We start from the raw sequence: 72,089 nt of genomic DNA, 5'->3' as shown, positions 1-72,089 counted from the left end.
TTTAATTTATTGTTTTTAGTTGTACATGATAGTAGAGTGTATTTTGACATATTCTACATACATTGAGTATAATTTTGAAAGTATGGGCAATTTATTTTGTTCCCAAGGTCACATTTTTTAGCTATAAAACAAATGTTTTAATGCACCTTAACATATGTTTGTGAGGATTAAAAGAAATGAAATGCACAAAATGTTCAGAAGAATATGATATCTAATGAGTAGAAAATAAATGTCACACTTTGATAAAACTATTTATGTTGTCCTTCTATTTACTGGAAATCTGATATGTAAAATAAATGTAATAGAAACATGTAGTATACTAGAAATTTGACTGGTATCACCTATATGTGTGCACTTAGATTATATATGATTCTTAAGTGATATAGACTTATACAACAAACATAGAAAGAATAATAAAATTGATTAATTTAGTTACCTGAAGTAAGAATTAGGTACATTTTACCACTTCTCTTAGACATATTTTAATCCTAAAACATCTAAAGTCTGTGGAATGAAATCTTGAACTGATTCATTTTATCCTTCCCTTCATAATCCATTAATGAATATATTAATTGTGAGAAAAGCCACTATTCTTATATAAATCACTGGTCTCACTGATTTTTATCTCTGGAAAATCCTGTCTAAAACAGTGTCTTTTAAATTTTTTCTTATTTGTTTTAATTAGTTATACATGATGGTAGATTGCATTTATACACTTTGATATACATAGATGGGATATAATTTCTCATTTTTCTGATTGCACATGTTATAGAATCACATCAGTGATGCAGTCATATATGTACATATGTTTCACATATGAAATATACTGTTTCATTCTACTATCCTTCCTGTCCCCAAATTGTCTCCCCCCCCCCTTCACTCCTCTCTACCTAATCTAAAGTAATTCTATTCTTCCCTAGTGCCAGCCCCATTATTGTGAATTAGCATCCACATATCAGAAAAAACATTGGCCTTTGATTCTTTGGGATTGGCTTATTTCACTTAGCATGATGTTCTCCAGCTCCATCTATGTACTGCCAAATGCCATAATTTCAATCTTCTTTAAAGCTGAATAATATTCCATTGAATATATAAACCACTTTTTCTTTATCCATTCACAATTTTTTTTATCATTTGTTTTGGCAGTGCAATAACAAAAGGTGATCTCAGAAAAAAAATTGTAACATGGGGACACTACTCAATATCTATTTAAATAAGTTGGCTCCATAGTTTAGCTATTGTGAATTGAACTGCTATAAACATCTACATGGCCTCCTCAGTATCTTTTTAACATAAATGTAGAAGAAGAAAACACAGAAGAATTTTGATACATATTAATACAGATTGTCTTTTAGACTAAAGCAAAATCAGTTACTGTCATTAAAAATGTTTAGTTTCATCTTGATGCACATTTAAGAGTTTCCTTATTGACAGTTTGAATGCTATATTTCCTGTGCATTTACATTGAAAAATAAAGTAGCAACTTAATTAGGAGGAGAAAAATAATGTTACTTAGATGTGTGACATTCATCACCCAAATTCCAATGTTAACAGAATATAGTCTCCAAAATTTATTGTTGATAGCCCATTAGAAGCTATGAATCCTCTGATTAATTAAGTCTATTACCAAAGGAAATTACTCACTTGTTCATTCAATTGAGTATGAAGAAAATCCTAAATAGTTCATATAGGTAAAACAAAGGTTTTTAATCTGCACCATACAGAATGGCTATAGACTCATCTTAGTAGAATATAATCTTTAAAAATGATTATCCAGGAAACATCCAAAATAAAAAGAAAGTGTATCAAATATAGGAGTTTATAGTGTGGGTGCTATGAATACTAAATTATAACTAAAATTATAGAAAATTCAATTATGTGTGTATCTTTATTAAAATGCTACAGTGATAAGTATATATTTCAATTTACTATAATTTTAACTGTATTTAATTCATCATATGTTATGTGTTTCATATATATTCACTGAAATCCGGAAAGATTACTATGGGTATGTCAACTGCAGCTTTGAAGACTGGTAACTTGGGAAAGCAAAATTCTGTGTTCATGATATTATAACAGTCACAGATGAAGTTGGAAGAAAATCCAGAACCTTACCCCAACCCTACATTCTTCCCTCATGGAATAGCATCTGTGTAAAAGAATCAAGAAGCTTGAAAGAGTCCTTTGGGATCAGCTAAATTACACCCATACCTTCATGCAGATCTAATTATTCATAACTGGTAGCTTGAATCATTTTTTTTCATTTTTTAGCTCCAAGACATTTTCTTATCATGGTTCCCAGTAGTCATGAATACCAATGAAGGATGGAGAAAGAGAGGGTGCAGTAGGGAGGGAGCAGAAGAAGAAGAAGGGTCTGGAAACAGATACTCCTAAGCATACAATCTCTAATCAAATTCATTCTCTTCATTTTTGTGGATGTGATTATTTTAAAGAACAATAAAAATGTCAAAATATAAATAGGTTATTTTCTGATCATTGAACATTATATTTTATTTTTTAAAGTTATTAAATAAAGAAATTTTATCATATATAATTAAATATAATATTTTTGTTACAGTTGTCTGATCTGGTTATTTGGGCTTGGTTATGCCTTTCTCATCCTAAGCATCACTCTTTTTTCATTAAGTAATCACATGTTTTTTTTTTTTCTTGCACATTGTCTGATCTTTTGTGAGAGAATAACTTTACTGAACCACCTTTACAATGTTTTTTTTTTTATTGTTGTTGTTGTTTTTATCATTTGTTTTGGCAGTGCAATAATAAAAGGTGATCTCAGAAAAAAAAATTGTAACATGGAGCACTACTCAATATCTACTTAAATTCAGAAATATATAGCCAAGATGATTCAGTAATTTTTTCACTAAAATTTAAATTTTTTATTTCTTTGCGTTTGTAGAAAAGCCATTCAATGTAAAAATTGTAATATTTTGATGAAATTTAAATTTCATTTCCCATCTATGTGTTGAAAATTTTTGAAATAACATCTTTTTAGAGGTTTATTCTTAATTACATTTTGTGTCACCTGCTGTATTTTTCCTACTATCAGTTGTGACCTACAAAGGAGAAGCACACAATTGTAATAGAGATACCTGACTGTCATTAACTGAGCAACATGAATGACACTGGCTTTATTAATAATTAGGCAATTACACATCATTTAGCTCCTTTTATGAGGAAATAAAATACATAGATTCCTTTATGATTTATTTTGAAAAAAAAAAACATTCAACCCACATTTAACCTGTAGATTACAGAAAATACAAAGAACAGAATAAAGTAAGTTATGTAAGGAGAAAAGCCCCAGACACCACTGAAATGTGCAACATTTTATATGATAACTGACTGGCTCACTTTTTAAAATTCCTTTAATGATGTGTTCCTATATGAGCTTAGCAATTTGGTCAACTTCATTCCCCGGTTCATCTCCTTTCCCTCCCATTCTCTTTACCCAATTTCACTTACAAATATAATGCACCAATTAAAAATAAATAAATAAGTAGGAGGCAGACCAGTAGAGTGACTGAAGGGCATCAGGTGGAAAGAGGAAGAGAAAGAAGAGGGCAGTACTGACGATTGAAATGGAGAAAAGTCAGTTATATGCATTTTTAATTATCCCAAATGAGTCTTACTATTATGTATAACTACAACTCACTCAAAAATAAAAATGAATACATAACACAAAGATTCTTCTCTTTTTGTTTCCTACTGGAAAATATCAGTATATCTATCACAAACACAAATATCAAGAAAGGAACATATAGAATCACCAACTCTCTATGCCTGCAACAAAACTAGAGAAAAGAAGCTACATTACAAAATATAGGGTAGTAAATGACAAAAGAGCAAGGTAAGTCTCCTACACCAGTCTTTAAAGAGTTATTTTAGGATGGAACAGAGGAGACTTTCTGAAGTTCCTAGAAGAGAAGTAGAAATGAAATTTCATACCAGAGGAACTCCTGGCTTGAAATGGACATGATGGGTAACGGGTTTGGAGCCTGGAGGGTCACAGCACTGGCTACTGGAGAGGTAAGATGAAGGACTGGGATGGAAAGTGCAGAGAAACACCTCAGTAGTTTGGCAAAGAATCCTCTCTTGAAATATATGCCTTGACACACAACTAAATCAATCAGCATCACTCCAGGTGAATTGGTCTGGCACGAAATAATCACCCAGAGACACAAAAAAATACCTTTTCAGCGATGGCTTCTCAGCCCCAGCTCAGCTCCCAGGAGAGAAGCAAGAGAGGAAGGAGAGGGAGAGAGAGGGAGGGAGAGAGAGAGGGGGAGAGAGAGAGAGAGAGAGAGAGAGAGAGAGAGAGAGAGAGAGAGAGAGAGAGAGAGAAATATACTTGAAGCCCTATTGATTGAGGGAAAGACACTGGAGAAAGTTCCACCCAAATGAGGCAAGGGATTGGGCTTCACAGGTGGTGTAGCCCAGTCTCATTGGGTGATGCCCATTCCCAGAGCTTCATTCCCCTGCCAGGTGGAGGTGAGGTCCACCTATTTCCCCATTCAGTGGAAACCAGTCTTACACCTCCACTGCTCAAGGCTAAGGGTCTGTGTTCACTCCTATGTGGCAGCTTCTGACAAATATAAATACAAATTATACCTGAAATTGTTCTTCTTCAGAGGACTGGATGTAATGGGAAAAAATAGATAAGCTGTATAGAATACTGGGATAGAGTAACAGAAAAATAAAGCATTGTTCATTAAACTCCCCCCCACCAGTTCCAATTATGCAAAATGACAATGTATGTAAAAAAAAGAAGGTAAGTACCGAGTATAATAATTATTTGATGTCAAATTGGTAGAGACAATATTGACTTTTATCTTCTTCCTCTCTGTTATAACTATCTATAAGGGCTTTCTGTCACACATATACACACACACACACACACACACACACACACACACACACAGAGAGAGAGAGAGAGAGAGAGAGAGAGAGAGAGAGAGAGAGAGAGAGAGAACAGGAGGAAGAAGAAGGAGAAGAAACCAATAGTTTTAACAATTTCAAGGGTCTCTTCATGAGTAGGAAATAACAAGAGACCCTCCTGAAATTTCACTCACTGATACACCCAAATTTATTATACCCTTTCTTTAAAATTAAATAAATACCCCTTACATAATAATAACCTTGCATTATAACTCCAGTTTCATATTCTTGTCCCCACAATAGACATAAATTTCTTGACAAGTAGGATTTCATAATTTACTTAATTCCTACATGAAATTTGAAGAAATGTATGAGTATACTACACTGCTTCAAAAGAATATTATTTTAGAGAATAATAGAGAGCTATAGCAGAGATTAATTCCTTAACCTTATTTTGGGAGGCTGAGAGTTTTTAATAATTATAAAATAAAATGTATTCTGACTTTTTTGCAGCAGGACATGGATTAATTTTCTTTGTTCTTTCTTAAAATGAAATAATTGTGGACTTTAAAAATGATTCTAGAGAAATATTAAAATGAACTAAAATTTGGACCAAGTCTTTTTTTGCAAAGAGTCATAATCAGATTTTAAATTACTGCTTATTCATTTTTAAAATGTCAGAATTTTATGACATATAAGATCATTTGTAATTATTTGAAAATATAATGAATGTTACCTTATGATACTTTTAGTAGAAAATATAGTTGTTAATATGCAATTATAGATAAAATGAAAATTCATAAATCTTTACTTAATTACTTCATCTATATTTACAGTTAGTTTAATAGACATCATGTGGGCCCTTAGCTTATCATCCTAAGCCAAGCAATTTCTGGTGGGTGGGTAATTATTGGCATTGTGAATTTATAAACAAAAGTGTTCGAAATATAGAAATATTTTCAGAACATTTATTTCTCTGCTAAATATTTCACACAATTCAGAAATCAGAAATATGGTGGCTGTTCCATATTTTAAATGTCTGAATGTATTCTCTATTTTATTCTAAGGGAATTATGAGTCATTTCTAAAGTAAGATATGATAAACTGAGAGCCTTATTTGAATTGAGATGTTGAGACAAAGAAACTGTTCAGAAATCTCATCTTTCTGATTTATTAATTTATGCTGAATATGAGTCTTCCCAATCAGTGCAACTTAAAGAAATGAACATAGCCTCATAAAATCTTTACTTATTCCAGAATGCATTTAAAAATCATGATTCCAGAGACTGAGGATGAAGCTCTGTGGTACAGCAGATTTACCTGTCATGTGTGAGGTTCTGGGTTCAATCACCAGCAACAAAAACAACAATACCAAAACAGGCAGGTGGACCAATGGTACAGAATAGAGGACACAGAGACTAATCCACAAAGTTACAACTATCTTATATTTGATAAAGGGGCTAAAAACATGCAATGGAGGAAAGATAGCATCTTCAACAAATGGTATTGGGAAAATTGGAAATCCATATGCAACAAAATGAAATTGAATCCCTTTCTCTCGCCAGCCACAAAAGTTAACTCAAAATGGATCAAAGAGCTAGATATAAAAACAGAGACACTGCGTCTGATAGAAGGAAAAGTTGGCTACGATCTACATATTGTGGGGTCGGGCTCCAAATTCCTTAATAGAACGCCCGTAGCCCAAGAGTTAATAACAAGAATAAACAAATGGGACCTACTTAAACTAAAAAGTTTTTTCTCAGCAAGAGAAACAGTAAAAGAGGTAAATAGAGAGCCTACATCCTGGGAACAAATTTTTATCCCTCACACCTCAGATAGAGCCCTAATATCCAGAATGTACAAAGAACTCAAAAAATCAAACAATAAGATAACAAATAATCCAATCAACAAATGGGCCAAGGACCTGAACAGACACTTCTCAGAGGAGGACATACAATCAATCCACAAGCACATGAGAGAATGCTCACCATCTCTAGCAATCAGAGAAATGCAAATCAAAACCACCCTAAGATACCATTTCACTCCTGTAAGATTGGCAGCCATTATGAAGCCAAACAACAATAAGTGTTGGCGAGGATGTGGGGAAAAGGGCACACTTGTACACTGCTGGTGGGACTGCAAAATGGTGAGGCCAATTTGGAAAGCAGTATGGAGATTCCTGGGAAAGCTGGGAATGGATCCACCATTTGACCCAGCTATTGCCCTTCTCGGACTGTTCCCTGAAGACCTTAAAAGAGCGCATTATACGGATACGGCCACATCAATGATTATAGCAGCACAATTTGCAATAGCTAGACTGTGGAACCAACCTAGATGCCCTTCAATAGATGAGTGGATAAAAAAATTGTGGCAGCTATACACAATGGAGTATTATGCAGCACTAAGAAATGACAAAATCATAGAATTTGCAGGGAAATGGATGGCATTAGAGCAGATTATGCTAAGTGAAGCTAGCCAAGCCCTAAAAAACAAATGTCAAATGTCTTCTTTGATATAAAGAGAGCCACTAAGAATAGAACAGGAAGGAAGAGCATGAGGAAAAGACTAACAGTAAACTAAGATGAATGGGGGGAGAGAAAGGGAGAGAGAAGGGAAAGCATATGGAAATGGTAGGAGACCTTCAATGATACACAAAATTATAAGAGGTTATGAGGGGCAAGGGGGAGGGGGGAAAAAGGGGAGAGAATTGAACAACAGCAGAGGAGGTAGAGAGGGAAGATGGGAGGGGAAGGGAGGGGAGGGGGGACAGTAGGGGATAGGAAAGGTAGCAGAATACAACAGTCACTAATATGTCATTATGTAAAAATGTGAGCATGTAACAGAAGTGAGTCTGCAATATGTATTTGGGGAGTTCAAAACCCAATTGAGTCAAATGTATGAAAGATGATATATCATGAGCTCTGTAATGTTTTGAACAATCAATAAAAAAATGGAAAAAAATTTAAAGATATAAAAAAAATGGTTCCCTCTGAAATCTCTAAAATGTCATGTTTCTGTTCTCTGTGTGTATGTGTGGGTTCACAACACACAAAAACACATTTATATGTGCACCATTGTGAATGTGTGCACTCACACATCCAGTGTTCTTTCTTGTATCATAGATCATCCTCATCAACGAGTTTCCTTCTTCCTTAAATCAACATCCTTACATCTTTTAGATAAAAGGGCTCTAATAAAATCCTTTTTCATACTAAATTGTCAGCATTGAAAAAATATCTTATTATTCCTTCTTTCTCTTTATAAATTTTTTAAATTTTGTTTTTTTAGTCCTAGTTAGTTATATATGACAACACAATGCATTACAATTCACATATAGAGCACATTTTTCATATCTCTGTATAGAAACTATATTTACACTATTCGTGTCTTCATACATATACTTAGGGAAATAATGTCCATCTCATTCCACCATCTGTTTTACACTTCTTGGCCCATCTAGAGTTCATGTAATATTCACATGCTTCCCCTCCCAACCCCACTATGAATCAGCCTCCTTATATCAGAGAAAACATTTGGCATTCTGTTTTTTGAGATTGGCTAACTTCACTTCACATTATATTATATACAACTCCATGCATTTACCTGCAAATATCATGTTTTTATTTTCTTTCACTGCTGAGTAATATATCATCGTTGTTCTTAGATAGGCAGAATTAATATTGTCAAAATGACCATACTACCAAAAGCACTACACAGATTCAATGGATTCCAATCAAAATGCCAATGACACTTCTCTTAAAAATAGAAAAAGCAGTCATGAAATTCATCTGGAAAAATAAGAGACCCAGAATAGCCAAAGAAATCCTTAGCAAGAAGAGTGAAGTAAGTGGCATCACTATACCAGACGTTAAACTACATTACAGAGCAATAGTAAGATAAACAGCATGGTTTTGGCAACAAAGCAGACTGGTAGACCAGTGTACAAAATAGACAATACAAAGACTAAACCATAAATTACAATTATCTTATATTAGTCAAAAGCACCAAAAACATGCATTGGAGAAAAGATGGCCTTTTCAACAAATGGTGCTGGGAGAACTGGAAATCCATATGCAACAAAATGAAATTAAACCCCTATCTCTCACCATGTACAAAACTCAAAGTGGATCAAGGACATAGGAATTAGACCACAGACCCTGCACCTAATAAAAGAAAAGCAGGCTCCAAACTCCACCAAGTTGGATTAGGCCCCAACTTCCTTAATAAGACTCCTATAGCACAAGAAGTAAAATCAAGAATTAATAAATGGAATGGATTCAAACTAAAAAGCTTCTTCTCAGCAAAAGAAACAATCATTGATATGAATTGAGAGCCTACAGTTTGGAAGCAATTTTTTTTCTTTTTTTAAAATTTTAATAACATCTTACTTAATATGGTATTTTATATATTTTATTCAAAATAGTATTTTAAATTTTGACCAATATAAAAATATTTACTGGTTTCAAAAGCTTACTATATTGTATTTAGGTATGGGATTATTTTATTTTTAAATCATGATTGAGGTATATTAAATTTTTCAAATTAAAGTTCATTGTTTTAATGATTATTAAAATTTGTCTCAATTGTAATCTCCTCTATATTTTAAACATCTCTTTCCAGAATTCAAATATGTCCTAAGACATATCACTGTATTTTTGATGCCTCATGTATATCTGGAGCATGTTTGATATCTTTTTGTTTAACAACCAATGAATGTTCTGTTTGACTAATTATCCACACACATGTATTGAGATTGCAGTTTATCAGTTTAACCTATTAATTGAACGTCTAATTCAAAATCTCTCTTTTCTGTATTTGATTATCTTGTGCCTTAAATTTATATCTTATAACTTCTAACCCTAATGTATGTCTAGCTCTCATTGCAAAATTAAATTTCCTTTTGACTTTGGGTCATGGTGGTTTATTTCTGTGTGTGTGTGTGTGTGTGTGTGTGTGTGTGTGTGAAGATGCATTTTTTAAAAGACAGGAAAATAATAAAATCTGTATTGAAAGTAATTCTTATTTAAATAATTTTCATTAGTTTCCATAAACAATTAAATGAGGGAGATCAACCCCCTTAGTGGGGTTATATTATGAATTGTAGTCAGCTTCCAGTTGGAAATCTGACTTGTGATTCCAGATTCTAAGCAGAGCCTCTGATTTTCTCATCCTCCCAGTATTATGACCAAAACATCATATTGTCTCTCCTCCCTCTCTTTGTGGTAGGTATTCTCTTTTATATACTTTTGGAGACAGCATATCGGTGGCGCTTGATTTTACGCAATTTCTCTCGGTTGTGATTTTTCCATCTTGATTGGGCCTCAGGTTTAATTCCTTTTCTTCTTGTTAAAAAAAAAAAAAAAAACCTAGACAAGTGGAATATAGTTTGTTTTCCCTGGGCCACCATCTACACTTGCTCAATTTCTTTGCTATTTGCATGTAATTTTGGCTTCTAGGTATTTTTCTAGCTTTTTCTTGTTATTGAACAGCATAATTGATGGCAGATATCTAAAAATTAATTATTGATTTATATTAATATAGTTATTCCTTAGTGCCCATGGGACATTTGTTTCAGGAACCCAGTGGATACTAAACTCAGAAGATGCTTAAGTCTGTTATATAAGTGGGCATGCTCTTTGCATTATAACTATGTCATTATCTCATACATTTAAATCTCCCTTAGATTACTTGCAGCCTTCATACAATGTAAATGCGATGAAAATAGCTATAATATGTATTTTTAATTTTCAGGAGAATGGAACTGTTTTCTGAAATTTTTGATCCTTGTTGCTTGAACCCATGAATATAGAAACAATGGATACAAAGAGCTAACTAAATAAGATAGAAAACTAAGTTAAAATTGGTGAAGAAAACCTTATAGCTATTGTAGAAAGACAATATTTTTGTTTACTAATGTAAGTAAATTTGAAATTATTTTTGTAAGCTTATTTTGTAACCTTATTTTGTAAGCTCTAAAATATATATTTTATTTCGTTTCCTTCCACATCCAAAGATAAAGCACATATGAAAATGATTATTCTTGAAGCAGGTTAGTGTTTAAATATGATGGCTAGGAATTTTACGATTTTCATTTTTATCATTCTAAGGTACACTTTACCAACAAATAAACTTTACTTCTCAGGATATGGGAACTTAACCAATCTCTTTGAAAACTTCAATTGTCTCAATGGTAATTGTTAAATTGGAATAATCCATGATCTTTTGACAATGTATAAATTAAATTATTTAAATACATTTAAAATATAGACTAAAGCAAGCTTAAGAAACACAATTCTGCATTTTTTAATTAAAGAGGATTCACTCCCCTCCCACTTTTTGGGGGGGGGGGGCTTTTGCTTTTGAGTAAAGCTCAAAAGAACTTTTGAAAGATGTCAGGGACTATTTCACACACATTTTTCCATGTCTGTAAGGTCTTTCTCACCACTCCTCCTTCCAAATTACTGATCAAATAAGTAAATTGACCAATGTTATACTAAAGTATTAAAAGAGGATTGAAAAAAAAATAGTTTTTTCTTGCTCCAACATGTAGTCTTTTTTATTTGAGAAAGTATGCTTTATAAAAATCTGTATGGCAGTTCTACACTAATTAATTTTGAGACAGTGGTAGGTACTGCTAAATTGGAAAAGTCATTATTTCTCCCTACTATACTGCACTGTGTCTCTTTATTGGCAATTAGAACCTGATTGAGAAATCAGCATAATGGAAAATCAGTGAATAAAAAGCATAAGAATTGTCTTCTAGATATTTTTCCCCAATTCATGTCATTATCAAAGACGAATTTTATCTTTATTATAAGACAGCTATTTTTATTTTTTTCTGACTTCATTTTTTAACATATCAAGGATTTCTAGAAATCCAACTTAGTTCCCAAAATAGTTTTGAAATTTAAACATTATATGATTTTTACATATTGTAAATAAAGAACTCTCTTAAAGAAGAAACACTTCTTAAAGAAATTATTATAATATATAACAAATGATTCATTCTCTTTGAGCCTCAATCATCTCATTTGTAAATGATAATGTGGGGGTCTAATTGAATAATACCTATTAATTTTCCTGAAGGTAACTGTTGTCTTTATTTTGAGGTCTCCGAATTTTGATCATTTAGAATTTCAATAATTAGTTTTGTATGGGATAAATAAATATTTTATATTCATCTGTAGATTAGCATGTTAAGTGATGGGAGATACCATAGCTATATGGGGAATATATGTGTAAAATATCCTGAAAATTTTTAAGCATCATACAGCACAGGAAAATTTTAAACTATATAGTTTGCTTATTATAATCATTGAAATTTAAGCATAGTAAATTCATAAACTTCAATTTCCACCTAATTTACTTAAATTTTCTTTCCTTAGATAATTTGAGGAAGGAACATTTTAGAAGGAAATAAAACAGAGCACTGAGTGTAGTCATTTACTTTTTGTTGATCACATAATGTGTAGCTTTTTGAACTGTTTTCTAAAATTCCAAAAGTTGAAGTTCTTTTCTATTACACACTGGTTATGATGAGTCTTTTATTGAGATCATCTTGAATAATTTTATCCTAAAAACCAATGAGGGAAATTTACAAGTTAGAAAAATTGCAAAATCCTTCTTATGGAAGAAACTGTGCCTTCATTTGGGAAATGGAATGGCTGATTTTATTATGTAAGATTTTTTTTTCTTTTTATGTGTTTGATTAGTACAGTATATTAAACACTCCTGAAATCTCTTCTACTTTCACAGTTCTCACAGAAACCCTCACTTATTTTAGCATATTTTCCTATATTTTGTATTGTAAGGGTCCGGCGAAACGTCGGAGGGAGAGACCACCCAAGAGACTAACTCCATGCAATTGGCAAAAGGGGATATTTATTGGGGATCCATTCCAGGGCGCTGGGACTCTGTGCTCACTCAAGAAGGGAGAGCAGCCCAGAGCCCAGAGCAGAGTTCAAGCGGAGCTTAAGTACACTTTTTGCAGAGGGTGGGGGGCTTTGCATACATCAGAACAAATCATCATGAGGCGCTGGAAAATTGAACAACAACCCTGAGTCAGGATTAGTGCATACATTGGCGGGAACAGATTGGACAGGGGTGATTGGTGCTCCGGGTACACATTCAAACTGATTGGTTTAGGTCCTGCAATGCCTACGTGCCAAGCAACTCAGAACCCTTGGCTATTAAACAACCAGAAAGTCAGTGGAAATATTTACTGGGCAGTTCCAGTATTGTCCTAACAGCTACAGGGATTACAGGTTTTGGGGGTAGCAGAGGGACTCTAACAATACCTAGTCTTTTACTTTTTAACCCAATCCCTGCACTTTGGAAACTTTAGGATGCCTGGTCTTTTACACTTTAACTCAGGCTCTGCGGCTTAGAATCAGCTTGGAAATTTTACCTTTACAGTATATGTGAAATAAATTGGCAATTTAATATTAATGGCTTTGCTTCTTATTTTAACACAGTGTCATGGTTTTTTTTCAGCATTCTATTACAATTCTATGTATGCACCTAACCACAGTGAACATTTGAACTGAATCTCCTCACATTAGTAGGAAAGAAAAATATGGTAATTTCCAAACTAATATCTGGCAGCACTAATTAATATATGTCATTAACTTCTTAAGACCCAGCTAACTAGCAGCCTGACCATTCACCCTAAAAAATAAACAAGCATATTCATTTTTACAATACTAGATCCTGAATCATCAGGTCCCAGATCTTTCTCTTGAACACAAGGATGCTAATTAGGGAAAGTCAGGCCCAAATTCCTAGAATTGCCACGGAAGAAGGCATTTCAACAGCAGTACAGAGATTCCGGATTTGATTGAAAGGAGGTTGAAAACGGCTAAACTATGATGCTCCTCAGGGAGTTGTATAGAAAATCCAACTTTGGCAAGGCACAAAGAAAAATCTTGCTTGCTTTCATTTTGCTTAATCTTTAAAAACAGGCACATCAGTTTTAAAATTTTTTCTTTGTGATACACTTTGAAACCATCCACACACTTTAGTGTGATAGTCATAGTATTTGGGAGGATGTTTGATAAGCTGCAAATTTCTGATTTTTAGTGTAATTATTATGAGTTGTTAATTGTCCTTTTCTTGGGGTGGAGAGGTCTTGTCCCAAATTTTGTATGGCATCATCATGATATACTTTGATATAAAGAAAAGATAACACTACATTTTGGAATAACTAAGCTCCAGTTCCTTGTTGATGGATATGTGTATCTCTACATCTGTGTCTACATCATCTACATCCTATCCACACTATTAAGTCTATTTGTATCTGCATAGACTGTGTGGATGAACTCTCAGTATGAAATTCCAAGTGGTGAACTCTTCTAGCATCAATTCTCAGCTGTCCTTCTGAATTAACAAGTTTTATGTTTTCCTTACTGTATCATAAGGTTACAAGAAGGAGTGCTCATATGATTAAATTTTAGACTTTAGATTGAGACTACCTGAATGAAAATGCAATTTTTTTGTTTTGCCTAATCTTTTTTTATTATTTGTTATAAATGAAAATGCAATTTTGCCAATTAAAAGCTAAAATGCTCAGTATCTCATACCCTGCTGTCTTCATCAGAGACAGTTACATTATTTCCCTTCTAGGGTTTTTATGTAACTAAATGAGTAGAGTATTACATTAAAATTGAACATATGGTTATTGTTATAAATGTTTTTGTTAATTAGATGAAAACATGTAAAGAAACGTAGAACTCTTTCTCCATTTTTCAGTATGAATAGCATAATCTCAGTTTTATTTGTGTATGAAATGTATACATATTTAAATAAATATTTGAATATATCTCAAAAGTATAGAAAGTATGAGAGTGAAATAAAATGTCTCTCTTCATAAATATTATTCCCATAGTTAATAATTTCTAATAGTTTTTGTGTGTTAGTTAATAATTTCTAATTGTTTTGTGTGTTCTCAACAGAAGATGCCATTTTATAAATTACTTTTCATACAGTAAAATGCATCAAGAAGCACTTCCTGAACTTACATAAACATGTGTTTCAACAACTGCTTAGTACTCTATCATGTATAAACGCTGTTATTTATTTAACATTTTATATCCTCAACATAGTTTGTTTTCTAGTATTTACCATTATACATATAAATATGTATATGTGTGTGTGTGTGTGTGTGTGTATGTGTGTGTTATGTGTTTTATACCTCACATATACATATAAATCATTGTAATATCAGGAAAAAGATTCAAAGAAATATGATATATTCTCTCACCAGCAGTAAAGCATCAAGGCATATTGCTGACCCATTCTATGGAACATTACAACATCACTCACATAAGAAAGGTGTGTGATTTTTGGAAGCATTAAGAGTCAGTATGATGGTGAATACTGGCTTGAGCTGGCCAACAATAGCAATTAATCTGTATAGTTCAATTAAAGTTTTTCTGTTCAATTTGTGGAATTTCCAGCAGAAGTGCTTTGAGTACTTTGTTCATTAAAAATTGAAAGACATTTATTTCATTTAGAAAACTTATTAGATGTCAATTATTGGAAACAGATTTAAAACAAATATATTTGGCTAACAGATAAAGAGAAAAGAAAATGAGTATGCTAACATTTGCCATTTCACTATATTAAGTAATTTGTTAGAATATATTTCCATTTTTTTTATAAGAAGTACTAATATGCCCTTAATGAAATGTTTGGGTGCTAGGTGTATCATCATTACCCTAATTCATCATGAGGGAATAATGGATGTTTACTCCAAATATTCATACTATTTTCTAGATTTCACTTTTAATACCATATATACTTCAAGCTATGAGGACATTACCTGTGACCTTTAAGGTAATTCATAATCCTTTGCAATATTAAATTTTATTTATGATAGATTCCATTTAGCATGGTGAGTATTCTGTAATGACAATATCATATTCTATAGTAATGCCTTTTGAAAGTTACTTAGGATTTTAGGCAAAACCAAATATTTTGTGTTCAATAGAATAAATTATAATCGATTAACCACAAGTAAAATATTTTGCATGTAAATTAGATGCAAAATAATATGAATTAAGGAAAGAAATCCAAACCAGTAGTTTTTAAGTTTGGAACCAGAATAGTAGATTGCACATAGTTAATATGCTGAAGGAGGGGGAAAGATCAAAATAATTCTATATGAGGATTTTCTAAAACTTATATTTGATATTGAGAAAATAGCTTAAAAATCAAAAGGCAAAGCTTGGGACTTGTAAAGTGGTAGAGTATATTTAGCCCTCATAAGGCCCTGGGTTTTTTTCCCCCACCAACCTCCCAAAATAAAAAGGCAAATTTGAAAACATAAATTTTGAGGCTTAAACTAGTATTTGCCCTAATAATATTTTACAAATTACAATTCCTCTAAATTCAATATTTCTGTAATTTTTTAAAAAATCCATCTCTAAATTTATGAAATTGCTATTAATTCACTTATGCATTACTTCTAAATAATTATGTTAAAAATAACGTAAGTGTTGAAAAATGCTCTCTCTCTCTCCTTCTTGCTTTTGATTATTTTTCCTAGATGAAAAATATCTAAATAAAGACCAAAATCTTGTCCACATAGTCATTTATATTAGTTATTTCACCTGAAAATTGGCAAGTAAACAACAAAGAATTCAATTGCTTGTGAGTAACTGAATTCATTCAATAGAATGAAAAAATATTATTGGTTCCTACACTATATAATTTTAAAGAAATATATGTATAAAATCTACTGTTTTTGCCATGTCTTAACAATGTTTTGAATTATTACAAAACAATGGATTAAAATTCTTAGTCAGGTATAAAACAGAGAAATCCCTGCTAATGTTACTCAGTTTTGATCTTGTTTTCACCTATGTTTATGTAAGAGATGTTTTTATTACACACTTTTCTAAATATTTTCCCTGTCTTAGCATGTACAACTGTTCCAAGCAAAAATATGTCCCTAGTCTACCACAGTATCTAGAGGCTTTGATCAATTTCTAGGAATTCTTAATATTAATGATTCATTTAGACCTGTGACAGTTATGAAACAGAGTGTATTACCTTCTAAAAATTAATACCACCAAAATTTCAGAATGCTTCCAATTCATTAAGTTCACAATTATTTATCATATACTTTACAATAGATATTGCTAGGTGGGTGTACAAATCAACCCTAGATTTCTTGCTTTTTGCAACAGAGCTGCACAGGATCCTTCTAGAATAGGAAGAGACTGGACCATAATACTCTCCACTCCAGAAATACCTGAAACTAAATTGGTAGGAAACTAAGTTTTAACCAAAGCTAGCTTTAAAGAAAAATAGAACAAACTTAACTGTTTCTTCTCTGAAATGCTCTGGGATAAGAAAAGCTTCCTAAATGGGGAAGAGGTACATTACAAAAAAAAAAAAAAAAAAAATCATGCCCTTGAAATCCTTGTGGCTCAAAGGAATTTTACAGGTTTTTCCTCCTTCTTGAGTCCCTGGACCTTCTTATCACATCAAAAGGAGCTGGGAGTTCCTAATGCCAGCATTTGTATCTTCCTAATTTCAAAGGAGGGAACCCTTATTTAGTCTGTTTCATTTCTCCCTCCTTCTCCCTCCTCTTCCTCCTCCTCCTTCTCCTTCTCTTCTTCATCTTCTTCTCCTTTTTAACAGATAATGTATACATTTTGAATTTTGCCCAGCATCAAATATAATCTTGGAATAGTAGAAAAAGGACATGTGTCTTCCCAGTGATCTGTGAGGAACAAAATGGGACAAAGGACCACTTGAAAGTTAGGCTGGAGTTAGAAGAGGAACATTGAAAGTAAATGATTGCCTCAGTTATCACTGAGAAAATTATAATGAAAGACCCTAGCCCAGTTAGCCCAGTTACCTAAGGCCAAGATATGAAACCAAGATACCAGGCAGGCCATAAACAGGTTCAGGCGCCAGGCATGCTTTCCAGACAACCGGTTGAAGAACAGAGCACCCGCATCCTGAGGCATGAATGAATAAACCGGAACAGATAAGTAGGAACAGAAAGAAGAGAATGCAGACCTGTGGTTTTTGGAATGCAGACCTGTACCCCCTAGGTGGCCTATATGCTAGATTTAAACAAACCAATAAGAAACCTGTTGCTTCCCGAGCGCGCAACCTGTCCCAAACCCTATAAAAATCTCTGTATCCCCAAGCCCGGTGTGCCAGTTCACCAAAGCTCCGGCTGAGGTTCTGCTGGGCACCCGCAGGCGCCTGTGTCCCAATAAACAAACCTCTTGCGCTTTTGCAGCCAGTGTTTCCTGTGATTCTCCTTGGACAGGGATACGGGGGTCTTTCATTGGATGGGGGTCTTTCAATAACAGTAGATAAAAAGCATAGAAGTACAAGTACAGTGTAGTGCAAAATAGATTTTAAGGAAAAAATTATTAGAAGGAACAAAAAGGAGAAAAAACTAGATCCCTAACTAGTAGAGTAAAATAAAAACATTTCTTGAAATGATAAAATTACAAAAATGGAGAACATTTAGATGTTGCTAGAAGTGAAAGAGAGGATGAGGATGGCAGGAAAGTCATTGTTACAAAAGGTCCTTGTGTGATGTAAATATTCTACATTTTCATAATATCACTGTCAAGATACTGGTTAGGATATTGCATGATTGTTTGACAAAGATGTTATTATTTGGAAAAAATAATATATGATCTCTGCACTGGTATTATTTCCTACAATTATATGTGAGTCTCCAATTATTTCAAAATGATTTCAATTAAAAAACAAAGGTGGAACTGATACCACTGGTTATCCATGAGGAGTCCTGCTTCCCCACATGTTGAAGTTTAAACATTAGAGAAGCATGCCGAGGCAAGCATATAAAGCGGGGTTTATTTTTAAAAGGAGTAACATAAACTTCTCCTGTGAAGAAGAAGGGGAGCCATACGTGGTATCATGGTATCCCCAGAAGCAAGGTGTTCTGTCCTTTTTATATGTCCTAGGATTCCTTTGTTCTCCTTCATTTCCCCTTTTATCTTTCTCCTTTCTGCATTTGTGACTAGGCTCAGGGATGCTAGTGGGAGGGCCAAAAGGTGGGAAACAGGTGGTCTGAAGTGGGAAGAGCAGGGTGGAGCAGCCAAAGACACATTAACAACCTAATAGCTCCCTGTAGGGAGGGGAAATTCCTGGGACTGGTTACCTTGACAACAGGTTGGAGCAGAGGCAGGTTCCTGATAAGATTCCTCTGGGGACAGTCTCCAACTTCCCAGACTCACTCAAAATTGGCCTCCTAGATCCAACCTGACTCGATTTACCTATCTATACTGACTGTCTGTCTAATTCTGGCTTCAGAACCAACTAGAAATAAAGAAAATCAATAATCATTTATTTTTTTCTGGAAAGGTTTCTATTTTGAATCAAAATTGTGTCTAGGACCCTATACCTTTGCTTTCCCTTGTGAGTTCCAGTATAATTAGAATGGTTTTAGCAACTCATCAGATTTTTTTCATCTAAAAAAGTCTAATACACACAAAAAATTAATTTATATAAAACAATACATTTTTATTGGAATGTGCATCTGTACTTTTCACCATTCTAATAGATTTTTGTGAACTAGTAATAGTACTCAGAGGTTATATCCCCAAAAGACCTCATTTCGCCTAAATATGGCCTTGTTTACATTGATAATTCTTTGTTAGTCTGTTTCATCCCTTCCTTCTTCCTCCTCTTCCTCCTCCTCCTCATCTTCTTCTTCTTCTTTCTGACAGATAATATATACATTTTGAATTTTGCCCAGCATCAAATATAATCTTGGAATAGTAGAAAAGGGACATATTCTTATTATTGAGGTATTTACAGGTTCAGGTAATAGTGCTCCTTTTCTATTGATACAGGAATGTTTGTTTCTCATTTATGTATTAGACATTAAGAATTAGTAATGCAAGAATACAAGCAATAATAATTGTTGATGAGGATGTAGGGAAATAGGTATACTCATATATTGCTGGTGGCACTGCAAATTGGTACAACTACTATGGAAAGCAGTACAAAGATTCCTTAGAAAACTTAGAATGGAACCTCTATTTGACCCAGTTGTTCTATTCCTAGACATACCCAAAGGACTTAAAATCAGCATATAGTAGTGACACAGCCTTATCAATGTTCATAACAGCTCATTCACAATAGCTAAACTGTGGAGCCAACCTAGATGCCCTTTAGTAGATGAATGAATAAAGAAACTGGTATATATATATATATATATATATATATATATATATATATATATGGAATATTACTCAGCATTAAAAGAAAATACAATTATGCATTTGCAGGTAAATAAATGAAGTTGGAGAATATCATGTTAAGCAAGGAGTAAGTCAATACCAACAAAACAAATCCTGAATGGTCTTTCTAATAAGTGGATGCTGATCCATAATGGGGGTGCGGGGGAATGAATTGAGGAAATTTTATTGGGCAAAGGTAAGGGAGGGGCAGAGACAGAGGTGGAAAGATAATGGAATGAGATGGACATCATTACCTAGGTACATGTCTGACTGCACATATGGTGCAACTCTACATCATGTACAACCAGAGAAAGAAAAAGTTGTGCTTCTTTTGGGTACAATGAACTAAAATGTATTCCGCTGTCATGTGTAACTAAGAAGAACATATAAAAAATAGTCTGTTTCATTTTTAAGCCCTTCACTACCTAAAGATCTGTAAACATGTGCTGTCTACTGGTTGTTCTGCAAGCAGAGAATGAAAATGGATAAGACAGAAGCAGACTCTGATTGGTGGAGGCTGTAGTGAGGATTTTCCAGGAAAACCTTGTGTGAATGCAGAACACATGAAATTTTGTGATACTTTAGAGAAACTGAAGTTGGTTCAGTATTACTACTGTGAAGCATACATGCAAAGGTGCATCAAGATGTGATATAAATATGATTCAGGAGACTCCTGCCTAGGTTGGCATTTTTTCAACAAATTATAGCTTTGCCTGTGCAAGCAGAATTATGCAAAACATATTGTGTAGTCACCATACACAGTAAATGATTGAGCAAATAGGCACATGTCATGAAACCTTCTGTGAAGAAAAGGAACAGCACGCTATCACAAAGTATAATAGGTCATAGTGAGTTTTTATTTTATTTTTTATTTATTTATTTTTTGTGTGTGTGTGTGGTGTGCACTAGGAATCAAATATCCAGGGTTTCACACATGCTGGATAAAATTCAACAAATTGGAGCTGGGATTGTAAGACCTCAGAAATGGCAATAGAGAACAACAAGTAAAATGACTTCAGGTGAGAGCATGCTTGACACAATCTAGAAACTGCTAGAATGTTGCTAAAAGAGTTACAGGATGGTGAGTGAGGAGTGGCATGAATTGGAAAATTGAGAAAGGCCCCAGGATGGGAGAGAAAAGGATTTTAAGAAGCCTGGATAAAGGGTTAGATTAGATTAAATCTTAAGTTGTCTAATAATTATATGAAAATATGCTCAACATTATCAGCTATCTGGCTGGAACTGTAATTCTACATAAAATGCAATGTTTACACTAAGAAAGTAACAAAGAAAATTACTCAGTGTTATTAAAACTCAAATGAATGCACATTCTCATATTCAAATAGTTTACATTTAATTGATAAGTGCTCTGGAGGGAAAGTTGGTAGTCTTTATCAAATGCATATTCCTTTTGATTCAGAAATACAACTTCTGGGAATAATTCAGAAATATTCAAATGCATTTAAAGATTTATATAAAATTCAAACCACTCAAATGTTCATTATTTTGAAAAAAAATTATTACATAAATGAATGTGTGAAATATCAATTTTATGGAATATCATGTAGTTATTGCATGAGTAAACTTTCTATTGTTTATATAATGCAAGCTAATTTTATAATTTGAACATCGAGAGTTATATAAAAAACTGTTATAACTTATCTATTTCACCTATGGAAATAACTTTGCAAGTTTCTAAATATGTTAACATATATGGGAATAACTTCATTTTTCTATTTATTTAAAAGATTGTACAAGCAATTGGTACATTTTGTGAGTGAGAAATAAATGTATATATATATATATATATATATATATATATATTTATCACTTAAGGTTTTTTTTAAGTATATATTTCAATTTACCTGCAACTTATATAAATATTATCCTAAGAGAATATTTATAGTTATCCTAAAATGCATTTAGCTTGTATAAACACATATTAAATTTATTTCCTTATAATAGTGACCAAACAGCAACAATTAGTATATTTCTCATCTATTGATTTTTAAATACTTCTTATATACAATGATTTATTTCTGTTTTTTTTTATCACTTTTTAAACAAACATTAGAGTTTTTGATAAAATCAACTAATTTTTTAACAGAACTGAAATAATAACTGCTGGAGAAACAGGAATAGAATGGATGTATCTTAAGATTAACAATTATTTTTATGGCAGGGTAAAACATACTGACATTGGCTTAAATAAAAAGGCACTCCTTATTGTGATTTGCATTTTCAAACCAGAGAAAGATGCCACACAGAACCACACAGAGGGTTGCACTCAAGGACAGGGTAGTGGCAAATTGTCATTGTAAAAGGTAACTTATATATGGCAGATGGATTGTGTTTAGCTAGGTTTCATGAGCTCCACTAAGTAATTAATTGGAATAACTTTGCAGGCTCCTAGGTCTAGGCCTATCCCTTGGTTTCTGTTACCTGGCTCTAGTTAGGGCTGCTAAACAAACAGTGAGTGAATCCCTGAGTAGCAACTTGATAAGGGAAGTGTTTGGGCTGAGGACTTAATCCTCCATTTAAGAAGGGAAACTAGACAGCCTGTAGCAACATCCACAATTTTAAGTTAATACAGTATTTTTAAAGAAAGTACGGAGGTTTTATAACAGGGCTCCACTTATGCTCTGAATATAACCCTTATTGCTCTGCTACTAGCTTACTTTAAAGCAAACATTTTTTTTTCCTCTTTTCTCTCTCCCTTTCTGTAACCAAAAGGGGAGCAAGATTAACCTTCCATCTTAAGGCAAGTTACCTGTTCTTTGGCTCCCAGACCACAGGAATGAAAGAATCCAGATTCCAGGGCTGGTAGGAGAGGATCTAAGAAATTTCTATCTATCCAGTCTATACATGACTTATGAGTCCTGACAGGGCGTAACTTTGTATCCCTTTTTTAAAAGTCCAAGGTTCCCCCCCAGCAATTTGAAACACAGCCTTTTGGACAAGAGTCCACTGTGTACTCTTTGTCATCAAAACAACAAAACTTCTTTTTCCTTTTTATCAAAACATTGTCCTCATTATTGGATCTTCATCAGGGACGTAAGACTGAGCTACTGGTATCGATTTTCAAAAACATTAAAATTAAAACTTCCACTAGGTGCAGTGACACACGCCTATAATTCCAACAGCTCAGGAGGCTGAGGCAGGAGGATTCAAAGTTCAAAGCCAGGCTCAGCAATTTGTGAGATCCTAAGCAATTTAAAGAGAACTTGCCTCAAAATAAAACAAATAAAAATAAATAAAATGAAAAGGGCTGGGGATGTGGTTCAGTAGTTAAATGCCCCTGGATCAATCCCTGGTTAAAAAAAAAAAAAAAAAAACTATTACATGATACAGTAATTTCATTACTAGACGTGAATCCAAAGGAAATGAAAAGAGACATATGTGCTTCTGTGTTTATTGCAGCATTATTTACAATAGCCAAGATACCAAATCAATTAAATGTCCATTGATAGATGAATGATAAAGAAATTGTGGAATACTATTTAAACATTAACAAAGAATGAAAGCCTATCATTTTTTTACAAAATGAAAGAAACTGAAAACATGTTAATCGAAATAAGCTAGGTACAGAAAGACAAATACTATGATTGTTCATGGAATCTCAAAAAACAATTTCATGGAAGTAGAAAGTGGAATAATGGTTATTGGAAGGTAGGGTGTGTTTAGAAGAAGGGGGGCTTAGAGAAGTTGGTCAACAGGTACAAAGTTACTGTATATAGAAGAAATATGTTGTGCAGTAAAATTGTATGGTGAGTAACTAGAGTTGATAATAATGCATTGTGTATTTCAAAATAGCTGAAAGAAATGAGTTTTTAATGTTTACACAATAGAGACAGTAAATATTTGAGATAATGGATATGCATTATATAATTTATGCATGTATCAAAACATAGTTTGCTCCATAATTTCGTATTTATACATGCAAAACATTATATTTTACACCATATTTTTGCATTTATACATACATCAAAATTTAATATTTGACCCCATAATTTTATATGTTTTCAATTAAAAATAAAACTAAAGATAGACAGATAGATTGATTATATGGTACTAAACAGGAAAAAAAAAGGAGTAATGTTATATGTTAAGAGTTTATTCCAAGTGGATACTACTCATTCCTGAGAAAGTAGAATTCCACATATGGATGCTCCTTTTGAATCAGCTATCCATAAGCCATCTAAAGGGTTTGGTTCTATGATTAAATACAGTAATTACTCATTAGAAAATACTGTAATTATTAAACCTAAAGGAATTATACCTGGCTATTTTATGGGTTATCCAAAGATTCTATGGAAGCATGGTTTGATCCAACAGGGAAGAAAATGGTGATAAACTTTAAGTAAACACCAGCAGGAGATTGACTACATGAGCAAGACATATGCTTGTATTTTCACTATGGTTCTGGCATCTATTTTTCTCTTACTCATGCTTTGTAGCAAAAGGAAAAAGATCTAGAAGTTCCCTGAACGTCTTTCACTTAAAGCTTATTCCTATTATTTTGGGAAATAGACAGCCATATATATATATATATATATATATATATATATATATATATATATATATATATATATTTTTTTTTGCCAAGAAGTCAAGTTTAATTTGCTTTCTTTCCCCCTTCTCTTCAACTGGCCAAAATACAAATGCCATGTCGAATGCAACAACCAGCAAACACAGATACCATCATAACTACATGATGTTGCCAAAACCCTACATTGAAAATAACAGAAGTCCCCATAGCAACTAGAAGATATTGTGGGTAGCATATTTAAAAGCTTGAGGTGATCTTATAATTAAAGTATATGCATCCCTTATAATTGAAAATAAGTTTTTGTTTTTTTAGCACTGACATTTACTAAAACTCAATGAGAAATTTTTCTGTTTATATTTATAATGTATTGGGGAATTTCATAAATCTTTCATTCTGAACTTCTATAATATGTAATTGTTATCAAGGAGTTCCTGATGAACCTTAAATAAAATTTGCCATTTTCAATTTTTTAAAATCTACAAACAACTTTCAAACTTTGCCAATCAAATTCAAATTCTGATAATAATAATTATTATTCTGGTAATGATAATAAACTCCATGACACTTCTTGTTTTCTTTTTTTAATTTGTCCTTTTTAGATATACATGACAGTAGAGTGCATTTTGACATATTTTATGTACATGGAATATAACTTATTCTAGTTAGAATCCAGTTCTTGTGGTTCTACATGATGTGGAGTTTCACTAGTCACGAGTTCTATGTGAAAATTGGAAAGTAATGTCCGATTCACTCTACTCTCTTTCCTAGTCCCATCCTGCTCCCTTTCTTTCAGCCATCATTTTGACAGTGCCAATCAAACTATGTATATTTGTTTTTAAATAATGAATATAGTATAGTGAGTCTCTTTAAAGAAACAAGCTTTTATCTGAATATTTATAGAAGAACTTAGCATAAACAATGAATTAGACTTGAGCCTGCCAAACAGAACATACAATGAGGTAGGATGAAATATTAAACACTGGTATTTTCTATAGGACAAGAGTCAGTTTTTTAAAATTTTTATTAAATTAACTACAAAGAAAAACTAGATGGAAGAAATCTATAGATTAAAGTAAATATAGGATACATACCAATCAAATATATACAATTATTTGGATCTGGATTTAAAATGTTAAAAAATGCCTTCCTTTGGAACTGAGCAGGTCAGTCAAGTAAGTAGATACTTGATAACAATTAGTAGTGTATGTATTTGTGTGTGTGTAAACTTTTGGGTAAAATCATTTTCTTGTGGTCATGTTGAAAAAGTACTTATTCTTGAGGAAACAAGCTAAAATATTTCAAAATTAAATAATTTATATGTTTGATTTGCTTCAGATCATCAGGTATAGATGGAGTCAAAGTAGATCAGGATTAGCCTTGAACTGACAGCTTTTTTTAACTAATGTGATGGAGTTTCAACATACCATTAAGTCCAAATGACATATATAATTTAAATTCTCCATAACAAAGTCTTCATTGTATCTCCAATGTGAAAATATCAGCATAGTTGGGAGAATAATTTGTCACTTTATTGAAAGGAATAGCTAACTAGTGGAACATTAATTAAGTGAACCATAGACAACTAAATAGGAAGTGACCACAACTCCCAAGTGTACCCTTAGTGTAGAATCAGGGAGATGCAACAGGAAGTGAAGTTTGTTTCCTTTTTATGAAACATTTTATATTTTGTTTAGGTTGGGAGGACAAAACTTAAGTTCAAATAGCTCTTATATAGTTTTCTTCATAATTACTTGAATAGAATCACTAGTTACCAAGGAAACTGAGCGTGTGGTTGATACTATCACATCTTTCATTCCACTCATGACACTTCCTCATCTTTTTTAGTTCTGAGGTTTGAGATGATGTTTAATTTGGCTCTTTAGCTCTCAGCTGTATATTCTATCTCCATGCTACTGTTATTATGTGAGAGCATGAAAATTTTAAGTAACTATGTAATTAATGTATTTAAGATAATTTAAAGGCAAGAAATAGATTATACAAAACAACTTTTAAATAAATAAATTATTTCAATTAATAATAAAATTTCAAAGCCAGGCATGGTGGTGGATCATTTCAGCAACTCAGCAGGTTAAGGCATGAGGATTGTAAGTTTGAGGCCAGTCTCAGCAACTTTGAAAAATCTTATCTAATAAACAAATGCATATATACATAAAATATTTAAATTAAAAAAAGGCCAGGGATGTGGCCCAGTGGCAAAGTGGGTTCAGTGTTCAATCCCTAGTACCAAAAAGAAGGAGAAGGAGGAGGAGGAGATGAGGAATAAGACGATGACGATGAAGAAGAAAATTCTGATGTAGGCTTGTCAGCAACTAAAAGTTAATGCATTTTACATCTATAGGCATTCACTTTAATTTTAAAGACTTCTGGCAGTATTTAGTGTTATCTGTACTCATTAATAGTATATTGCCTTTCTTGAGGTTATTAAATTAACAAAATCATAAATATTATCTATCTTTAGCAAAACTCTACAGTTTCATTGCTTTTCCTCTATTATAACTTTTTTAATCCATGACTCTAGTCTCATTTTGATAGTAGGTTCTTAGTCATAAATAACCTTAAAAATTTTTAAAGGGTCAGTGTATGTTTTTAATTAAAGTTTCATCTTTTACAGTACCATATTGGTCACATGCCTTTTTATATTAACAAAAATAAAAGTTCTTAATTAAGTTTTAAAAATCAAGATGTCTGTTTCAAATAAAAAATGACCAATTGTAATTGGGTAGACTAATTAAGATAACATTGTCATTTGGGATAGCTATAAAATTCTGACTTTTGCTTTTGCCGGTGGGATAAAACATTTCAAATTAAAGACAAAGGATCATAAATGTCATCTAATACCTAACTCTATGGACTTTAAATCAAATAATTCAAAACAATGTAAACTATTGTAAAAAATTGCATTAATTTGTATTTTTACTTGAATTGACAATTTCAATTAAAAAAACTGTAATTTTGTTAATCTCAGTTAAAAAGACTGTTAATTTCAAGAAAAATTATATTAATCTGTATTTTTTCTTACAATAGTGAATATTGTTTTCAATTATTTGATTTAAAGTATGCAGATTTAAATATTAGGCAGTAAGTGTTTCTATGCATGGTTGCACATGCCTGCAAACCCAGCAGCTGCACAGGCTGAGGTAGGAGGATCACGAGTTCAAAGCCAGCCCTCAGCTATTTAGTGAGGTCCTAAACAACTCATTGAAATACTATCTCTAAATAAAATATAAAAAGGGCTGGAGATGTGGCTCAGTAGTTAAGCACCACTGGGTTCAATCCCTGGTACCAATAAATAAATAAATAAATAAAAGAAGAGGCTAAATGCACCTGACGAAAATAAAGGATAACTTCCTGACCCTTCCCTTTTCTAAGAGCATTTACCTTAAGACAATTTGTGATTTTAACTTCTGACTCTGTATCTTTGAACAGTATAGCTTAAATATATAAGCTTCTTCTAGAATATTTTTAGTTGTGTCATTCTCAAGGTCTTGGGAATACTTCCTTCGGAATGCTGTACTCCTATTTCCCAGTTTCTGTGGGAATGTAGAAGCCTAACTTCTATGGCTGCCTCCCTCCAAGTTGCAAAACTATCTATTGCCATAAATATATGAGTGTTTATTTTTTCCTTTGGATATAGTCAATTGGTTTACCAATATAATCAACACCACTGTGAAGTAAATTCAGGATGAACAATTGTTGTCAATCTTTATCTTGCAGGCATAGGCATGTCTTGGGCTGTGTATCTGCTTGGGTGCATAAAAGGTTATAGTTTTTACTTTTGCATTATCTTCTTTGTGATATGCATCAGATTCTAACTGAATGTTTACTCAATGATAATATCATTTCTTTTCTTCTTTTGCAGAGAGTTTCCAGGGTTAGGAGTTTGTTTGATTTCAGTTATTTTACTCCAATGTTACATATTTATTTTAAAAATATAGTGTAATTTTCTATATTGCATCTCTGCTCCATACCACAGTCTTACATTTTTTCATGCTAATATACTGTCTTTCCATCAATCCATATCTAATTGTCCCCAAATGTCAATAATAGTGGTTCTTAATTATCTGAGCACTTAGGTAAAGTAGAGATCTGTTAGGAAACCATCCTGCTGGCTCCATGTCCATTGTTTAGCACACTAAGTTCCAGCCAGCAATAGCTCATGTGGTAATCCAGAAATGTGTTCTTTCTTGGACCATTTATTGCAAACCCAAAACATGTTAAGAAAAAAAATTTTTTAACCAGCTTTTTCTCTCTTTGTTTTACTATGCTTTTGATATACTAAATTTAATGAATAGCTTTTATTGGATATTTTAATGGATATTATGGCTATATGGATGTGTGTGTGTGTGTGTGTGTGTGTGTGTGTGTGTGTGTGTGTGATACGTATCCATTAAAATCCCTTTAAAAGCCAGGCAAAAGACTGCACATCTATAATCCCAACAATTTAGGAGGTTGAGACAGGAGAATCTCAAGTTTGAGGTCAGTCTCAGCAAATAAGTGAGAACCTGTCTCATAATTTAAAAAATAAAAGAAAAAGAAAAAGAACTGGGGATATAGCTCATATCATATTTTTTTTTTGCACAACCAATAATGCTTCTGGGGAACAGCAAATATATAAGATATGTAAGAAAGTAAGAAATAAATAAAATGTTCTCCAGCCCTTTTATATTTTATTTAGAGATAGTATTTCAATCCTATCTATGAATCCTATGCCGAGGATTCTGTTTCCATTAAACATTAGCTGAAATCCACACATCCCACATTGTTTTAAGTTACTAACTTCAGTGAATATGTATTATTCAGTGAAACTTGCTTGTCTTTCTAGTCAATTAGCTGTGAAGATAAATTGCCAAATTAGATTTTAAAACTGAAGATAAATTGCATAAAAAATAGGCTATATGACCACTCCTAGAGTACACTCCTAGATTTTTTATTTTTGCATTATCTTCTTTGTGATATGAAATCAGATTCTGACTGAATGTTTATTCAATGATAATATTATTTCTTTTCTTCCTTTTCAGAGGAAGAAGTTGTTAACTATATCCAATAACTTTAGAAGTTTAAAAACAAATGGATTTTTCCTATTAATCAGTATTTATTTAATTTCTTGGACTATGCATAGCTTAGTCCTGGACTTGATTCCCAGCACCACAACAACTAACCAACTAAACTAAACTAAAATATATTTTCTCAAGTCCTCTATCTTAAAAGTGCCTCCTCTTTTAAAATGTGAATAGCAGAAATTCCAACAATTTTGACTTTGTTTCCCCAAAACTGACATCTTAAAATTATGATCAGTTTTAAGTTTATGTTAAATAAATATTTAATTAATGCTTAATATATGTCATGCATTAGTATATTTGCTTTCAATGTATTTTCCCCAACAATTCTTTGAAATAATTACTAACATTATTTTCACTTTTTAAAAGGGAAAACTGACAAGTGACTGCAGAGATCTTCGCGAGGACGCATAAACAGGATTTTCATCCAGACTACCTAGCTTTGGCTTCTGTACTGCGTGCTCTAAAGCACCTAGGGCATTTAGCATAACTGCTAAATATGTTCTTAAGATTTGGAAGCAATAAAGATGCATTGCTTAGGCTTCAAATTATTATAAATTACTAATTTCATAAAACATCATCTATATGGGGTAGACTCAGCATAACACAGTAATCACAAATTTTCATAGGTTTAATCACTGATATATTTAAACTCTCTATAGATCTAAAAATGTAGATAAATATATGTATTTCCCCCAAATAATAGGCCATTTTATAAATAATATGAAGTTTCCACTTACTACATTAAGTAATCTATTATTTTTCTGAAAAAAAATGGTTCTCAAAGTATGTTTCATGGATTTTCAGACATTCTCAAAGTCCTATCAGGGGTTTGCAAAGTGAAAGTCATTTCCATGACCCTTCCAAGACTCTATTTGCCTTTTATATCATGTAGACATTGTACTGATGATGTCATGAATGGTCATTGTATCATTCACTTCCATCAGGGCATTTAAATATGATAACTGTTAGGTAAGTTTTTCTTGCTGAGCTTTTGTAATTTGTATTTTTTTATATCCATTTTGTTCCCCCCTCCAGATCTGTAACTTTGATGGAAAACATGGTAAATGATTTAAAATTAAAATATTAAATGAATCTCTTATGCTTGGAATACATTAGGACCCTGTATATTTTTATTATTTGGTTACAAAATTTTTAAATTACTTTAACTGTCAAATTTAAGACAGATTCTTGAGACTGCTTTCTTGATATTTGCAATGGTTCTTATTCTTGCAGATGGAAACTTACACTTCTTTTTATAACTAAACTCAACAGTCATACAGATGATGAGTGTGTAATAAATAAACTCTTTTATCTCATGTTCATTTTTATTTAAACAATTTATTAAAAGTTGCTATTTACTCTGTAAGAATTCTTTACATATTACAGCAATACTCAACAGAAATAAACAGGTACAGGCAAAATAATGTCTTATTACTTATTGTTGTTTTGCATGCTCTTTCAAAATATTTTAATACTTCTAAAAGATTCTATTTAGGTTTTGATAACTAAAAAAATTTTAATTTCATCAATTACAAGATTTCTTTCTGGATAATTGAATTGTGCAGTATACTTTCCTAATTTCCTGCAGATCCTAGGCCAGCCAGCTGTATAACCTGAGTATTGCTTAGGAGATTTAAGTTTCATGATTGTTGCTCATGTTTCAATTTTTACATCTCTCTCAGTATGTATACATCTGAAAACAATCTACAATAGTTCTGATCTATAGTCAAATAAATATTGCTCTGAAAAGAAAAATAATTATTTTCAGCTTGTTTAATCATTTAGGTAATTTTAAATAATAAAAATGGGGCTATTGCCTTAATATTTTATAAATGGCAATTTTTCAGGGAAAATATACATGTTTATGCAAGCCTATCTTTTCATAGATAGTGCAGTATTGTTAAATGAATCTTTCTCTATAATTTTCATTGTAATAAATTAATATATATCATAAATCAGATTTTCTAACGACAACATTTGGGGAATACATTAACATGAAATAAAAGCCATAAATTTTAACTCTAACATAAATGTTGCCAAATTTTTATTAAAGATAAATTTTTATTTAGAGGTATGTGTAGACATTTCACCTCTTTTTATGAATTCTGCATCATTTCAATGAATTGTTTTTTAATGAAAAATTATGCAAAATATAATGTATAGGATAATGAATTTATAAAACAGATGGCCTTGTCTCTCTTTTTGTATTTTATATCTTTAAATGACTTCATGCACTATCAATCCATTTGAAGCACAGAGAGGGGTAACCATTAAACAGTTTCCCATTCTTCTTTACTAATGATACTTAAAGGCATTTAATAACATTTGCTAATTGTGTAATGCCAATCCTCAAAAATAATGTTTCAGTAGGGAGTGTTTCTGCTTTGTTCCTTTTGTTTCCAGACAGTGTCTAACAAACTGGAATAATCATAATTGACAGAGCACAATGCATTGGGAAACATGTTGCTAGGAGAATTCTTTAAATGTCAAAAAATTTACCTTCTCCCTGGGGAAATCAATTAAGTCAATGGAACTTGTATTAAAATTGAAACAGAAAAATCATTGTGTAAATTTTGCTTTTGCCACATTATACAGACTATAATAGTCTTATCAGAATGATAAAACCTTACATTACACTATAATAATGATGTGCTATTTCCAATGATCATAGTGATATTTTACTTAACTAATATTCATCATTTTTAATGCTATAACAAGAAAAATAATAAATTTCACATATTTTTTCATGAATAAAATGTTCAATGATAAAAATAAAATCTTTGAGGTCATCAAGTTGTCTTTAAATAATCATAATAATAAACATAGTGTTTATTACTAATTACTCTGCAGCTCTTCTATAGTTTCTCTTTCTGATTAAAAAGGAGAAAATAAAAACTTTACAAAACCCACAATACAGTGACAATAAAATCATTGTAAATACATATTGCTAAAACATCCCCAAGTATTTATTTTGCTAATAAAATTTATTCAGTGAAAATTCCTATTACCTGAAGTAATCATGATTTTTCTTCATGTAAAAATCTAGATAAATTGCCACCTTCTATTTTTGATCATTATTTTGTTAAATGTTAAAGTGTACTGAATTCCTGTTACCTTGTAAGTTAAAATGACGCTGAGTAAATTTCTAGGATCCTCTTGAATACACTTCTCATCTTACTTTGATATGTCACTCAATAGCAAATTGATTCAGCATTTGCTATATGGAGTTATTAGCAATCATTTATCTAACACATTATTCCATAATGCACCTTCAAAGAAGTAGCTAGCCATTTACTACTTAAGGCCAGTGGGAGAATCTCCTCCTAAGTCTGCTAAGATGGAGTCTTATGGAAAATAACTTAATCAGGAGAGTGATTATTCATGAGATTTATCATGTTTTGTGGGCTAGAGGCAGATGGCAGTCCTCAAGGTATTGCCTGCAAACAAGCTCAGGGTGTTTTTAAAGGCTGTGACTGATCGGGATTCATCTGAGGTTGTATTTTCCACAAAAATAAGGAGATACCATTATCATTATCATTAGGTTCTGGGGATTGAACACAAAAGCTCTTTGCCACTTTACTGCTAAGTTGCTAAGACTGGCTTAGAACTTCTGAGTTCCCTGTCTTACCTTTTAGTCACTAGAATTACAGATGTGAACCATGACACTCAGCAGGACATTTTTTTAAAATTTGTTTTTAATTGTAGATGAACACAATATCTTTATTCTATTTATTTATATTTATATGGTGCTGAGGATCAAACCCAATGCCTCACAAGTGCCAGCAAGTACTCTACCACTGAGGTACCCACCCCCCCTCCCCCCACCACCCCCCACCCCCGGCCCAGGACATAATTTTTAAGTACATAGAAAGCTCTGATTATATGATATGAATTATTTTGTAAATGTACCATTAGTGAGTAAAAACTTATCTTCTACATACCATAGTGTGACCAAAGACCTGTATATTTTCTACTCTTTCAATCTAGAGTTTTTGAGTTTTCATATAAATTAAACGCTAATCAGCAAGTATTTGTAGTAGAAAAATGCATTCTTTGATTTTTGTCTAAACAGTTATTTAGTACAAAAGTGCATTTGTAAGATTTTTATTAATTCTAAGAATATTGCAAACAGTGTGCCATAAAGAATAAGTGTCAAGAAAAATACTGTCTTTATAAATACTCTATTTTGTTGACTTTATTTATAGTAGTCAACCTTACCCATAGTTTTGCATTCTATGGTTTCAGTTACCTGCAAACCACCATGGTTCAAAAATATCAGCTTGGAAATTCCAAATATAAACAATTCATAAGCTTTAATTGCTCACAGAGTAGTGATGAATCTTGCACTGTCTCAGTCCTGCCTGGAAAGCCAGGTCTCCCTTTTCCAGTGTATATGCTATATATGCTACCTAACCATTAGTCACTGAATACTTGTCTCAGTTATCAGATTAACTGTCAAGATTACTAAGTTATTGTGTTCAAATAGCCCTTATTTTAATTAATAATGTCAAAGCATAAAGAATAGTGATTCTGGGAATTCAGGATACCAACAAAAATGCATAAAGTGCTTTCTTTAAATGAAAAGGTGGAAATTCTTGATTTAATATAAAATTTAAAAATCAGACAATAAAGTAGCTAAAATCCTTGATGATTTATTATTATTAATCTCATTATGACTAATTTATGAGATAAACTTTATTATGGGAAATTTATTTGAAAAAACATAGTATCTAAAAGGTTTGATTCTATCTGTGATTTCAGGTCTCAGAACAGAGTCTTGGAAGATACCTCTATGGAAAGGTGAAGAGTACTATCCAAGTTACCTGCCTCCAAAGAAAATTTATGTCTGTCTCTGTGAGGTGGTCAATGCAGATCATTCTCAATCTAACCAATGGCTGAGATGTTTTCAAACTGTGCTTTAGTGTAAGAACTGTCCAATCCCAAATTTCCAATCCTGAAAGAGAAATACAATATTAAAGCAAATACTAAGTTCATTGAGATAATGACGCTGAACAATAATCAGGCTCATTGGTAAAAGTGTTACCCAGTGTTGTTCCAAAAACAGGATAAAATCATAGACAGATATTTTCTACTGCCTACCCCACATACTATTTGAATCTTCTCATACATCCAAGCTAGTTCATTAATGAGCCTTAATTGAAATCTTCATCTTCTTTCTATAAATCTTTCTGCTCCAATTATTTATATCTGCCTTAAATGCGGATTGCTGAAAGGATTCATAGGACTCAGTTCATACTCTAGATACTGAACACCAATAGAAGAAAAGGATGGATACTGAAAGGGCTTAGAAATCTTTGGTGCTTGTCTTTTATCTTTCTATGATTAAATCATTATTACAAATGCATGATGTTTCCAAGTTCCTAAGCACTACTGAATTCACAAATCCTGATTCCAGTCTGTTGAGAAAAAAAAATATAAAATATATATATATATATATATATATATATATATATATATATTGACCTAGTAATATTTATTTAAAAAACAGTTTCTGGGATAATGATCAGATAAAATTAAAAATAAACAGTAAAATATAAAACCTTAAATACTTTGAAATGCATATGACTTTTAGATTAATGCAGAAATTTAAAATAAGATCCCAAATGTCAAAACACACAGGAAATGATACTTTTTATCAGAATCTATACAATATCATGCAATACATTCTAAAATTCCATCTCAAAACCCAAATAACTTAAATTGAGCTAATACTACCAGTAATTACAGGAATTATTATCTGTAATCCCAGGTATTCTAGAGGTTGAGGCAGCAGGATTGGAAGTTTGAGCCCAAACTGGGCAACAATCTGAGAACCTCTGACAAAAAATAAGATGAAAATAAAAAAGCTTAAATAAAATGTGGAAAAACTGCAGAGATTGATTGCCATCAGAAAGACTAAATAAGTGATTAAGCTTTCTATGACTCAAATTATTGATTATATGGAAAGGTAAATAAAGGTCAAATAGCTATTTAACAGAGTCTTTCACAGGTTAAATTAATTATGCTTTTAAAAAGATTTAGACAAATGCCTGATGTGGATTAAAAATTTAGTTACTATTATATTTCTTATCGGTAGATAATCTTCTACAATACACACAAAATTAATTCCAGACATTGTATTCTAAAGTAAGAAATACTCTTATAAATGCCATGTAAGAATTTTAAAGACCACATGGAAAAACCTAGGTGTGTAGGTAATTTGTTCAACTTAAAAAATCAAATTAAAAATCTTCAATTTACAAAAACAGAATAATTAAAAGTGACATTTTTCTCTAGACTATAGTAAGCATTTGTTGCAAAATATGTGATTAATAAACTCAAGAGATAAACTGCAATTCTGAAAGAAATTATGATAATGCAGAGTATATAGAATTCTTGACAGTGGTAGTCCTAAACATCAACAAAATTATTGTTTTTCTTTATTAATATGTTTGATATAAATTAATTAAACTATTAGCTAGTAATACTGAAAGTAAATATTAAGAATTCAATATCAACAATATGCCAAGACTTTTCACACATGGACAAGAAAAGCATATGCAAATTAAGAGAATTGAGCAAATACAAAGAAAAACAAATTACAGAAAATTAAATCTGAATGACCAATAAATCTGAAAATATGATAAAAACCAAAGGATAATAAAAGGAAATTAAATAATAAGGGCATATTACTTTATATTTATCTTGAAGATGAATCATCCCCATATCCTAATCATCATCCTTATCTGATAATATTTATTAGTCTGTTCATATGAGGAAATGAGCAGATTTACATAAAATTGGAGAATATTTGACTCTCATTAGTATTGTTTGTCCTTTTTGCTTTTATTTCTACTTTAGAAAATTTATCAAGAAACCTTATTTTTTTTTCTTTTAAGTACTGGGGATTGAACTCATGGGTTTGTTCTACCACCAAATTAGATCCTCAACTCTATCATTTTCATTGTTTGAAAGAGAATCTCCCTAAATTGCCTAGAGAGGCTTTGAATTCATGATCTTCCTGCTTTAGCCTCCTGAGTTGCTAAGATTATTTGAGTGCCAACACCCTTAACTCTAAATCCAATACTTTTGAGGGCAGTTATCCTTCTTCTAGAAATCAGTTCCCTAAAACTAAAATCTTTAGTGCTGAAGCATATATAAAATATAATGAATATTAAAATAGCTAATTAATTAGGGCATACAACAAAGAGAAAGCTTTAAAAATAATTTTAAAAATTGTTCCTAGTGATCTGGAGAAAATCTCATGACTTACTACTTAGTGAAAGAGTAAAATTAATTAAAATGCTATGAGAATATTTATATATTTATATACAAATACATAATTTAGGCATGAAAATTTAGTTAATAATCAGTCATGTATATAACATCATATTAAAATAGAGATTAAATATATTTACATGATACTTCTAACTATGTGGTTAAGAAATTTCACATATATTCCAATTCCAAAAAATTTCCAGGTGCTTCATTATAACATACAAGGATAACTTAAAACATCTTTGAGTTCTGAAAGAACATGGCTGTCATCATTGCATAGTTTTAATTTACTTTATGTGTATGTGTGTTAGAAATGAACATATGCTACATCTTTGTTTTTTGAAAAAATTGACAAAGCAAAGGTTTGAATGTTCCAGTTTATTTTCAAATATAATAAATATATTCCGCAGCTTTACAACTACATTGAGTTTCTAGAAAGTTAACACTCAAAGATATAAAAATTTAGTTAATATAGTACAAAGTCTAAACATTGTGGTTATAACTTCCTTTCTTAATTCAAAAGTTAAATTCTGTAGTTGGAAAGCCAAGCAATTGAAAATCTGTATTATATTCTAGTTCTGAGTATTTGTAAAGAAACTCAGTTGAAGAAAAATGAAAGAAAACTGACATTTTTCCTCATTCCCCAAAGGTATTTTACAAACCTTCAAGCTATAGATAATTTAAAGTTTAATATTTTTGAGTATAGAATTTTAAATGTAATTGCGTTGTTTTCTCTGTTCTTCCTAAGAATTGTTTTCACAATCCACATTCTCTTTAATGCTACAAGTTTTGTATTAACCTTTAGGGCAGCAGAATGAAATTGTTACAGGTTTTGTAATTAGCAGTGGTTGTAAAAGTCAGACATTCAGAAGGCAGAATTCAACATCAGAATGAACATCCGATGAGAGTCCAAATGTACTTGGAGAATAAGTCTGTTGCTGTAGCAACAGGCTTCACTTGCTACCAAAAGAGAAAAACAAACAGAATATGAGTAAAATGACTCAAGTTTCAATTTTAAAAGAGAGCTATTTCTGATAGAATTATGGATAGAATCTTTAAATTCAGCATTATAACCGATAATAAGTGACAGTGACTGTTATATTTTAAAAGCAACGCATCAGGAATAAGAAATGTAAAATAACATCTAAAGCTACTACAAGTGTACATTTGGGGGCAAAATTAATTGGCTTACTTTTAAAAAACAGTTTATTTTGTTTTCATTTCTTCAAAATGTTGAAAGATCTATGAAACATTTTTCTTTGAGACTGTTGCTTCCCTGGGGCTTACACAGTGCTCTCCACTGATGGATAACAGAAATACTCTCTTCTATATCAAAACCACATTGCACGTAATTTCTTGAGGACTAGATGAAAGTAGATTCTGTCAGTTCAAGACACTATAATAAAAATACTGTAGACTGGGTAGCTTCTAAATAACAAGTATTTCTTTCTTATAGTCTCAAAGGCTGGGGAGTCCAAGACCAAGGCTTAGGCATATTTGGTATCTGATAAGAATCTGATTTCTCAGACATGGTCCCTTCTAGATAGATCTTCCTGTGGTAGAAAGTACAAAGTAGCTCCCTGGGGGCCTCTTTTATAAGGGCACTTACTTTTTCTTTTACTTGAGCCCCATCCCCATGAGCTTACCAGTTCTCAAAGACCTCATCTCTTAATGCCATCAAGTTGGGGTTACCTTTCAGCATGTGAATTGGGGGAAGGCACAAACAGACCAGAGGAGAGCCATTCTTGAGTCATAGCAAGGTCCCTGGCATCTAGTAACCCAATAATTCTAAGAAAGAAACCACTGGTACAACTTGAAGACGCTGCAAGAACAGAATGAAACATGGTACAAATACAGTAAAATAAGCTTTACATTGACATGCATTGTAACAGGGAGGGCCTAAAAATCACGTACTTGAATGAAGTGTCAGGGAAACCACATTGTGAAATCTTCCTTCAGGCAAGTTTGGTTTAGAGGTAGCTGGTGTCCCTCTCCTGATTAAACTATGATGTGTCAAAATCAACATAAAATTTTTACATGTGTCTGATAAAAAATATAATGGCCCAGTGAAAGAGGAAAATAGATGTTTCTAAGCATGTTATCCAGTTTGTCAAAAGGCTTGAAAGGGAGTGACAAAATTATCTGAATGAAATTTTGAATAAATATACTGGCTGAAAGTTAACAGAGTGGACAAGAAAAAAAAGGAAACAACAGCAATCCTTCAGTCAATAGCTCCTCGATGTGTGATTGTGAAATTCAAAGTATCTCATGTCTCTTTTAGAAAAAATATCCTTCTTTTCACATTACCCAGCTCCTAGTGTCTATATTAGTGCTATTTCTATACAATGCTGCTCACATGAAAATGATTTTGAACCATAAACAAATGGCTTAAATTCCTAGAACAAAGTTTTAAGATAGAGGGGGAAATCATAATATCAACCTTTCTACAATATACACATCTGTAAGTAATGTCTTAATATTTTTTAACTAAGAATACCTGACAGAATAACATCATTTTACTATCATGCATTTTTTGATATGCAAATTATCAATATATGAGTATAGAAGTGATGTATGCTCGGTACTTTGTTATATGAGAAAAAACTTGGAAAAAATTGAGTCATATGGGGAAAAAGTCCACATTTTAGTGTGTGCCTACTGGAATTTCTTTATGATCCATGCATATCACCTATTGTGATGGTTACACTTAGCACCTCTCAGCATCAGTCTTTCTTCCTTTATGTTTAAACATTTACACTTTATCTTGTGATTGATATTTGGGGCTTGAATTCTTGCCCTCTTTGGGAGTCCTTTGTAGAATCTATGTCATATTTTTGTTCCTTATATCATGAAAAGTGGGAGTTTTTGTTCCAGAAATGAGTTTTTGGTACTGATGGCACAAGGTTGCATACCCCAGCAACAAGAGCACTGAAAACAGAAAGGATATCACTGGGTGGAAGACCACAGGGTAAAAGCTTCATATTGAGGAGCAGAGTCATTTACAAGCTCATTCGGCTCATCCCTCCTGATAATTCCTAATGCTTTTTATATGATGAAGTAACTGAAACAATTTGAAGCATTTAAAATGATGTTTCATTATAAAAAATAATCTTAAGTTTCACAAGATCAATAAATTCTCCTAAGTTCCTATGAGAGTGTTGGTGTATGTTTTCAAAGTTATTGCATACTTACCCTAAAACTTCTAGGCATTATCTTACTCAGGGTTATAAAGACAAAACATAAAAATTCACATATACTTGTATGTTATATTTAATAGTAACAGCATAATTGATTTCCAAATATTTTTGTGAGGGCTAATTTTTAAGTTGTCTACTATCTGAAAAATATTATTTCATGTACTGTACTTTTTTAAAGTATATTTTTAGTCTTTTTAATGATGGAGGGTAAATCTATTTGCTGTTATTCTATCATGTCCAACAGCAGAACATCCATTAACAAGTTCATAGTGTCAATGCACTGAATATTCCCAGATTTTTGTTTCCAGACATGATTGAATGTACATCTGTGCCATGACTTCTTTAATAAGCTTTAATGAGTTTTTTAGTTTAATGGTAGTTTGATTTGTTTTTAAGTTCTACCATCCAACACAAAAGCAAATAAAAAGATTAAGAATTAAAAAGCTAGGTGTAGAGTCTCTTTTAGGTCATGCAATGAAGAAAAAATCAGTCATAATTTAACAGAGATCAGCAGTTAAAGATTTTAGAGATTGGATTTTTAAACTCATCTGAGTTTTCTAAGCCTCCTCCTCACTGTGAAAAGTAATTCTGGAAACTGTTTGACCAAGAATTCTTATATTATTGAGGCATCAATTTGGTTTTCTAACTTACCTTAAGAAAAGAAATTTTAAATAATCATCTTTCTTTGAGATTTAAAAAATAATCTTTCTATTAAGCTTCTTTTATCATATAGAATATTTTCTATGAATGACAAAACAGTAAAAAATGGATTTATGGCCATGATATCATATATATAGATTCTGATGCTAATAGAAATTGATTTTTTTATTTGTCAAAATAAGTTTATAAAATATAAGCAGACAGGACTCTTTAAAGGAGTTTATATTAATGTTGTATTTTACAAATAAGAAAAAAAATGAGTGATAGAATGACACAACTTCCAAATTAATGTAACACAGCCAGTAAGTTCCAGAATCATGATTTATTCAAAATTAGGTATGCTACATATGTTTGAAACAAGCAGAAATCATAACAGCCAAAGTATGGAACCAGACTAGGTGCCTATCAATGGGTAAATGGGTGAGGAAAACATGGTGTATATACACCATGGGGTTTTACTCAGCCATAAAGAAGAATGAAATTCTATCCATTGCAAGAAAAAGAATGGAACTTGAAGGCAGTGTGTTAAGCAATGCAAACTAAATTCAGGAAGTCAAGAGTTTAGCTTACATATTAGAATATGTGGAAGCTAGAGAGCAAAAACGAAAAAAGGGATGGAGTAGCTCATGAATATGTGTGTGTGTGTGTGTGTGTGTGTGTGTGTATAAATTTCCACAGAGAGATATGTATATGTAGTTCTATATTTTTTTTAATTCTTAGTAGTGCTTGCATTTTGAGTTAATAGAGCTGTGAGGATCTTTCTATATATATTATTAAATATATGTATATATTTATGTGTGTATATATGTACATAGACATGGATGGACTTGATCACTTGTTTGTCATTGCTTTTGAGCCTACATAAGGACATACTTCCAAAACACTTTGTTATGTAGCCTAAATATTAGATTTTAAACAATGCTACCATAAGAGATATTATCTCATGTTTTCAAAACATTGAAAGTATATTTAAATAATATACTTTAGTATAATAGACAAAGTACATTTAACAAATGCCTACACATACATTAAGATCCTGCATGAGTGTAATCTCAAGGCAGTTTCTACTACTTATCTTACAATATTGGTACTTATTTTATGTTATTTTATTCTGCCACCATAGTAACCATACATAAGTATTCTAATTTTGAAAGAAACTTAATTAAGTATTCACTTCTCTCTCTCTCTCTCTCTCTCTCTCTCTCTCTCTCTCTCTCTCTCTCTCTCTTTCTCTCTCTCTCTCTCTCTCTCTCTCAGTGTTGTGGATTGAATTCAAGGCCTTGTACACGCTAGGCAAGCACTCCATCACTGAAGACATCCCCAGCTCATTTGTCTCTAAATCAGACTCTGTGCTCAATTGAGAAGATTATTATTTTTTTATTTAGGATTTAACCTGCAACACATAATCTGCTGACTGTCCCAAATATGTGGTCAGTACAATATAATTTTGAATGCTTTTCAAAAATTCAACCCAAATTTTTGACTTTCTCTTAACTAATGTGATAAATATTTCATCTTCAACAGTATGTGGTTAGATTTCAAGAAGTGTTAACTAAGAATTTTGCTAGAAAACAGCAGCCGAAGAGTGTTCAGAATATTTCTGCTCTGTTGGAAATAGGCAGAGTTAGACATCTGTACCTCCTCAGGCCAATGAAGAGAAACATCTGCGAAGTACACATTAAATTGTTTTCTGGGGGAACCAACTAACAAACAAAACCTACCATGTTTACAGCCAGAGTGATGGTGCAGAACAAGAAGGAAAAACAAAATAAATTTACAAAGTTAGAAATCTGCAGAAATGCAGTTGCTGTGATTTATCAGTCTAGCTCTGCCACTGATGATACAATGTATATGGTTTGGCCAGCTGAATATATCAAAGTATATTATGTAACAAAATAAAAATAAAAATTGCGCTATCCAATAGATTTGCTAGATTTGCCAATTTTCATTTAAAACATTAATCAGTTAAATAATATTTTTGAATACAGGAATATTCAGAACAATATAAAATGTACTGAATTTACTAATATGAATGATTCTTTTTTTTTTCTAAATCTGTGGTTAAAAACCTAGACATCTGTCATGACGAGGAAGGTGAGATGAACAATAAAGCACAGGAAAAATGTGGTAGATGATAAATCAAATGAGATCCCTTGTTGCTTTTTAATCTTTACATTCTACATGATCATTCCAAATTTCTCCCCACCCCAAACACCATGACGCACTCTGTTCTACTTTTTGTTTTAAATGAACTTTCAAGAAACTTTTTAAATAATTTTAGATTTATGGAAATATTGTAAAGAAAGTACAGAGAATTCCTGCATGCTTTTCACACAGTGTCCCCTAATGTAAACAAAGCCATGGCTCAATTGTAAAAATTAAGATGTTAACACCTGTACATCTCTCATATCTAAATTATAGATTTCATTTTTATGTCTCTAGATTTCGCTTTCATTCTAGGTTCTCATTGAGGATATTACATTGTATTTCTTCATCTTTTCTCCATAGTTTCCTATGATTCGTGGGAGTTTTTGAATTCTTTGTTATGTATGTATGACTTTGAGAGTTTTGAAGTACTGATCAGACAAGAAAGTTGGATTTATCTGATTTTTTTCATGATTAAACTGGAGTAGGAATTTTTGAAAAGAATCCCAGAGATGAGTTGTGCTTCCCATTTCAGCAGATCAAAAAGTACAAGATATCAACATGACTTATCATTGAGATCACAAGGTTAAGATCAAAGTTTCTCTACTGTAAGTGATTTTTCCTGTTCTATTCTATATTCTACTGAATCAAGTCACCAAGTCCAGTTAATACTCAAGGAAGAGAGGAACTAAGCTCTATCTCCTGAAGCGTATTTTTTCTCAAAAATTGTAATTTTTTTCAAGGAAGATTTATATTTTCTACCACATTTATATATTCAGTAATTCAAGTACATAAATGAAGATTTACATATGTTTATTTTCACCTCTGTGTTATAATCTATTTTTTCATTATTTTTGCTCAAATTTTTTTCAGTTTTGGCAATTTTTTTTGTTTTTTGTTTTTTTGTTTTCAAGTAGGCATCTATTTTCCTTGAACACATCACCAAATATTCTTTGGCACTATAAGATGTTATGGATTCATGCTGAATTTCTCTTGCCCAAGTCCTGAAATCAGCCAATTTCTAAAAAACAAATTTTCCTCTTATTGTAGGATGGGATTAGAAACTCAGTTCCAGGCTCCCAGTGAGGTGTATGCTATTCATATTTCTAAACCTTCTTTGTGCACAGTGCAAAACTATATGGGCATGTAACAATGCATACATACACACATATCTATAATTTTCTCTATACTTATCTGTGTATGCTAAAGTAAGCCTGGGTTCATATTAATATGCTAGATTCTAACCCAACATGGAGTTTCATGTTGGTTTTGCCGTTTGGTTTATTTATGAGTTCTTAATCTGAGAGTAAGAACCTTGTCTCCCATTCGCTATAATTTATTTTCTTAATTCAGGCCTAGTATTTTAACACATTTTAAGAATTAATAAGCCATACTTATAGGAGAACCAAAGGTATCAAAGTAATATTTCTGTACAAATATTTTTGTGTTTATTGTTAAACTTTCTAAACATTATCTTGCAGCTATTTAGGATGGTGTTTGTTTCTCTAACCACAAGGTTATATCATATATGTGTAATAGACACATTTATTTTCTCCAGAGTGTAGTCTACCCATGGATTATCATCTCTCATTGAATCTGTTTTTACTTGAATTTGTTAAATTTTGCCTTTTTTTCTTATATGTTATATAAGGGTTTGACAAATGTATGGTTAGTAATTACCCTAATAAAGTGGACAATTAGAGAACACTTAAATTATCTCTTCTTGCCCCAACTGTAGTGATAACTGCCCTTCCTCCTACAAACACTGGCAAACTATTTTCTATCCGTAATATTTCCTTTCTTTTTGGATCTGGTTTCTTTTGTTTAAACAAAATCTACTTTAAGATTCATTCATATCAATATAGGAGTCACCAGCATGATCTCTTAGATAGCATCAAGGTGTTCCTATTGAATGGTTATAGCAGTCTGCTTGTTCATTCATGTGGAAGGACATCCAGTTCTTTCCACTTGGAGACTCATAATGCAGGTATAAGATATAAACATTTAAGTACAAATTCTTATGGAAACAGGTATTTTCTTTTTTTTAATTTTTTTAAAGTTTTTATTATTAGTTGTTCAAAACATTACATAGCTCTTGACATATCATATTCATACATTTGATTCAAATGGGTTATGAACTCCCATTTTTACCCCGTATACAGATTGCAGAATCACATCGGTTATACATCCCCATCTTTACATACTGCCATACTAGTGTCTGTTGTATTCTGTTGCCTTTCCTATCCTCTACTATCCCCCTCCCCATCTCTCCCCTTCCATCTTCTCTCTCTATCCCATCTACTGTAATTCATTTCTCTCCCTTGTTTTTTTCCCCTGTCCTCTCACATCCTCTTATATGTAATTTTGTATAACAGTGAGGATCTCCTTCCATTTCCATGCATTTTCCCTTCTCTCTCCCTTTCCCTCCCTGTTTAATGTTAATCTTCTTCTCATGCTCTTCCTCCCTGCTCTGTTCTTAGTTGCTCCCCTTATATCAAAGAAGACATTTGGCATTTGTTTTTTAGGGATTGGCTGGCTTCACTTAGCATAATCTGCTCTAATGCAATCCATTTCCCTGCAAATACCATGATTTTGTCATTTTTTAGTGCTGAGTAATACTCCATTGTGTATAAATGCCACATTTTTTTTTTATCCATTCATCTATTGGTATTTTCAATTCACTTGAGTAAGCTTCAAATAGTGGGATTGGTAGGTTGAGCAGTATGTATCAATGTATCTTCATAAGAAACTTATATACCATTCACTAAGTAACTGTTCCATCTTGCACTATTGCCCTACAGTGATTGAAAATTTCTGTTGCTCTACGTATTTATCAATATTTGGTATTGCCAGTGTTTTAACCATTCTAACAGTGGGGTGGTGGCTTCTAATTTTGGTTTCAATTCTTATTTCCCTAGTGACTAATAATGCAAGGCACTTTTCCATCTGCTTATTTGCCATTTATATTGTTTTGTTGAAGTGCTAGTTCCTAACTTTTAAACATTTTCATTTTTTCTACTAAGAAAACTAATTGTGTTTTACTCTATTTCACTATTAACAATAATATGCCAGAAAACGTTTTTAAGAATCAGAATAGATTGACATGATAGATGTATGAAGGAGAATAATTGGTCTCCTTTGTTTTATGACTAAAGCAGTTTTAAGCATTGTGGTATTTTGATATTTTAAAAATTTTCTTTTGTTCTGCCTTCTACCTGATGTATCATCTTCTGCAAATCCTCAAGATTAATTTTCACTTTTCCTTGCAACTTTTCCAATTCTATGAAACACAGATCTAAGCTGAAAAATGAAGAACTTAAGGCAGATCATAGATCAATCTCAATCATAATTTTGTGATTCTGTAAAAACCTCTGTGAGTTTTTGTTTTTGGAGTTTTGTTTGTTTGTTTGTTTTGGTACTGGGGACTGAACCCAGGAGTGCTCTATCACTGAACCACATCCTCAGTCCTTTTTTATTTATTTTTTAAATTTTCAGACAGGGTCTTGCTGAGTAGTTTAGGGCCTTCCTAAACTGCTGAGGCTGGCCTTGCACTTATAAGGTCCTCCTGCCTCAGCCTCCTGAGCTGCTGAGTTTGCAGGTATGTTTAACCATGCCATGTGCCTCCATGAATGTTAAGAATGCAAATATAATCTAAAATTTCTTTTAGAATTATTTTTATTAAAGTTATTACTGCATATAGGAAGGTAATTAATAAAGAAGAAATCAGATACTATGGTTTTTTACTTAAAACATAAGCAAGATTGACAGCTATTAAATATTTTCTAGATGCAGTCATATTCTAGTAAATGTCATTTACTTTAGGTTTACAATTGAGGGCAGAAATCTTCTCATCCAATTTATGCTGCAATAGATTCTCAATCCTTGTTTTGCATTGCACACAATTATTAAAAATCAGACAGTCTTCAAACTCTACTGTAATATGGTATATCCCAGGCCAGCTATGATATCTGTTGCCTTAATGGCATCTTTCTGCAAATCTGGGTGAGAATTCTCAGTGGCTGGGTTTAACTATCTATCAAAATAAGTTGAACATGAGTTATCCAAACCAGTTATACACTCTATTGTTCCTTAAACATAATAAACAAATCTAATTTTTATCATTTTATATCCACTGTCTGGCATAGTATCCAGACTTTAATTACCATTCAATATGTATGTCACTGGTCAGTACTTTTCAAAATGCAATTTGCTCTCTTTGAAAATTATCATCTGGTTTCTTTCCTATTTTATGTCACTAAGAGTATGCAATTGCTAAATACTGCATTTGAAATGTATCCAATATCCCAGATACAATTTGTCAGAACCTAGAAATGTGAAGTCACATAACATGGCCAGCTGCTCTCTCTGTACCTCTTTACCTATAACTAATAAAATACCTGATAAATTGGAAGAGAAATTAAAATATAACAACAAATATGGCCACAGCAAAATGCACAAATGAAACATCTGCCCTGGTTTTAGGTTATTCTTAATTAACAATAGTAATTTACATCTTAAAATGTAGTGCCTATTGAAATAAGTAGCAATAATGAGTTAACTTTTTTTTTTCCTCTCTCTTCTTCTTCTTCTTGCTAGAGGAGGTGGAATACAGGACTCTCTACCACTGAGCAAAATCATTTTTTATATTTTTTGTTGCTCAGACTGGCCTTGAACTTGTGATCCTCCTTTCTCAGCCCCTCAAGTTGCTGGGATTACAGGAGTGTGCCATTACACTCAGCAACTTCCTTTTCATATAGTTTTAAATTTTTAAAAAACAATTTTGTTACGACCACTGGGATTTTATTTGGTCATTCATTTATTTTGTTCTTTTTAGTTATAAATGACAGTACAATTTATTTTGACATAATTATACAAGCATGGAATATATCTTGTTCTAACTCAGTACTAAAGCCAGAATTAGACAGGCAGTCAGTATAGATAAGTAAATCGAGTTGGGTCGGGTCAAGGTGGCCAATTTTGAGTAACTCTGGGGAGTTGGAGACTGCCCCTGAGGGATCTTATCAAGAACCTGCTGGCTCCAACCTGTTGCAAAGGTAACCTGTCCCAGGAATTTCCCCTACCTACAGGGAGCTAAGATCTTTAGCTGCTCCATCCTGCCCTTCCCCCTTCAGCCCACCAGTTTCCCACCTTTTGGCCCTCCCACTGAGCATTCCTGGGCCTAGTTACCTGCACTGGAAGGAGAAAGATAAGGGGGAAAGGCAGGAGAACAAAGGAAGCCTAGGGCAGAACACTTCGCATCTTGGGATACCAGGATATCAGCTATGGCCCCCTTCTCTCTCACAGGAGAAGTCTATGTTATCCCTTTTTAAATAAACCCTGCTTTATATGCTTGCCTCCCTCCGTGTGCTTCTCTAATGTTCAAACTTCAACATGTGGGGAAGCAGGATAACCGGTGGTATCAATACCTCTCTCTTTCCTCTCCTGAATCCCTACTTTCTTTCCTCCATTCATCTTTCTGCCATTTATCCATGGCTACATTTTTAATTAATTTCTTTTGGTTGTACATGATGATGAGACTCACTGTGGTGTATTTATTTATGTACATAGCAAAGTTACGTCAGATTCATTCTACTGTCTTTCTTTCTCCAATGCCCCTCTCTTCCCTTCATTCCCCTTGGTCAACTTCAAGGAACTTCTACCCCTGGAACTTTTTACTAATCCTAACTCTTTTTATCTTGACTTTCCTGAAATTTCTGTTCCAAATGCCCTTATTAGAAAAACATTATATTACATGATTCATATATATGTGTACATACACACATATATATATCTCTTTTCTATCAAAATTATTTTATAGATTCAGTACTATTTTTACCTTAGTTTTACAAATGAGGAAATTGACAGAGGAAGTTTAGATGAGTTTCCCAAGGTCACTCAACTGGAAAAATGGAGGAGCTTGGGTTAAAATCTTAGCCTGCTGACTCCAGAGTACACATATGTTTCTCTATGTATATCTTTTAAATATTCTTTCATAAAACATTTTAAAAGCCCATAAAACCTATGTGCAATAATAGTCATATCAGCTTCTCCAAAATAACCAAAACTCAAAGCACTTTAAATTTTCATTATCAAAGAAATAAATAATTTACAGTTCTGCAATCTAATGTTCCTACACAATAATGAAAAAGAATGAATTACTTACTTGTAAAAATGGAAAATTCTCGTGAAATCATTTTACATTGAAGTACATAAGATGTGTAGTTCCATTTGTATAAATTTCAAAAACAGGCACCTCTTACTGACAATAATTGAAATCATACTGTTGTGTTATTTGAGCATGAATCATTGACTTAAATGGGTAACAATTTTATAAAACAAAACAATCTAAAAAAAAAAAGAAGAAAAAACCCCACAAATCCCTGATATAATAGAATAGCTCCTTGCTGCATCATATACAGCCTATACCATGATTCTCCAACTCAAATCTTCAGTGACATCACTGAAGCTATGAATGTTTGATGTGTATTTTTTAAATATAGAAATAAAATATTTCTGAATTTCACAGTGAGATCAAGACAACAAAGTGCAAAACAGAACATGAGAAAGTTATAGCATCAGAGCAAAAACACACACCAAAAAGCCAAAAGTCTTCTGTTTATACTCTCTGCCTATGCAGTAGTTTCCTATTGTTTAATTGTAAGTATATTAACATAATGCTGCCCATATAATTAGGGTAAATATGTGTTTACAAATGTGCATTATAATCTAGCAGAACAAAATATCAAATATTTCCAAATCATCACTTTATTATTCTGATCATGATGCATAAAATATTAAAAATAAATATTTATATACACATACATATATGTTGCTGTTTTTTAAATAAATAATATGCCTACCTAGGACTATCTTTTATCTTCATCTAAGGAAAAGAAAACTGAGGTAGCAACAGATAGAAAAATTAATGATCCAAAACAGGATGGAATAAAGGAAGAATACTAGCCTTGATATCTGAATTATTTTACCATCTGGTATCCCTGGAACAGCTGTGAAATTAGTTAACCTTTCTATGATAGTTTCATCATATCTAAAATGGATCTAAGTAAAGCTCACTGGTATTGGGTGAAGAATACATAAAATTGTGTAGCAGCAATTATAACAGTGATGAAGACAACCATTAAACATGTTATTATTTACCACACATTCTCTGGACTTAAATTGCTTGGGTCTCAATTTCACCTTTGTTGTTTACTACAGGTTTCCTGCTTACTAACCTGGAGAAAGCCATGCAATGCCTCCAAAATTTAAAATTATCAGCAGAAAAACAGTGGTTTACCATAATGACAACTACACTTTATATATGTGATATATATTCATTAATCCTGTGAAGTATGACTAGAAGCCAGTCTGGTATTTTTAAAGTGATAGTAGTTTATTGATTATATTTATCATATTCACTTTATGTATATGTCTATTGAATATTTGATTTGGAAAATTTTATGTGAAAATAGGAGTTTGAATTCATTTATTTATTTTTTTTTGTTATAGCATTTATAAATTACTTTTGGCCAAATTGAGTTTCAAGTACTTTCTGAAGATTTTTTGCTTTTTATTTGTATCTGCTTCTTAATATCAAGTGAGCTGTTTCTATTATACCATCTTTTTTTCTCATAATTTTAGAAAACAGGAAGTTCCCACTGGCAGTCAGAAATAATGTTTCCGTAGTTAAAATGACATTCTCAGCCTACCCAAATTCTTCATCTGTCTTAAGGGAGAGTTTAAACTTGAGATTTACTTCACCAAGTGCAGCTGCAATAATTAGAAATATAGTTGGTCGGTAAAATTTCCTTTATTTGGGGAAAAAATTAACAACAACACTCATCTGTTCTAAATGCTTCCTTCTTATCTGCATTGATAAGGGCCTCTTAATTCTTATTCTGCTCCAGTGTCCTCCATAATTTGAAATTACAAGAAAAGATCCTTCTTTACTAGCATTGTATTGTAATGAAAAATCACCTGACAGGCCTTACACTTTTGTGCTTTCATAGAGAATACAGGATTACAACAAGGGGCCCTAGTGTTTTGTGATCTTCTAGTCTTATAATTCTAACGTTGCCCTGGAACTAGTCAAAGGAGGCTGGAATGAAGGACATCTTCATGCCAGTCATTATACTATATCAAATTCAATATCCCATCATATCCTGGCACTATATCAAGATGAACTCATTCCCCTATTGGCATTATAGCTAAGAGGTTATAGATGACTCATTTGCTTAGCAAACCTTCCAGTATATAATTGCCTATATGAAAATAGACAAATAGTTTTGTCTTTGTTTAATTTCCACATGTGATACTGTGGTTGCATGATATGCCTGAATTCATAAAGAGTACACAGCTCAAGACAGCAGCAGAATCTCCATTGTATGAATTTAAAATTTCATATATAGCTATTAGTACAGAATTCCATATAAATATTATTGTCATTTAAGTAAAAGGGTAAGGTGATCTAAAGTCATTAAATCATCTGAATAAATTTAACATTCATTGAACAAATCTAGATTTATATCTTGAATAAAATATGTAAGATACAGTCATAATCTATTCTAACAAGCGACTATACAACTAGCAGCGCCAGTATCTGTGCATTTTGTAATAAGTGAGCAGGCACTCCCCTCTTGTTGACATTTAAAGCTGTATGAGTTGCTATCCCAGACAAAAATAAGGTAGATTGAGTTAGGATGTTCACGTGTGAATTAAAATGTACTTGAATAGCCTACATGACTGAGGTAAAGAAACCAGTGATGTACGATGTCTCATTTTGTGGTGTTAACAAAGCCCATTTAAGAGCATATACAGACAATGTATACTTATGTGTTAGGATGGCAACCTTTGAGATGACAAAAACAAATAAACAAAAAACCCAGCCAATTCATGATATCATAGTACTCACAATAAAGAGAAATCTAATATGAAGCAGAAGATTTAAAGATCCATGGATAGAGAGAATAGCATACCCCATATCCAAATTTGAAAATAAATTATAAGTTAAATGAGGATATATATTAAAAACCAAAAATATTAGAATCAGTATAGGTATGTCAAACACTTGTTATAGAATGAACCGAAGGTATCCCCCCAAAGGCCAACATTGGGCAATGGAGCAATGTTCAGAGAAGACATGATTAGATTATAATGCTGCACACTAATTCATACACTAATTAATTTTATGAATTAATAATTTTAAAAGGCTACTGGATAAAATAAATATTGGTAGGTGGGAAATGGCTAAAGAAAGCATGTTACTGTTTGCCTGCCATTTGGGAATTATAGTTTGTCCCTGGATTCTCATTCATTCTCTCTCTCTCTCTCTCTCTCTCTCTCTCTCTCTCTCTCTGTCTGTCTCTCTCTCTCTCTCTCCTTCCTGGCTGCCATGGCTTTCCTCACCACACCTAGATTTGTATCTTGAATAAAATATGGAAGATACAGTCATAATCTATTCTAACAAGCAACTATAAACTTTTCTTCTCTAAGTTGTTCTTATTCTGTATTTTGGTCACAGTGATGAAAAGATAACTAACATAATATTGTATGATTTTAAAACACTTACTCAAATATAGAAGTGACCATTCATTATCTAATGAAAATGATTAGTAGACATCATAAGTCCTGGAATCAGAACTAATTTATTTAGTGCTATCAACTGATGTATTAATTAACATAAAGATTTTATAATCCCTCCATAAGAATATAAAAGTATCTTTGTTATATTTGTTTCTTAAAAATTACTGATTTATTATTTTTTCTTCAGGAAATATTAAATAACTTTAAAATGAAAATATTTCTGAAATGTATATAAATGAATTACTGTAGAATTTAGCTCTCAAAATATTATGTTTCCAAATATTATTATGCCTGCATTAAAGTATGGGGGGTCTCCTGGAGTTGTGTTTAAAATCTAACTACAAGATTAAGCATCCAAGGAAGGCAGTCTTCCTAAAGGGGATTTTCTGACACTACTTCTTTTCTATCTACTTACATTACTTTTTCATCTCTGTGGAAAATACTTCAGAAAATCTTCTTAGAAAAGTAAAGATTTGTTTAGGCTCATGGTTTTGTTCCATGGTTGGCTGGCTTTAATAGAGAAATGTCATGGAGCAAAGCTGCTCACTTCATAAAGAAAGGAAAGGAAGGGAGAGAGAGAGAGAGAGAGAGAGAGAGAGAGAGAGAGAGAGAGAGAGAGAGAGAGAGAGAGAGAGAGAGGGGTCTGGGGGGAACGGGTCAAGGACAACACATACCCTGGAGACCATGCCCCCACTCTGTGACCTCCTTCCTTCAACTAGATTCCATCTCCTACAGTTTCTACCACCTTCCCTTAATTCTATCCAATTATGAACCATTAATGGATAAATCCACTAAACTAATGTTAGACTCCTCATGATCCAGTCACTTCCCAAGAAGCCCACCTCTGAACATTTGTTGCATTAGTGACTAGACTAAGCCTTTAACACATGAGATTGGGGTGTATTCCATCTCCAAACCATAACATCATTTTCATACCAAAATTGTCAAGTTTGTATTTAGATGTGATCTCTCTTAAATATATAACTCAGATAGCTGATTTTCTTTGAAAACATTATTTGGTCTAACTATTTAAGAAATAAATTGTAATGATTCTACTTTTATAGCCCCTAAAGTCATATAAATATATTTATGAATATTTATAGAAGAGCCAAGTGATTAATTAATATTATACTTTCATTACTTTTAGAAAACATTATTTAAAAATGTAACAACAAACTGTTTGTTAACCATTTCTAGGGGGAAAATAGTCATATTTCTATTCCAATAAAAATCCTTAAATGAACTGGAAATTGATAGAAGACTAATTTCCAGCAGTGTATTTAATATACTATTGTTAGAAGAGAATGTTGCTTTAAATATATTCTTTCCAACTTTTCAGTCTCAGTGGGTAGTAAAACAAAATAGTAATTTTGTTGAAGGAAAATAGAAATCAATTGGATGCATTAACTATCATGTATGCTGTGAACTGAAAGACTTGTTTAAAATTATGTGTTTTGCCCAATACCATCTGATTTTCAGATTCACTGTTGCTATACTTGGTCATTTAAAATAAAACTTTAAGTTATATACATCTTCTGAAATGGTAAATAGTATTTATTTAGGTGAAGTGTACTAATCTTAAGATAGATCTAAATCCAATTTAAAGATGATTTGATTTCTATAGGCATCTAGGTAAGAGAAACAGATAAATCAATATGCATACCAGTTTAGTTGTCATGGAAATCAAGGAGTGAAAATAAAGCATTTTGCTCATGAACTGTTTTTAGGCCTAGTCATTAGGTCTGATGATCATTCACAGGGTTTGCAGGAGATGGGCTTTAAGTAGCACGTTCTTGTATTCCTATGGCTTAAAGTGGCCATGATAACCACTAGAATGGCTTTTCCTACATCAGTGAGAGACTGTCTACTAATACATCTATTTTATGCATCAGATATTATTAAATGTCTCAAGAAAAATACAATCTAAACTATAGGAAGGCAGATAAGATCAATTTGAATCATTGCACACAGCGTTCAGTGTTTATGCACATTGAAAAATCGTTTTGGGCTCAGTAAAACCGTTTATATGAGCATAGTCAGTGTCTTCTTCTGAAAGTAAATTTGCCTTCTCACAATAATTTAAGGATAATATTTTAGTCATCTGATCATTTCCTTTTGTATACACTAAAATCTGTGAGTTTAGCAATTCCTGTGACTACAGGTAATTTAAAACTTATATAAAGTATCTAGAATATTCTATCAAAATGGCTAGCCTAGGGTAGCAAAGGAAATAAGAGTCCAGTTAACTCACAGGATAACCAAATTGGTTCAAAAGATGAGAAGCAGCCATATATTTCATAAATCAATTTTAGGTACAAAAAAAAAATGCTGCTTAAGGATGAATTGCAGAGAGAAAAGTGAGAAGGTAGGCCTGAAGGCAGTGAAAATGAATTTAGAATTGGAAAAAATAAAATCTATGGGTCACAATGCAGAAGATTCTGGTTATATTTCAAAAAATAAATAACATTATTTAAGAGGAGTAACTTTGAATGAAATGGGAAACTGACCACATTACCAGCAGAATAATTTGTCACTGCACTAAGTTGAAGGCTGGCATCTACTGAAGTATATGATGTATTTAGCAGTATATTTGACCCTCCCCTGATTATTCTGATGCTCACAGTGACCCAAGTTTCTTCATTGTTACTATGTCATGAATCATGTGATGTTATACATAATGTGTGTCTGCAAATGGACTTTCTACTATTTTTATCAATTAATGTATGTACCTTTGTGCCAGTATCACACTGTTTTGTTTTTCCTAAGTTTCATATCTTATATTTAGGCATATAGATCTCCCTTGTCTACCTTCTCCTTTACTTCTCTTTCCTTTGGCTTTCACTATTATTCTCAGTCCTTTAAAATTACATATTATATGCAAATTTAGATCCTGCTTATCAAATTAAACTAAAAACCCTTTTATTGGCATTTTTATTAAACTTTTCCTGAGTTTAAAATTATAATTAACAAAATAAAAACTTTTTAAAACATTTTCTTCCTTTTACCATATTTCTCTATTTATTTAGATGTTTACTAATTTTCCTCAAGAATTTCAAAGTTTTACTATGATTGCCTTGATGCTTTACTAGATTTATTTTTTATCTATTTTATTTTTTTAAATTAATATTATATTTTAAATTTCATTTCACATTTTTCCTGCTGTGTACAAACTGGATAAATGTATGTATATTCTCCTTTTATCCAATTATTGTACTAGGTCTACTGAATAAATCTAATTATTTTTCTGTATATTATTTTGGGTTTTCCTGGTACATGATAGTAACACATTGTTGAAAACAATATTGATACTGGATATCCCTATCTCATTCTAGGCCCCAGATGATCAATATTTCACTACAATGTATGGTATTTATTGTAGGATTTCAGGCACATTATTTAGCAGATTGAGAAATGTTCTATTTATCCTTAGGCTACAACACTCAGGCAAATGTTTATTGTGACACTCAACTAACAACTATCAGGGAAAGAAATTATGGAAAATCTAATATGATTGGAGTAAACAACCCAATATCTGTCTTTTCTATTAGATTCTCAAGTCCTATGAGGCAGAGACTCTTTCTTTTCTGTCCATTATTTAATTTTTTATGATTATCATGGGGATTGACACATAGAAGACATGGGAAAATTTTGTATTACTAAATAAAGAATAAAAATTGTTGGTAGAATAAATCACTGTGGAAAAATATCAAACATATTTATACCAAGCAAATAATGGTGTAATTATTTAGAAAAAAAATTACTAAATAACTCTGTGTGATAAGTACATATGCATGCTTTTTGCTTGGTTTGGTTTGGTTTGGTTTGCTACTGGAGATTTAACCTAGAGGTACTTTACCACTAAGTCACATCCAGTGCTTTTTATTTTTAAGACAGGGTCTCTATAAATTGCTTAGGGCCTAGCTAAATTGCTGAGGCTGGCTTCAAACTTGTGATACTCCCACCTCAGCCTTCTGAATCACTGACATTACATATGTGCACAATTGTGCCTGGCTGCATGTTTTTTTAACATTTTTATCTTAAGTACATTCACTTCCATATAGAAACTAAGACTAATTTTACTGGAAAAAAAACGTATAGATAACTCTATTACTTCTATTACAAAAGTTAATTCACCAAGTCCTTAACTTTTGTCATTAATTAGTGGCATTAATATCTTTCTTTCCATTATCTTATCTTTCTGTGCACCAAAATCTGTATATTCTACCACTTAATTTCTCACTTTTTTCTCAACTGATGTTCCTATTCCTCACAACTTATCTCCCAACTGAGTATGAAATGTCTCCTAACAGGCATCCTCAGGTGGTGAATGAGGGTGGGGACAATAGTGGTAAGAGAGGCAGAGGCCTCAGTCCTTCAGGCAAACAGGGAGTTTATGCAATTTGGAAAGCACAGTGATAGAGACAGACGCTAATAACTGCTGCCAAATTTGCTGCCTAATAGAGCTGTGTTAGATAGGGAGGATTTCAAGCAGTGTTCTCTTGTTATGTTTTGTTGGAATCACACTGATTGGTAACTTTACAAAAAAAATAGTTTCTTCATTATGATTATAAACATGATTAATTCTTTGATCAGGGTCCAGACAGAAAAAAAGAGAACATACATATCACTGACAATAAGTAGTCTTTAGAATTTAACAAAAGGAATTATGTAGAAAGATATTGAAGTACCAAAAAGGTGAAAAATGGTAACTTCCAGGTAATACACCCTAGGCCTGATGGGTAAATAATGGAAGGGTTTATAGTTATTCGAATCTAAAAATTTAGAGAATTCCCAGGGGCATATACCCAGGTTTCTGAGGAAGAGATGCCAGCCAGCTTTACTGATGGAGGACTGGATGAGGCCAGTTCTGTGATTGCAGAGAAATGTAGAATCTGGCAGAAAGCACAATATTCAGGGTCAACGCTAGCATCATAAAGCAGAATACAGGAGATGAGTTGGAATATCAGCTCAATAATAGAACAGTTCTCAACTAAAAGTTCTCCAAAACACTAAACAAAACAAAAATAATATTTCCTGAAATCCAACTAAAGGAAAATAATTGCTAATAATAGTTGGTATTCCATATATCAAACTGTACACATATAATCTTATAATTGTAACATTGTTTTTACATGAACAAGTTCTTAATGTTAGAGACCCTGCTTTTTCAATTAAGAATATTTATATATTTCTTACCATGTTAATAATTTAAATGTATATTATTATTGTAATACTGCTTAAGATTTCCCTAAGTTATTTATACACTAACTTAATTATGACTTTTAGGATGATTTCATTTTTCACTATTACACTGTGTTAAGAAGAATATAATAAAGATCCATGAAGACAGGTACTAGCTGATGTGTACAATTATCTCCCTAACTTAAATTTATGTTTAAAGAATAGATGTACAAATCTTTATGGTATACAATGTTAAATTACTCTGCAGAAATTGTAGAATGATTTACATTCCCACAAGTCAGCTTTCAAAATACCTATTTTCTTCCATTTAACTCCAAATGGGTTTATCCATATTAATAACTTTTTAAAATTCAGTAATGAAGAGAAAATACTGTTTAAAAATTTTGGTTACTAGTAAAGTTAATATATATTCACTTTTTTGGGGGGAAGGGGGTTACTGAGGATGGAACTCAGGGTCACTCATCCACTGAACCACATACCCAGTTGTATTTTGTATTTCATTTAGAGACAGGGTCTCACTGAGTTGCTTAGTGCCTCACTTTTGCTAAGGCTGGCTTTGAATTTGAGATCCTCCTACCTCAGTCTCTCAAGTCACTGGGATTACAGGCATGTGCCACCATTCCCAGCCACATTTTTACTTTTAAGTGGTTCTTAAGTTGTTATTTTTGTTATGTTTAGATATATATTTTATGCCCAAAGATAAATGTAAATATGGTTCAAAACAAATAAATAAATTTATAAGTAAATTTTTCCAATGGATTTAGTTTTGTTATTAATTTTCCTGATAGTATTATTCAATGAATCATTGAAAATTTCTCTCAAATAAAAATTTGCTTAAACTGTTTGAAAAAAATATTAATTTAAAAATTCTTTAAGTATTTCAGCTTATAGATAGTCCGAACCAGAAAACAGTGAGAACATGATAGGAGAGAAAAGTAAGAATTAAAGTACAAATAACTAAAAACTAAATTTATTTGTATTAATAGATTTTTTTTATTTTAATAGTTCTTAACTTGTAGCTAATAAAATAATGCTCATTTATTATGAACAAATAGTTGTGTGCCATGTATTGACATTTTTGGTCATCAATGGACCTCATTGTGATATTGGCCCAATAAGAGCAAGAAGGAGCTTAAAATTCCTGTGGCTAGGAATAACACAGCATGTTACTCATGCATTTGTGGTGGTGCTATGTAAGCAAACCTCTTGTGCTGACTGTCATATAAAAGTATAGCAATATAATTATGTATAGTAGAAAATATTTGGTAGTGATAATAAACAATTATGCTTTTGGTGTATTTACATATCGTATTTTTATTGCTGTTTAGAGGGCATGCCTAAATGAATTAAAAAACTTAAAAAAATATTTAAACTAAAAAACATCCTCAGGCAAGTCCTTCACAAATATTCCAGAAGGCATTATTATTGGCAGCTCTATGTGTTACTGCCCCTGATATCTTTGCAATATGGAGATGAAGGCAATGATCATGATGGTCCTGACACTGTGTAGGTCTAGGCTACAGTATACCTTTGGGTTCTAGCTTTAAACAAGAACAATGAAAAACTTAAAGGACAAAGCACGTACACACACACTAAAAGCAAAGTACCCAAAATATGCTAGATGTGTAGTAAGCTATAGCATCTAGGTTTGTGAAAATACAGTGTATGACGTACTCACAAAAACAAAACAAAACAAAAGTCATCACATAACATATTTCTGAAATGTACCCACATTGTTAGAGAATGAATTATTGTGTTAATGCATTGATAAAATACCACCTGACTTCTAATATAGGATAATATTTCAGGCATCTTTTTTTGCTGCTGTAACTAAAAGATCTGACCAGAACAATTTTAGGGGAGGAAAAGATTATTTCAGGGCTCACAGTTTCAGATGTCTCAGTCCATGGACAGGAAGCTCTATTTATCAAGGCTCAGGTGAGGCTGAACATCACTGCAAAGAGTGCGGCAGAGGGAAGCAGCTGACATGATGATCAGAAAGCAGAGAGAGACTTCAGTTTCCAGATCCAAAATATATATCCCATGGCCACGCCCACAGTGAACTGCTTCCCCAGCCACACCTCACCTGCCTCTAGTTAATCCCATCAGGGATTAATTAGCTGGTTAAGGCTACAACCCAATCATTTCCTCTCCAAACCTTGCATTGTCTCACATGTGAAGTTTTTGAGGTCACCACATTTAAACCATAACATATATTATTTTATAAGATAAAAATTAGTTGAATAAAGTTAATGCAATAAAGACAGGTCTTGAAAGATGCAAGACAAATCTTATTAAGGAGGTGTTACTTCTGTTTATTTATGAAGATGCAAGTTGTTTTCTCATTAGATATAAAGAGGCAATTAAGAAGCCCGAATATTGAAGTGAAGAAGTGATTGTGCCTCCTATCTTTGGAAAATAATATAAAAAAATATGATTGACATACATGACTATTTAAAAAATAATTTGCATTAAAGAACAATGATTCACAAAAAGTTCTTACAAATCAATGCAAACAAATTAATTCTTCATCATTGTTAGGTACAGGACAGGCTGAGTAAGCTGTCTGCAGGGAATGCCAAACAAAGTTAGCTGCAGGATGACCTGGCCACTCAAACCCTCTGTCTGATTCTTTATCACCTGTTTGCTTCAAGCCCAAATGCCCAAGCCCCTGCTCAAGGCTGAACACTTAACCCCTTGTGTGCCAACAAGGCAGCTTGCAAACCCAGAGACCCTGTTAGATTTAGGCAGCACAGCAGAAGGGCTATAAAATTCTTCCCCAGTTGCCCCCTTCCCACTTCTTTCCTTCTTTCTTTTCTCTTTGTTGCACTGCTGCAATAAAGATCTCTTGGTTGCTTTGAGTTGTGGTCACTTTTCTTTCACTCATGAGGTGAGAATTTGTTTCCTTAGTAATTTTAAAAAAAGAAACAACCCATGTTTTACAAATTCTTGATTTATAATAAAGGATTCCACAAAATGTAAAATGTTAGGGTTAATGCTTCCATAAATAAACTAATTTAAGATAAAACACATGTAGTTTTACAAACTGCTTTCTTACTTCTTTAGCTTTCTTCTCTCAACCATACAACCACTTAATTGTAGATTTTTTTTATAAAGCACTGTTATCTTCTTGTATGTCAATTTAATACAAAGCATATTTATACCTGGAGCTAAATGTTCTAGAAGAAAATCAATGCAGTTTGACATGTTTTTAAAAACAACATTTGTTTTGTTTTTATACCATAATGAGAGCAATGACTTTGGAAATGAGACTGAGTAGAAAGGAAAATTTTATGGTTTTTTTTTTTTAAGTTACATACCTACACATGAAAATGTTTTAAAACTTTTGTAGTTGGTTGACATGAAAAAGTAATTTTTATGAGAAATTTAATTTGAAAAGTGATACACAGTGAACTCTATAATAACTTCCCCATTACCTTCAGGGATTTGTGTAGCACAAAATATGTGATGTTCCTTGTCATCATTGTCACTACTATAGAGAAACTTAATCAACTTCCATTATTAGTCCATGCCATCTGATCATTTTTGGTTTCATTTCTACTATCAAACATTTATATTATTAAAGAGTTCATATATACCTAATGTAAACACATTATATAACAGGTACTCATGTTGCCGAAAACTCAGTCCTTGTCCTCTATGCCAATCCAATAACAAGGACACGATTATGAGAAAAGGGAAAAAGAAACTTTATTGCTTTGGTAGCAGAGGAGAAACACAAGAGAGTCCTGTCCCAAAGGCTGTGATTCTGCCTATCCACAGTAACAGGGTGTTTTTATAGAGGTGACTCAGAGAAAATGGATTAGGGAGGAGAGATCAGAAAGGAAAAAATCAGATAAAAGAAGATTGAGAAAAAGAGAAAAAAGTATATAAGTTTCAAAACCTCAGGGGATATAGTCAAAGCATCAAGTGAACCCCTGTTACACCCCAAGTTAAGGTAAAGAAACTCGCACACACACAAACGACGATCATATAGTCTTCATCTTAAAATTCTAGTCAAAGGACAAAATTATAGAACTATACAGTTACCAGATTCAGAAACAGAAAGAAAAGTCTAAATTGTGGATTCTTATTTGCAAATCTTGAGTAAAATAAAATTCTTTGGGTAGAGAGGTTTGGATTTTAAAAGCACTCACAGGCTCACTTGCGCTCACTTGCACTCTCTGGTGTTTCTCTCTCTCTCTCTGTCTCTCTCTCTGTCTCTGTCTCTCTCTCTCTCTCTCTCTCCCAAGTGCACTTGATAACTGACACTTCAGTTTCTCTCCCACAGAATTCTTAGTAAATGCAGAAGGAAAGGAAAAGAGAAAGAGAGAACAGGTAGGTAAATATTCAGAGTCAAAAGCCTCCCTTCAAACAAAACAAAAGAGAACAACAACAACAACAACAAAATTGAAGTGAGCCGAACCAGAAAGAAAGTTTGAAATGAAAACAGGCTTATCTAATAAAACTGGGAAGAACCTGAGTAGGGTGACCCAAGAGCAAGGAAAAGATAGGTTTCAAGCATAACAATATTCCTGATCTGGCAGCTCAGCAACATGAACTTCCCTCAATTCCCCAGAAGCTGGAGCCATTGCTTTTGTGCAATAGGAGTTTCAGCCCCTCAGAAGTCAGAGCCACATTTGCATCAGTGGAACCACAAGAGTTTCTCTCAACTTCCCAGAAGCTGGAGCACAGTTAGTAGATTACAGGAGTTCTTCTCAACTCCCCACACCTCACCCCACAGCTTGACTTGTTTTCAGACCTTTGGATTGCTGCAGAGCTCAAAACCCTAACCAAGAAGCGGGTTTTAGTGACCCAACTGCAGGATTTCTGTCAGTTCCCTACAAGTTATAGCCCATCCTGGTAGGCTACAGGAGTTTCTCTCAATTTTCCCAGAAGCCAGGGTCAAACCCCTGTCTTTTTAACACTATGAAACCATATGCCTTTTCTTTTCTCAGGATGGAAGAGCCAGGTGGGTCAGAATCAGATAGGAGAAAAGATAGACAGACCTATGAGACCACTGCACATCATGGGGCAGCTACCTCTATTGAGACTTTAATCATTTAGCATTGCCCAAAGTTGGCTGAAGTGAACATTTGTCTGTATAGAGTCAGAAGACCCTCATGTAGACAAGTCCTTGATGCTACAGCCATCCTATTTGTAAACATTATCAAATTACAATAAACACAGAGTAACAGACAAAAGAACACATAAAACAATTACATTAAATCAGAGTATTCTTTCAGACACACAGGAAAAGGAAACAAATATGAGCCAGAGGAGGAAGAGACGTGAAAGGGGAAATGAGAACTAAAAAAGATGTAAACCACAATCAATCAGGAGACATGAACCCATTCACACATGGCAAGGGACTCAAACCGCTTTTACAGAAGCTCGCTGTTATGCTTTGGGTAGGAGGTGTCCCCTGAAAGCCCATGTGGGAGACAGTGCAGGACTATTCAGAGGTGGGATGAGGTCTTTTTAACACTATGAAACCATATGACTTTTCTTTTCTCAGGATGGAAGAGCCAGGTGGGTCAGAATCAGATAGGAAAAAAGATAGACATGATAGAAAAGATAGATGATGATAGTTGTAATATAAATGGTAATATTAATTCATTTCATGGATTCCAATTCAAATGGATTAATGGATGGTCACCATAGGCAGGTAGGATTTAGCTGGAGGAAAATAACTGCCAAAGACGATCTTTTATAAGAACCTCCTCTCCTCAGTAACTTTTGAGTCTTACCCTCTTATAGTGATAGATGTGGATCTTTTCCTAATCTCAAGTACTTCTGTGATTTTATTTGTGCTTCCCTTCCTTTTTCTTCATGGTCCAGGTCAACTTTTTTAGCAGCAGAGATCCTGTAGCATAAATTAGAAAAAAAGAGCTTCAGGGTCCACGTATAACTATTGCCAAGTTAAATCCCAAAGTTGTGGGAGGAAAGCTGTTCATTCTGAGCTATAGCGATGGGTTCCTGGTCACTGCTTTCCTGCTCAACAGTTCTACCCACCAGAGCCTGTGGATACTTACATTGAGAAGGTGGCTATTGGGTGGCCCAAGCAATAGCTAAGGCATCTAGAAATACTATATTGGTAGGGGAAAGAGTGCCAGGTGGAGCACTTCTTGTATTCTGGCAGCATTGAAGAGGCTCTGAAAGAGATGGAAGGAAGGGTAAGTCCCCAGGAACCACTTTTTCATTCCTTTTCTCTCCACATAGCCTGTTTCTTGTCAACTCTTCTGTGAAATAAACCTCAGAACTGATCATTTTCATCAAGTTTTCTGTCTTTAAATTGGAGTGACTTAAAGGTGGATAATTAAAATCATTTTATGCATAAATATTCATATTTTATCCAGATAACTGTTCTATAACAAATTTTATGTTAGATTTTTGAGACTGTTGGCAGTTAGGGGCTGGTTCTTCTTTAGTACCATGGCAGTTTCCCCCTGTTATAAAATATATCAGATTAATTTCATTGTTGGATGTAAGATGGATATCTGGCATGAAATCTCAATTACTCCTGTTATAAGTTCCTTTCCTGGCTTCATCTCATGTCTTAGGGAACAGGTGCTTCTCAGGTAAGGTGGGGAGCTAGTCTCAGATTGAATAAGTGGTGGCTGAATAGGAGGTGGGAATTGGTCAAGATCAAAGAGGCTATCACTATTCTCATCTTCTGCTCCCCACAGGGAGATAAAGTTTCTCTGATAGGGAAGGCAGGTTAAATCAGAGAACCCAGTCTCTGATTTTTTTGTTCCTACTTTCCCAATTGTCTGGTAACAGGAAAAAACCACACCATGAACACCAACAAGTTTCCATGGTCCTTTTACAAAAATGGGCACCAATTTCTATATAGCCAAATGTGATGTTAGTTACTTTTTTGATAATTTAAAGTTTTTCACATATAAATTTATTCAGTTCTATATTCTTAGGACCAGTATAATTTTAATAGAATTTTTAAAAGCAAAAAAAAAAAAAGTCTAGGAAAAAACTTCTTGTTTTTACAGTTCCACAAGTGCAACTGTAGATTACCTGCCAAGAAGCAGTGACAGGCCTGAAATTCTAGCAACTTGGGAAGCTGAGGCAGGAAAATCACAAGTTTAATGCCAGTCTGGGCAACTTAGAACACCCTTCTCAAAATGCAAAAATTAAAAGAGCTGGAGGTATAGGCCAGTGGTAGAGCACCTCTGAGTTCAATACCCAGTATCCCTACACACACACACACACACACACACACACACACACACCACAAAGTGCTTGCCTTTAGATTTTTTGTTTCTTTTGCTTTATTTTGTTTGTTAGTGTTTGTGGATATACATGATGGTTTGATGATGAGATTCGCTGTGGTAAACTTCTTCTAGAAACATTTAACTTATTTTATCCCATGATGGCTGAACAACAAAACCAACCACAGAAATTTGCAAAGGGATCCAACTTTGATATATATTGAAAATGTTATAGTATTCAATTATCTTTGTGAAAAGAAAAGCTGTTTCACTTATAACCCATTTGGCTACAAGTTTAGAAAATCCAATTTGAATATCCTAACAATGAAATACATCAATATCTTGGAATATAATTTTCAGACATAAACAACTGTATACATTATAGATACTTAGGAGAAACATAGATTTTGTATCTTGTTTAACCTGTGAGTCCTTTTAAGAGTGAAGAAACCTTTCCCAAAAGCAACCCAAACATTTTACATTCCCTTCAGCTGTATAAAATCACCTGCTTACTATAAACCTGACTGAAGAATATGTGTTCAAACCTTGAGACTTGCCACTTGAGGAATGGTATCTCAGTACAATTTTGATCTTTATTTCTCTAATTATGAGCAAGGTAAACCATCTTTTCTTATGGTAAGTGCCATTTACATTTCTCTTTCTATTCACTATCTGTACTTTAGTCCATGTTTTAATAGAGCTTCTAGACTTTTGATTAATACATTATAAAATAAGATTGTAAACCTTTGTGTGACCTCACTTTCATTTTGACCTTCTTCACTTATTGACAGTGTAACTGTCTTTATTATATTTTCACCTAACATGCAGTTTTACACCAGGAATACTTCTATTCATATACTATAGAAGCAGTACAGAAAAGACATTGCTGAGAATTTGAAGAAAAACAAAAAGGTTATCTCTCTGATCTTCAGTCTCTTAGTGAATAGGATTTCTAAATAATGGAACACAGTGTCTGAAATCTGTTATTTGATTATCCTGTGACTTTGCTGTATGATGTGTACAAAGGATAAGTTAACATACATAATCAGTACATGTGTGGAGTGTGATATATAGAGAAGTGATTGCTTGGTAAAGTGCTCTTCATTTTCTTTTTGTTTTACAAGAGTTTGAACCATAGTGCACCAATACCATATTCCAATCCCACATGGCATTGTGACAGTGGTATGTTTTGGGTGGATTCTTATGCCTAGTAGGAAATTGAAGCCTATGGAAAATTTTACATACTCAGCAAATATTGATTAACACACCCTGCAATTCAGATGTTCCTCATTTTTAAATGAGAAAAAGGAGATCCAGAATAACTGTGCAACTAACAAGTGACAGACTCCAGGGACTAGAACCTGGTTCAAAGCCCTTCTATATTTATTTCCCTTACTTCTCTGACTTATAGAAAATGATGTAAAATAAAACTTACAAGAAATTACCAAACAATAAACAAAATCCAGGAATATTGATACATTTCAAAAGCAACCCAAGGATTATATCTCATGTTTTACAGGGTATCAGGTTTATTCTAAACCCATTAGTCGCATGTATAATAATTCAATTATTAACCTAGAATTGTACAACCCCAAATGGTAGCCACTAGACATATATGTGGCTATTGAGCTGCTGTGATATGATCATGTGACTAAGAAACAATCATTTAAATTTAAATTTAAGATGAATGAATATTGAACAATTCTGTACATGTTTGGAATCAGTTGGGTAAGTAAATATATGTATTCAACTGCAATATTTTGAAGTCCAAATATAGAGCAAGCACACCTAGTGAAAATGCCTTCAGTATTCTACTTAAGACCTGTCTTAAGCATAAAATATGCAATTGATTTCAAGGACTTAGAACATACAAGGTATAAAATATTTATTGAAAAAATTATGTTTTGATACATAAAATATATTATTAAAATGTGTTATTTTATTATAAAATACATTATTTAAATTAAATGACTTCTTTCTTACTTTCAAATTGTCCACATGAAATTTTAAAATTAACTGCTTATATGATATTTCTATTGGGCAGAGATAGTTTTGATCATGGAGCCCTCCTGCATAGGCTGTGACAGGGATCCAGTTTATTTAAAACACATGTTAAGAGAGTCTGCATCAGGTTGTACTAAGAAGGAGGAAAAAATAATTTTGTTAGTTAATCAACCATCACTGACTACTAAACAGACACATATTTGACAGAGGTCTATATTTTCTAGTCCAAAATGTTAAGAAAGACTGTGAACTTTCTCATTTAAATACTAGTAGTATTTATTATCTTCTATTTCTGTTTAGAAGACAATAAACTAAATCATGAGAGACAAGCAATGTTTCTATAGGAGGGTAAAAGAAGACAAGTTATATAATATTATTTACGTTTAATGATTAACAAAATCTATAAAAAAAAAGTTGGTTAATCTATACCCTAGACCATTTCTTACAAATGAAAGTTTCTTTTTTTATTAGAATATATAGAATGTTTCCCCAATAGAAATGATTAAGTTTCTCAAAAAGTAACCATATACTTGGTTACTTTTTATAATACCTTTGACAATATGCAATCCTGTGATTAGTGTGCTCATGGAGATAATGTAGACCATCATTTTCATCTAAATTTTTCAAAATATCATAAGAGAGAAAAACTAATCAACAGGGAAGCAGCTAAAATACAAAATACAGAAAACTATGTAATTTTGCAGAAGATATTAAATAAATTATTATAGGATAAAAATATTCTTATAGGATAAAAGATTAATGAAATACAGAGGTATAGAGAAAAAATTTATGTTCCAAAGTATTTGAAGAAACCATATATGTGAAGGATGCATACCACAGGGTGAAATAGCTTTGATGTAGTTGGTAAGATCCTATGTCCAAGAAACGCCTCTCATGTACTATTAATTAAACAATTACTTTGCACTAGGCACAGTGAATATTAAAAGACTGCATGCAGCATTTTATTTCAACTACACAATAAATTTTTGTAATTCTGCCATTTATTTAAGCTTCACAAACAAGAAACTCCAGGATCAAACAATGTGGTGACATTCCTAAAGTGGTACAGTTAGAGGCAGAGGCTAGGATTTGAATCAGTTCAGTAAGTATGATTCTAGGGATGTGCTTTCAGCTATTGTGTGAACAGAAAGAACATCTAAAATGACTTCCTTAACTATGGATCCCACTATGAGGTGATGGGCTAAATTCATACCCGGTTGGCCAGTACAGAGAAGGAACAGGCTAATTTTAATTTGTTAAATGCGAATTTGCACTGCATTTGTTATTTACCATGTAATTTAGTGATTGTACCGCCTTTTCATCAGTGCCAATTTTCTCAAAACAAACGGTAGGAGCATATGGACATTTTAAATGACCTTTTTGAAAAGCTCAAAGTGGCCTAGAGTAAAAATTCCATATTATTACCTGTAATCCTATTCAGCTACACCTGTTTCTTCTAATTACTTCAGTATAACAGAGTTGCATAAAATATAGTACAATGACACCAGAAATATGTGTTATATAATTATTTTCATCATTATGATCATGTACACCAAGGGATTTTTATTGTAGGAAATAATTGAAACAATTATCCACAGAAATGGTACTGAAGAGAATTTAGGCAAAAAAAAAAAATAGACTGAGCTATTATTATATTGACAGTGAAAGCTGAATTAATTCTTTTTGTGTTGTTAACAAAGCTCTCCAGAAGGCACTGGTTTTCTGTTTACCAATTTACTGCCTGTTGGAGAAACATCTGTCTAAACCCATAGGCAGGACAAAGAAAAAACAATAACATCTTTCAATTATGCAGTGTGTAGGTGAACAATTCCACAGAACAGCCTTGTCCAGCCTAAGAATCTGGCACTGAGAGTTAAAGGCAGAAGCATGGAAATGAAGCAGTAATTTGTGATTTAACCCTTAAAAGAGGCTTTGTGCTACTAAACTCTACTAAACTTCTACTAAGATAGAAGTGTGTATATGTTTGTGTGTGTTTAAAGAAATAATTTAGGTAAAAATATTTTCAAATTAGGAGATTTCTCTTCTGTCTGGAATTATTTCCTTTCTCTTTTTTATGTGAGGACATGTGTTGCTCACTATGAATGTCAGGTCGACAAACATCATTACAGTAAGAAAGGATCTGAGATTGAAGACCTCTAAATAGATCTTGGTGCACACTGTTTGTTTTTATTGGTTCTTTTTATTTATACATGACAATAGAATTCATTTTGACATAATTATAAAACTATGGACTATAATTTGCTCTAATTCAGTCCCTAGTACTTCCCTTTTCCACCTCTTCTCCTTCCTACTCACCTGTTCCCATTATTCTACTCTACTGATCTTTGTGCTACTTACTAATTTTTTTTAAAGATTTTTTTTTTTTTTTTTGTGATGCTGGTGATTGAACCCAGAACCTTGTACATGCAAGGCAAGCACTCTGCCAATTGAGCTGTATCCTCAGCCCCCTTACTAAGTAATTTTTTAATTGGTGTCTTGTGAATGTACATGATGGCAATATTTACTGGGGTATAGTCACATATGCACATAGGAAAGTTAGGTTACATTCATTCCACTGTCTTTCCTTATCCTGCCCTTGTTCCTTCCCTTCATTCCCCTTTGTGTACTACACTGATCTTTCTTCTATTTTGATGGAATCCCCCTTTTCCAAAACTTTCTTTCTTCCTCCCATCCTTAGTTTGGACTAGTTTCTGCATATCAGAGAAAACATTCGACCTTTGGCTTTCTGAGACTGGCTTACTTCACTTAGCATAATGCTCTCTCCAGTTCCATCTATAAACCAGCAAATGCCAATATTATATTCTTATTTATGACCAAATAAAACTCCATTATGTAATAATACTACATTTTCTTTATTCCTCTTTGAAGAGCACTTAGGCTGGTTCCAAAGCTTGAATATTGTGGTGAACGCTATTTTTGAAAATTGTTTTACATAAAGGGGTTCTGCTACTCTGGATTTAATTATTAAGCATATGATTTAATAGCACATTGTAATGTATTTATTCTATTATTTAACAAAACATTACTAAAGTTTAAGAGTAATATAAGTATCAAAGTGGAATAAACTGGGAATACAGAAAATGAAGTGTTTTATAAAATAAATGTACTCCCTCTACATTGTTCATATTGTCTTCAAAACCACCTGGAAATTTTCAGCTTCTTTTATGGTTTCAAATCAAAATGAAAATATTCATCTTTACTGGAAGGAATAAAAAAACATCTCTGATTTCCTATGATGAGCAAAATTATGATCTTAGTAATTTTAAATTTATATCTCCAAACTTTCTAAAATTTATTGTTGTATCAAATGTGATAAAAGTTTATGTTGATGTCAGTGAAAGATAATAAAATAAAAATCAAATATTCTAATTTTTAATGGAAGAGCTTGATAAATCAATATTAAGAGAACTAGTATTCCCAAATAATTGTCCAATGACATGTGGTAAGCACAGTAAAAATAATGACAGATATTGCATAATTCCTGGGTTAAATTTGTAGATCAAAATTCCATCTATAATTAATAATCTCATTTTATTCATTTGCACTAATTAAGCTACTTTTAGCATGGCATAAATTTAATTATTCCAAAAGTACTCCTAAATCTTTTGCAAATTGTCTGTGAATGTAAAATAGGGCAAAAAATTATCTTTTTAAATATATCAGTTCTATTTTAATGAGGGATAATTTTGCTTTCTATTTAGATATTATGATACATTTACTTTTCAATATCTTTCTGTGATTGCTTTAAACAGCAGTAATGGGATTTGTCATTGGACACATCTTCATAATTGAAGTTATAGTGAAGTTATAGATATGCATTATGCTGGTAGTATTTAGATTATTAAAAAAAAAAGAAAAACTTGCTTCATAATTAAAGCTAATCCACCAACAGTCTCAATCAAATTATCCCTAATCATTTAAAACTTCAGCATTCCATAACTACATGAATAACACAAATCTGTAAAAATATTTATGGAATAGTATTTTTATCTTCATGTGTTTATGACCTAAGTTTTAATATTTGAAATATGTAAGTATATTGATGACATTTAAACAATGAGAGAAATGAAATCAATAGAGGAGAGAAGATCCAGATAAGAAGCTGGGACACTGCACCATTTAGAGGTAAAGAGGAGGGGGACTCAGGAGGACTGAATAGTAGTAGAAAATTAGGCAGCAGAAGAAAATACCAGTCTCTATACACTACCCCATCCAGTGATGGATAGTTAATTATTTGTGTGGTAGAGTAATTGAGGATGATCAAGTAATCACTGTGCATTTAGCAATGCAGAATTTGTGATTAGTAGCCCAAAGCACCATCAGGGAGAAGAAGAAATAAATTCAAGTATGATTGAACCCAGAAAGAAAAATGAAAAAAGAATAAATCTGTTAATATTGATTTTAAACCCTACAATTTATAGTAATTCTCTTGGTTCTTCACTGAAAAAATAGAGTTAAACATAATTAGATTTATCGAATGGCAGTGAAATGTCTGATTAATGGAAGACAATCTTTACAATAAGTTCTGGCACTACCACTCGTTCTGGAATTTTAAATATCTGTAGTAAACAAGAGTAGAAAAATGGTGCACCTATGTAACTAGATAGTTAAAATTATGAAATATTTAGTTCACTTATATTTCTTCATTAAGCCTCATTCAAGTTAATGTGATAGGTAAAAAGGAGAATTGGTCTGGAGTAATACATTATTTAATCTAAAGACTATTTTTAAGGCATTTCAAATTTTTGTTGTTTCTAATTACTCTATCTATATACCAAGACAGTTCCTTTTACTTGTTCTTAGGTATGCGAATATTTTCCTAGGTAGGAAAAATTTTTTATAGTATATCTTCAAAGAAGAACCAAAAAAGGAAATTTTTATAGTATATCTCCAAAGAAAACATAAAAAGAACAAAGAGAAATAACCAAAAAAGTTTCATTGTTGCTATTACCATTCGATTGTAACTTGAGATGCATTGAACTTGTGGATCTTATCTTTCTCCCACAGTT

The sequence above is a fragment of the Ictidomys tridecemlineatus genome, chromosome 1 (genome assembly GCF_052094955.1).
Source record: "Ictidomys tridecemlineatus isolate mIctTri1 chromosome 1, mIctTri1.hap1, whole genome shotgun sequence".
In the NCBI taxonomy this organism is placed as follows: domain Eukaryota; kingdom Metazoa; phylum Chordata; class Mammalia; order Rodentia; family Sciuridae; genus Ictidomys; species Ictidomys tridecemlineatus.
This window is presented reverse-complemented; position numbering follows the sequence as displayed.